This window comes from Sapajus apella, unplaced genomic scaffold (genome assembly GCF_009761245.1).
Source record: "Sapajus apella isolate SASKATOON/1434 unplaced genomic scaffold, GSC_monkey_1.0 scaffold123, whole genome shotgun sequence".
Lineage (NCBI taxonomy): Eukaryota > Metazoa > Chordata > Mammalia > Primates > Cebidae > Sapajus > Sapajus apella.
Window position 1 is genome coordinate 35,896 of NW_022437063.1, and position 68,714 is coordinate 104,609.

General features: G+C 50.0%; 1 protein-coding gene across 3 annotated transcripts; it reads right to left on the reverse strand.

Moving 5' to 3' along the window:
* Nucleotides 1–25,742: 25,742 nt before the first annotated feature.
* Nucleotides 25,743–55,778, reverse strand: LOC116538844 (NADH-cytochrome b5 reductase 3). Of its 3 annotated transcripts, none has more exons than XM_032261360.1 (9): nucleotides 55,633–55,778; nucleotides 41,289–41,420; nucleotides 37,589–37,661; nucleotides 37,092–37,198; nucleotides 34,232–34,361; nucleotides 33,701–33,784; nucleotides 33,430–33,515; nucleotides 29,875–29,974; nucleotides 25,743–26,864 (listed from the first exon to the last, which is right to left on the reverse strand). In XM_032261360.1, exons 1-9 carry the CDS (start codon nucleotides 55,651–55,653, stop codon nucleotides 26,692–26,694), a joined length of 906 nt encoding a protein of 301 aa, XP_032117251.1. In that variant the 5' UTR covers nucleotides 55,654–55,778; the 3' UTR covers nucleotides 25,743–26,691. The 3 variants fall into 3 exon arrangements, with proteins under 3 accessions (XP_032117251.1, XP_032117252.1, XP_032117253.1); XM_032261361.1 differs by lacking the exon at nucleotides 55,633–55,778 and adding an exon at nucleotides 52,932–53,111; XM_032261362.1 differs by lacking the exon at nucleotides 55,633–55,778 and adding an exon at nucleotides 52,686–53,011.
* Between the last annotated feature and the right edge of the window lie 12,936 nt (nucleotides 55,779–68,714).

Below are 68,714 nucleotides of genomic sequence, written 5' to 3' on the forward strand. Positions count from 1 at the left end.
ATATGATGGAGCCATAAAACAGAATGAGGTCATGTCCTTTGCAGCAACATTGATGACGGTAAAAGCCATTATCTCACATAAACTAACAGAGGAACAGAAAACCACATACTACATGTTCTTACAAGTAGAAGCTCAACATTGAGTACACATGGACACAACAGACACTGGGACTTATTTGAGGATGAAGGGAAGGAGGAGGGTCAGGACTGAAAAACTACCTATCAGGTACTGTGCATACCACATAGCTGACAAATAATCTGTACACAAATCCCCAGTGACACCTATATAATAAACCTGCACAGGTACCTCTGAGCCTAAAATAAAATTTAAAAAATAACTGATAAACTATTCAAAAGAAAGCATAAGGAAAGGAAAATGTGAGATAAAAGCAGAAAAATAGTAGATATAATAAATAGTTTGGTGCCTTGACAAAAAGGAAATAGGCAAATTAGTAAGAAAGGAAATAAGCATGAAAGCAAAATAAGAAAAACATTATAAGTTAACTCTAATTATAAGGGACTATTTTACACAACTCTATACAAATACATTTGAAATCTGCATTGATTACTATCCAATACAACTTCTAAATCATAAAAATGTCCTACATCTGCACTGTTCAATATGTAGCCACCAGCTATGTGTGTTGAGTGAATACTTGTACACTTAAATGTGGCTCATGCGACTGAGAAATTGAATTTTTCTGCTTATTAATTTACTTAATTTTTAATTATAATTGCATTATAATTAGTTTAAGTTTGAATAGTCTCATGCAGCTAGTGGTATTGTATCAGAAAGCACAGAATATAAAATTGAAATTTTCTTAAGAAAGTGTTATTTACCAAAGTTAAATCCAAAAGAGTATTTATTTTTTAAAAAAGCTTAAAGAGACCAACTCTACAAAAGACATAAAGTTACTAAAGAATCTCATTCTCTCCCTCTGACACACACACACACACACACACACACACACACACACACACACACACACACACAGGTGTTATAAGGAAAAGGAAAGGTCTTCTTTATAACACAGAACAGGACTTTGACAAATTACTACTCATGGCTCAAATCCTGCTGCAGATGATTCTCCTGCAGTCCATGAGCTAATAATTTTTACACAGCTAAAGAAGAAATAGAATATGTAGCAGAGACCATATGTGGCCCACAAAGCCCAAAATACTTAGGATGTGGCTCTTTACTGGAAAAATCTACTGGCCCCTGAGCTAGAAAAATGCCTGAAATTTAAAATCACCATTTTGCAAATACCACCAAGGTAACATGAGATTCTGGCATGAAATTACTCCTAACACTATACACTAACATATTGTTAGGAAAAGGACATTCATATATCTCTATTACCCATCAAATGTTTATTAAGCACGGAATTTAAAACGAAGAGATAAAACTTAGCTTCACAAATATTGAGATACAGTGACATTATTAACTTCCTGATGTAATGCAATGGGAAACATAATATTTGCCTAAACATTTTATCTAATCCAGAACAGTTAAATGAATCCAGTTTGAGAAACATTCTATGAGACAATTAGTCTGGACCCCTCACAAATATCAAGGTTGTAAAAGATGAGGGAAAAGGGTGGAGGGGAAGCAATATTCTAGACTGATGAAAATAAGAAACATGACAAAAAAAATCCAACATAAGATCCCTGGCTAATATAGAGAATATTTGAGAGCAAGTGGAGATATTTAAATTTAGACTGTATACTACATAATATTAATTATCAGTAGCTAATGTCTTGTGATTGTTATAATGATAATATAAAAGAATGTGCTAATTTTGGGAAAAATACCTTAAGAATTTTTGTAAAATCTTGATGTCTGCAGTTTGATTTCAAGCAGTTCAGAGCTCCCCAAAGTGTGAGTGTGTGCATGTATATGTACGTGTGTTTAAGAGAGAGAAAATGAGTGTGTATGTGAAGAGGAAAAGAGACATAGAGACACACAAAACCAGTCCCAGAAAATGTTAACAATTTGCGAATCTAAATAAAGGGCACATGTGTCTTTACGGTACTTCTTTTTCAACTTTTCTGTGTTTGAAGTTAAAAGTTGGAAGAATTTTTTTAAAGGCACTTGTTTATTTGGGGTGAACATGATCTTCAAATTTATTTGCTAGATCTTGGTTGCCTGTAGTTTTTAATAGTTTTGTGCCACTTGATTGCCTTAAGACTAAAATAAACTTAGCTATGAAAGAAAAACTGTCTGTGTAGCCATAAAGCCAAACAATTGCTTCACTGAATAGGAAAAGAAAGTATGGAGTTTATTGGCAAGTAATATTATTATAAATTGTTATTCTGCTAATACAGTATAACCAATTATTACCTTGTAAAAGTTCTTTGAAACCAACAAGAACAAAGAGACAACATACCAGAATCTCTGGGATACAACTCAAGTAGTCTTAAGTGGGAAATTTATACCACTAAATGCCCACATGAGAAAGTTAGAAAGATCTGAAATTGACAAGCTAACATCACAACTAAAAGAACTAGAGAGGCAAGAGCAAACTAATCCAAAAGCTAGCAGGAGACAAGAAATAACTAAGATCAGACAAGAATTGAAGGAGACAGAGACATAAAAAAACCCTCCAAAAAAATCAAAGAATCCAGGAGCTGGTTTTTTGAAAAAAAATAACAAAATAGATAAACCCTAGCTAGACTAATAAAGAAGAAAAGAGAAAAGAATCAAACAGACAGAGTAAAAAGTTATTAAAGGAGCTCTCACAACTGACCCCACAGAAATACAAACTGAGAGAATACTATATTACCTATATGCCAACAAACTAGAAAATTTAGAAGAAATGGATAAATTCCTGGACACATACACCCTCCCAAGAATAAACTGGGAAAAAGTCAAATCCCTGAATAGACCAAGAAGAAGTTCTGAAATTGAGGCAGTAATTAATAGCCTACCAACCAAAAAAGAAACCCAGGACCAGACAGATTCAAAGACCAATTCTACCACAGGTACAAAGAGGAGCCTGCACCATTCCTTCTGAAACTATTCCAAACAGCTAAAAAGGAGAGACTTCTTTCTAACTCATTCTATGAGGCCAACATCATCCTGATACAAATATGTGGCAGACAGACAAAAAATACAAAACTTCAGGCCAATATCCCTGATGAACATCAATGTGAAAATCCTCAATAAGATATTGGCAAACTGAATCCAGCAGCGCATCAAAAAGTTTATCCACTACGATCAAGTTGGCTTCATCCCTGGGATGTAAGGCTGGTTCAACATATGCAAATCAATAAACATACCACATACACAGAACCAAGGAGAAAAACCACATGACTATCTCAATACATGCAGAAAAAGCCTTTGATAAAATTTAACATCCCTTCATGTTAAAAACAAGCAATAAACTAGATATTCATGGAACATATGTCAAATTCTTCTTAAACTTTTCTAAAGTTTAGAACTAGAGGGAATACTTTCAAACCCATTTTTGGGGCCAGCATCATTCCTATGTCAAAGTCAGACACAATAAGAAAACTAAAGACCACTATCTAAGATGAACATACATGGAAATATCATTAAGAGAACACCAGCAAAATGAACTCAACACATCAAAGAAACTACACATAATGACAGAGTTGGATTTATCCCTGTCTCAACACTGTTTTTATCATGAAACAATGGTAAAGAGGCTAAAGAGACAACATAAATACTGGGAGAGTAGATTTACCAACCAGTCTCTCTTAAAAGGTTAATACCTAAAATATGTAAGGAATTCAAACAACCCAATAGCAAAACAATATAATAACCTGATTAAAAAATAGGTAAAGGACCTAAACAGACTTATCTCCAGAGAAGACATAAAAATGGCCAACAAGTATATGAAAATGTGCTCAACATCAATGGTCATCAGGGAAATACAAATCAAAACCACAATGATTTATCCACTAACATCTGTTGGAATGCTTATTATGAAAAAGACAAGAGATAAGTGGTGCTGAGGGTGTAGAGAAAAGGAAACACTTGTAAACTGTTGGTAGGAATGCAGATTTAGGTGGCCACTCTGGAAAACTTCACAGAGCTTCCTAAAAGAAATTCAATGTAGAGCTACCATATAGTAATTCATGCAGAATTACCATAGCAATCCCTCTTTTGGATATATCCCCAAAGGAAATGAAATCGCCACCTTATAAGGATATCTGCGTGTCCATGCTTTTTGTAGAATTATTCTCAATAGTCAAGGTAGGGAAACAACCTAAATGTCTACTGATAAAGGAATGGATAAAGAAACCATTGTATAGATATACAACAGAATACCATCTGGCCTTAAATAAGGAGATCCTGCCATTTTCAGCACCATGGAGGAACCTACATGACATTATGTTCAATAAAATAAGCCAGATATAGGAAGACAAATACTACATGAACTTATATGTGGAATCTTAAAAACATAATCATAAACACAAAGCAGCAGAGTAGAATGGTAGTTGAGAAAGGTACAGAAGAAATGGGAGATGTAGGCCAAAGGGTACGAATTTTTTATTTACACAGGATGAATACGTGTAGAGAACTAGCACACAGCATAAGCACCATAGTTGATGATATTGCATTGTATATACTGGAAATTTGTTAAAACAATAAATTTTAGATGCTCTTACCACACACACACACATACACATGCAAAAAGGAAAGGCAACTATGGAAGATAATGTAGTAATTAATGTATTTGACTGTTATAAGCACTTCACCATGCAGATGTACATGAAAACACATTGTACACCTTACATTTATACAACAAAAATATTACTCATTATTATTACTGAAAAATAAAATTATTTTTCATAGAAACTGTTAAAATATAAATTATATTAAGATAACTATACATATTTTAAACATTTCTCAGTATTAATTTTTATCATAGTGAATATTAATAGAACCCACATAAATTATTGCTAAAAATAATAATGTCTGCCCCGTTCTACTGAGAGATCTTCAGGGAAAATATTCTAGTAGTCCGGGTTAATTTTTTTTAACTCTATAAAGAGCTTTTGTGGACATAACTATCAAGTCAAAAAAGAATTTGCCTATGAATCATCGGTTATTTCAGTGTCCTAGGCATCTCTAAAAATAAGCTGCAAGACAACCCGAACCTGGAAAAGAATTGAAATTTTCCCCATTCAGATGTATTCTTTTGTTCACTGGTAACTGTAGGAATTTTTAGAAATCAAGTTGCATTCTAGATGTTCACTGCATTCAATAGTATGGATGTCATGAAAATGTTCCCTTATTTATCTGTATGCCTAATCATTAAACTGTAGTATGAAGTAAATCCTCAATAATTCACTTGAAATGCTCCTCTGTAGTTACTGCAGATTTGAGTGTGATTATTTAAATGTCACCCAATGAGACAGAGTAGGATGATTACCAACCACCTGCTCATCTAATACATTCCTCTTGAAGGGCATCAAAACTCATGTGCTTGCAGGTAAGAAGTATGATATAATTATTTCATTTTATCTTAATAAAGTATGCTTCAGTTTACTATTGTGAGCCCAGGAGGAGTGAAGAGAAAGTGGAATGGACTAAAAACTCTGAGAAATAAAGCACAGCTAAGGAGACAGCCAGAGAAGTTGCAGTTCTGAAATTGGCTGCTTTCTCTCAAATATTAAGAGACTTTCTTTCACATAGAGATTAGCTTATTTTTCTCACAAAGGTGGAAGGGGACATTTGGAAATTTTTAAAAAATCGCACTCTGGTGTATAGGAAGAAAAATTTAACAATACAGTGAGACCCCTGGATCGTTCACACTGATATGAATTAAAACATAAGGCTTACATATTCTGACAAAGACCAAATACACAATTATATAAGCCAATATTCATCATCTTTCTCAACATCATCATCCACTGAATGTTTACTGTGTGCCAACAAGTTAAGTGCTTTCGAGGCAACCTCACAAAACCTTTATGGGCCAGGTACTTTCATAAGCCCCTTATTTCAAATGAAGAAATTAAAGCCTACAGAAGTTGAAAATAACTGATCCAAAGTGGCTAAGCTAATAAAGATCCTCTCACTCCAAAGTCCCAGTCTTCCCAAAGAGCAAACAAGAGATTAACGTGGCTCTAGAATAAAAATACTGTGTAATATTTGGATAAGAAAATGAGCATTACAGGAAGGAGAAAGCACACAGGATGAAAAGAGAAGAAAACAAGTTATGTTTGTGGTTTAACTAGGAGACTGAGTCAGTGGAGGATTTGTATTGAGAAACGGTAGGAAGCAAGCTAGAACAGAAGACTGTGGGCAAATCAGTCAAATAGATTTAAATGCCAGTCTAAAACCCAGGGCAATTGGAAGCCATTGCACATTTTTTTATGAGAGTCCAATACCTGAATAATCCTGTGCTTGTTTTAGGAAATCACACAAGATCATCAGCATTTACAGCTAAAATTAATTTTATTGACAATCTGGTTAAATACCTTTAATTTAGAGATTAGACACTGAAACTTATGTTAAGGATCCCTACTCTTTGCTACTTAAAAGTCAAGATAAGTGAACATTACATATAGCTGGGAAAAGAAATATCCAGTAACTGCTTTTTGAATATGAACTGTTACATTGTTTTGTTCCTTGAGAATCTGTGAACTTCTAAAGAAAACAGATTCCTATTTTTATGGTAGGAACTTTACGAATGTAGACACTTAGTGAAGAAGTAATATAAGTGGTACCAACTTCAGAAAATTGATTTAGAAGTAAGTGACATGAATTGAGGGAAGGTCATAGGCCCATTTTAGCCATGTTCCCCGAGACCCCCAGAACAGGAGCATGGAGAAGACCAATCAGAAAATGCCTCGAGTCACTTGCCTATGTCAAATATCTCCCCTTTCAGGCTCTTTGCATTCTGCACTTTCTCAATAATAAGCTATAGCAGATCCTCTTCTTGTTTCATTTCATTCATTTTTTTTTTAAGAGATAGGGTCTCACTGTATTGTCCAGGATTGCCTCAAATTCTCAGGCTTGCTTCAAACTTCCAGGGCTAAAGCCATTCTCCCGCCTCAAGCTTCCTGTGTAGCTGGGACTACAGGCTCATGACACTGCATCCGGCTCTTTCTCTTAATTTCTTTGGTGCTTCACATCGTTTCTTTTTTTTTTGAATTTCTATAACGGTACCACTCTCTTCCCACAACTACAATTCCTCAAATAATTAAATGAGGACTACCCTGGTTTAGATAGTGCCCTTTCATATGTTTTCTCATTCAAGTTTTATAAAAATTAGTTTTACAAAACCTTAAAGTTATGTGATTCAAATTGGCAATATGTGGCAATATATTAATCTTTGATTCAACAATCCCACTCTTGGGAATTTATTCCAAGGACCAAAATGTATACACCAACTCTGTATATCAATATAAGTATTAATTATACCAGGTTTTTAAATGATCACAATGTCCAGTAATAGGAAATTGGTTAAATAAGTTATGATACATTTGTATGATGTAATAATGAATCCAATGTCCACGATCATGTTAAGCATCAAAGGAAGCATCTAAAACTATCTATATTATCACATAAACTTGGATGTATTTATTGATATGTACAACAAAGAACCAAAAGTGTATTTCACAAAATGATAGGCTTATCAGTGCTTTCTATCTCTATCCTTTTCTCTCTTTAGCTATAAATAGTATATATCTCATGTGAGATACATATGTGTGTATATATCCATATGTATAAAATTTCTAGGAAAGTACTTATCATAATTTTACTTTTAAGAAAAATGACACTTATGTTACACTTACATATGACCCAGAAATTTCACTCCTATGTATGTACCCAAAAGAATAAAAATCTATGATCACACAAATATTCGTACATAAATTTATATAGCGGCATTACTAACAATAGTCAAAAGGTGGAAACAATCTACATGTCAACTTGATGAATTTCAAAATGTGGTAGCCATACAATGATTATCAGCCATAAAAAAGTAGTTAGAATGGCGATCATTAAAAAATCTGGAGACAACAGGTGCTGGGGAGGATGTGGGGAAATAGGAACACTTTTACACTGTGGGAGTGTAAATTAGTTTGGTGGGAGTGTAAGTTAGTTCAACCATTGTAGAAGACAGTGTGGCAATTCCTCAAGGACCTAGAAATAGAAATTCCATTTGACCCAGCAATCCCATTACTGGGTATATATCCAAAAGATTATAAATTGTTCTACTGTAAGGACACATGCACACAAATGTTCATTGCAGCACTGTTTACAATAGCAAAGACTTGGAACCAACCCAAATGCCCATCTATGATAGACCGGACAGGGAAAATGTGGCACATATACACCATGGAATACTATGCAGCATAAAAAACGATGAGTTTGTGTCCTTTGTAGGGACATGGATGAACCTGGAAACCATCATTCTCAACAAACTGACACAAGAACAGAAAATCAAACACTGCATGTTCTCACTCACAGACAGGTGTTGAACAATGAGAACACATGGACACAGGGAGGGGAGCATCACACACTGGGGTTTGTTGGGGGAACTAGGGGAGGGACAGCGGGAGGTGGGGAGTTGGGGAGAGATAACATGGGGAGAAATGCCAGATATAGGTGATGGGGAGGAAGGCAGCAAATCACACTGCCATGTGTGTACCTATGCAACAATCTTGCATGTTCTTCACATGTACCCCAAAACATAAAATGCAATTTTAAAAAAAAGAAATAATGAAGCATCTACACTTCAGGAAGCAGGAAAACTGAATCTGGAAAAAAAGAATCACGACAATATTGAAAAACATGCTAAATCTAAATTAGTGCAGACTATAAAAATAACACTGAGGATTAACTGGGTGTGGGTGTATTCAAAACAACAAAGTAAAATATTATCTAACTTAAAAACAGAGGAAACCAAGTTAAAGCATTCTAGCATCTTTCTAAACCAGTAACAGTAAAGACATAATGAAAACCCATTCAATCCAGCAGCAGACAGACAAGAACCAAAGACAAGATATAATAAATAGAAAACAGAAAAAATAAGGTGGCTAAGATAACTTCAAATTATGTAATAATGTAAATAAGTTAAATTCACTTATTAACAGGCAGAAATTATCAGACTGCCTATAAAAAGAAGGCTGTTAATGATAAGTGACATACAAAGTTTGAAAATAAAGGATGAAGAAAGCTGTAACAGACGCCGCATAAGAATGAAAGGAATCAAGAAGATTTACAGAAGTCAAATAAGATACTCCCAAACAAAAATGGCCACAATTATAAGGAATTTTTTTCTTTAATTGATGATTTTTAATACACTTCTAAGAGAAACCAATAAAATCAGAATAAAGAAATAAGTTGAGGAAACCTATGTCATGGATAACAAATATAAATGGCTTAATCTAACAGATTAGCCAACAAACAATATATGCACTTGCACTTGGCCACAAATAAGTCTCAATACATTTGAAAAACTTAGTATCTTATCAATTCTCTAATCATAATGCAATTTAAAATAAGCTAGGCCAGGCATGGTGGCTCAAGCTTGTAATCTAAATCAGAATAATAATACTTTGGGAGGCTGAGGCAGGCAGATCGTTTGAGTCCAGGAGTTAAAGACCAGCCTGGGCAACATGGCAAAACACCCTCTCTACAAAAAATATAATACAAAAATTAGCCATGTGTGCTAGCACACGCCTGTAGTCCCAGCTACTCAGGAGCCTGGGAGGTGAAGATTGCAGTGGGCTGAGATCACACCATTGCACTCCAGTCTGTGCAACACAGTGAGACCCTGCCTCAAAAAAAAAAAAAGTTAACCTGGCATGGTGGCACGTGCCTGTAGTCCCAGCTCCTTGGGAGGCTGAGGTGGGAGAACCTCTTGAGCCCAGGAGGTCAAAACTGCAGTGAGCCATAATTGCACCACTGCACTCCAGACTGGGCAACAGACCAGTATGTATGTCACATACATACTTAGAAAAGTAAAAAGCAGACAACAGTAAACAACTCTATGTGCTTGCAAACTAAAAAACACCCTTCTAAATAATCACTATGAAAATCACATAATATTTAGAACTTAATAACCATAAGAGAAATATACATCAAAAGAAGTCCTGGAATAAATTGGAGACAAATTTAAAGCTTTAAATATATTTATTAAAAAATAAGAAAACAATAAATGCAGCCAAGAAACTAAAAAATAATAATAATAATCCACCCCAGTTAGATCATCTGTCTTTCTTTATTTCTATAAAGGTTAATGAAATTTTACAATAGCACAGAGTACCAAGAAAACCAAGCTGGCTCTCCGAAAAGACCAATAAAACAGATAAATCTCCCAGGAACCTTAATAGAAAAAGACAAAAATAAACAATATTGGAAAGATACCAAAAGGAGGGGTGTACAAGGTTATAGATACAGTCAAGATTTCAAACATACAACCATAGAGTCAGTTTATGCTAATGTATTTTAAAACACACATGCATACTTTTCTAGAACCAAAAATTATTCTAGAAATAGAACATCTAAACAGATAAGTAATTATTAAAGAATCTAAATTCATAGACAAAAAGAGTCTCCTTGACAAAAGAACACTAGACTGACACAGTTTCACAATTTTAATCAAAGGGCAAAAAATCTCTAATTATAAAAAGTTTCCAAGAAAAGAAACAAAACAAGAAAACTATTTGGCTTCTTTCGTCTAGCCAGGATAATACTGATATCAAAAACAGAAAGGACAAAAAATTTTTAAAAAGTGTAACATCCATTTCACTTTTGTTCATAGATGCAAAAACCTACATAAAAAATTATACCACCCGGCCGGGCGCGGTGGCTCAAGCCTGTAATCCCAGCACTTTGGGAGGCCGAGGCGGGTGGATCACAAGGTCAAGAGATCGAGACCATCCTGGTCAACATGGTGAAACCCCGTCTCTACTAAAAAAAAAAAATACAAAAAATTAGCTGGGCATGGTGGCACGTGCCTGTAATCCCAGCTACTCAGGAGGCTGAGGCAGGAGAATTGCCTGAACCCAGGAGACGGAGGTTGCGGTGAGCCGAGATCGCGCCATTGCACTCCAGCCTGGGTAACAAGAGCGAAACTCCGTCTCAAAAAAAAATAAAATAAAATAAAAATAAAAAATTATACCAATCAAATCTAGCAGTCTTTAAAGGAAAACGAGAGAGCTGCCCTTGCAGTTCAGTATGCCAAAGCATTAAAGGAGGGGAAAAAACCATACCACCACCTGAATTAATTGGGGAAAAAAGAAGTTTTGATATATTAAACACTCATTCAAATTAGGAATTAAGGGGAAGAATTTTAAACATAAAAAAAGAATCTGCCAAAACCTTAGAGCAAGCTTCAATGCAGTGATTATTAAAAGTGGGCTTCTCAAAATCATAAAGAAGGTAAGGAAGCTCAACATCACTTTTTCTATTCCATATCACATGGGAAGTTCTAAACAGAGAAAAAGAGAGAATGCAGGAGAATTATCAAGAGAGAAAATGATCATAATTTGCATATAACTGTCTTCATCAAATATTCAAGGGACTTCATAGAATGAATAAGAGTTCAGCAGGACTGAAGGTCTGTGTGTGTATGTAAATACAGATGTAGCTCAAACATCTAAAAATCCTACATTTATAACCAATTAGAAAATATAATAAAGTCCACTTATTATATAGAAACAAAAACTATCCAGCTTCTTGAAGCAAATTATATATGCAAGAATTTTATGTAGTAAAACAAAACACTATTAAACGTTAAGTAAAAAACCCTGTAAATGGAGAAGTATCTTATTCATGGAAGATTCAATAACATAAGTCTGTTATCTGCAAATTAATCTGTAAATCCAATGTAACTGGGATTTATGAGGGGGCTTGCCCTACCAGTTATCATGTAATCTTATTGTTTAGCTATTGGTATTATAATACAGGAATGAAGCTTGAGAAATCTCTCCACTTGAGTGATTAGCATCTTCCTTAGTCTATCCTCTCAAATAGCGATTTTTTCCTCCAACAGGAGCAGAATTGCAAAAGTTTTGGATTCAGTTTCCTGGGAAGTAGCATTCTAATGACTAATGCCAAGACAACAGGTGGCAAAATAGATACCATACTGTTATTATCTCATATTTTTGCTTATAGAGATGGCCAGACATTTTACTCTTCTACCTGACACAGAAGTACTCTAGAAGATTCGGGTAGTGTAGAGAGTTACTCCCTTCATATGCTTCACATGTGCACAACTCAGGGTACAGACAACAGAACAAGTAACAGCTGGACACCACGTAATACTGTTTAGCTATCTTGCTTTATAAAACAACTCATGCTAGCATCATAGTCCCTGTATATTTCTTATTTTAAGCAGGACTATGTCCCTAACGATGCACCAGAGCCAGGTGCAAAATATACTCTCAAATAACTGGCAAACCTAATCCAGGTATTTAATACCATATGTATAATAATATGAAAACCGTTTTGATTCACACACAGCTGATAAGTATTATAGACAACAGATTAAGTTGCTTAAGTACACTTGTGAACTGAGATAATAGGCCCATTTGATCAGAGAGAAGAAGATATGATTATCTTCCTACTTGCTGTGGTAAATTGGTGTCTGGTTCATCTAAACTTAGCACCCTTCAGTTTTAATTTCAAATATGCTTTAATTTTAAATATACATCATATGTAGATCATACAGTAACTCTAGTTTAACCCTCTGATGTAAAATCCCAACTATTTCCAAATTTTAAACTAGTTATTTTATATAAATTAAAAAGAAAGGGAGTTGTTAAAAGACACTTTTTTATAAGGGTGTGCACGATGGCAAATAAAACAGACATGGTCTCTGCCCTTGAAACTTACAGTCCAGTGGAAAAGACAGACAAAAAGGAAATTAACAAATAATTTTATTGTAACAAATTATGCTAACTAGAAAGAAAAATCGGTAAGACGATGAAAAAGACCAACAAGGGAGCTTACTTTGCATGGTCAAGGAAGGCCACTCACAATACAGGTTGAAGGCGTGTGTGAAGTGTCTTTTTCCTGAGACGGAAAAAAAACCTGAAAGAGTTTTCAGACTAAAAGTCCAGTTAAGCTGGAGAGTTTAGGTGGGGAAACGGGAGTACGAATAAGATCAAGTAAAAAGGGGGCAGGAGCAGCTTTTAAAGTGCAACAGGAAATCACTGTAGAGTTTTAAGCAAAGGAATTACACGATCAAATTAAAAGATTACATTGGTGTGTGAAAACTTTGGGATGATGAGTGGAATGGGCCAAGAATGAAAGTTTGTCAAGATACTTGTAATTACACTAAGACCAGATAAGGAAAATTTGAACGAGAAAGGTAATTCCGATTGCACTGGGAGGTATGCTTTCAATTTAGAAACCAGTGTAAAGGAAATTTACATACGGTAAACTCTATAAACTTGCTACTAAGCGAAATAACCTAAACTAGAAACTGAACTATTCGTGGCAATTCCTGCTGCTCAAATAACTTCCAAAATCATATTGCTGTTTACTTGGGCTAAATTTTCGCCCACTTCAAATATCTTCTAAGATGCAGGCGAACTACTCAGGTGAAAGAGAAAGGATAAACTGCGAGTGAACGAGGTGATGAGAAGGGCATGCTGCAGAGTGAGCGGTCCTGAAGACCCAGCCAGTCTTCAGAAAAAGTACTTGTAAGCAGCCTCATTTAGATGAAAGAAAGAAGGAAAGCTCAGCTGCTGCATTTCTTACTTACATTCTTCCACCAAAGCGAGGAGGTCGGGTCCAGGTGCAGAGGGTTGCTGAACTGGCGGCAAGAGCGGAGTCTCTGGAATGCTGCTTCTCTGTCAAAGAGGAAGAGAGTTTCAGACCCGAAGATAAAGGAGGTTAGGCATCCCAGTCGTCGGGGCCCAGACACTCCCCAGGTGCCTGGAGTTGAACTGAGTGTGAGACCAAGACCTCGCCCTGCCATCCTCAGCAACTGCGACGTGGTTACCGAGGCAACGACGCATCGTCCCCTGAGAGTCTCCACATCTCGGGCAACTTCCAGTCCCGGCGCCCACGCCTTCCCACTCCCAGGTTCTGTGCGGAAAGCGGTGCGAGGCTCTTGCAGCGGGCCTGCCCCAGTAATTAAGTGCAAATTCGACTTACAGCCAGTGCAAATTATCAGCTTGGTGGTGGGGGGGGGATTGTAGGAGTTTCGATCAAAAAAGGCAGGTTCATTGCCGCTACTCCGCAGAAAGCAAGCTGGTGAGGAAGACCCTTCCTGTTTTGCTTTACAAACCCTTAGTGGCTACTCTGACCTTCACTCCATTTGCCTAAAGTGAACTTTTCAGTGGAATTCTGAAGTTCTGATTTCTAACTTTTGTTTACAGCATGCATGGCTAAGATCTCAGGCTCTCAAGTTAGTCAACCTAAATTCTTACTCTGGCACTGCCACTTAGTAGTTACTTATGTGGCCTTGGGGAAAACACTCTGTATCTTGGTCACTTCGTCTGTCAAATGGGAATGAGAATAGTGCCCACTTTACAGTTATTGTGAGAAGCAAATGAATTCGTGCTTAGGATCATGCCTGAAACACATAAGCAGTTAATAATTCCAATTGTTTTGGAATAAAATGGACATCCAGAAATAAACCTTCATGTGTGTATGGTCAACTGATCTTTAGCAAGGGTGCAAGACCATTCAATGGGAAAAGAATCGTCTTCAACAGATGGGGAGACAACTGGATATCCTAGTGCAAAAGAATGCAGCTAGATCCTTACCTCACATCATATACAAAAATTAAAATGGATCAAAGACCTAAGCTTAGGAGCTAAAACTCTAAAGCTCTTCAAAGAAACTGTTGGTTTAAATCTTTATGACCTTCAATTACAATTCTAAGAATTTTTTATGGATTCTTAGCTATGACAACCAAAAGCATTACCGAAAAAAAAAGAAAAATAGATAAACTAGACATTATCAAAACTAAAAACCTTTTGTTTCATAAAATACCATAAATAAAGTAAGAAGACAAACTACAGGAAGAGGGGAAATTCTTGCAAATTATACATCTGATAAATAACTTGTGTCTAGACTACATAAAGAACTATTAAACTTCAAAAACAGGTAGGTACAGTGGCTGATGCCTATAATCTCAGCACTTTAGAGCCAGAAGGGTCACTTGAGCCCAAGGTAACAAAGCAAGACCCCATCTCTACAAGAAAAAAAAAAGAGAGAAAAGAGAGAGAGAAATAGATAAATAAAAATTAGCTGGGGCTAGTGGTACATGCCTGTAGTCCCAACTACTCAGGAGACTGAGATGGGAGGATCGCTTGAGCTTGGGAGATCAAGGCTGCAGCCATGGTCACACCACTGCACACAAGCCTAGGTGAGACAGAGACCTTTTCTCAAAAAAAAATAAATAAATAAAATAAAAAAGACAACCCATGTTAAAAATAGGCAAAAAATCTTAAATAAGAATTTCTCCAAAGAACATATAGAAATAGCCAAAAAGAAAATGAAAAGATGCTCAATAGTGTTAGTCTTCAAGGAAATGAAAATTAAAACCAAAATTAAATCCCACTTCACACCCACTAAAATAGCCATCCAAAAGGATGGACAGCCAGGTGCAGTGGCACACCTGTAATCCCAGCACTTTGGGAGGCAAAGGCAGGTGGATCACCCGAGGTCAGGGGTTTGAGCCCAGGCTGACCAACATAGCGAAACCCAGTCTCTCCTAAAAATATGAAAAATTAGCCGGGCATGGTGGCACATGCCTGTAATTCCAGCTACTCAGGAGGCTGAGGCAGGAGAATCACTTGAACCCAGAAGGTAGAGGTGGCAGTGAGCAGAGATCACACCACTGCACTCCAGCCTGGGCAACAGAGGGAGACCGTCTCAAATAAATACATAAATAAACAAAAAGACGGACAATAACAAGCGTAGAGAAGGACGCAGAGAAACTCGAACCCTCATAAGCTGTTAGTAGGAATGCGAAAATTGCGCAGCCCCTGTAAAAACCGGTCTAGCCATTCTTCAACAGTTTATACACAGAGTTACAACATAATCCAGCAACCACCACTAAGTATACATGCAAGCAAAATGAAAACATAATGCACATGAAAAGTATACATACAAATGTTTATAGCAGGATTATTCATAATAGCCAAAATACAAAACAAACCCATAATGATCATAAACTGATTCCTGGTTGAATAAAAACTGGTAACAGTAAGCTACCCCTTGCTGTTACTTGTGATGAAATACCAGCTGAGGCACATGCCTTGGGAGCTAAGTGGCTTCTGCACTTGACCAGTATGAAGACTGGCGTGGGAAGAGTTCTTTTGGATGCACTTGAGCAGGGGCCTCTAACCCCTGGGTCACAGGCCTGTACTTGGCCACACAGCAGGAAGTGAGCGGGTGGGAGAGCAAATCTTCATCTGTATTTACAGCTACTCCCCTTATTACTGCCTGATATCCGCCTCCTGCCAGGCCAGCTGCAGCATTAGATTCTCATAGGAACACAAACCCTATTGTGTAACAGTGCATGCAAGGAATCTACATTAGTCTGTCCTTAGGATAATCTAATGCCTGATAATCTGTCACTGTCTCCCATCACCCCCAGATTGGACCGTCTAGTTGCAGGAAAACAAGCTCAGGACTCCCGCTGACTCTACTTCATGGTGAGTTATATAATTATTTCATTATATGCTACAATGTAATAATAACAAAGTGCATAATACATTTAATGTGCTTGAAATATCCCAGAACTGATCCCCTGCCCCAAGTCTGTAGAAAAATTGTCTTCTACAAAATTGGTCCCTAGTGTAAAAAAAATTGGGGACCACTGCATCTGAGCACTTACCGAGAGAAAAATAAAAAACTCAAGTCTTTACCTCTCAGCATAAGTCATGGTCTAAGATCCAGAGAGCTTCCACGATAGCCCAAACACAATTCCTTATTTCTTGTATTGACAGGGCTGATATTATTGCAAATCAAACACAAACTTAAATATGTGGGTTATTGAATTATAATGACAGTTGGATTCACTGTGCCACCAAGGTTCTCATGAGAACATTAGGGTACTATAGGTAAGAATGGGATTTTTTTTTTTTTTTTTGAGACAGTCTCCGTCTGTTGCCCAGGCTGGAGCACAGTGGTGTGACCTTGGCTCACTGTAGTCTCAACCTCCCAGGCTCAAGCTCTCCTCCCACCTCAGCCTCTGGGGTAGCTGGGACCACAAGCACGAGCCACCACACCCAGCTAATATTTTGTGTTTTTGGAGAGATGTGGTTTCACCACATCGCTCAGGCTGGTCTCAAACTTCTGGGCTCAAAAACTATCTGCCCACCTTGGACTTCCAAAGTTTTGAGATTGCACGCAGGAGCCACCATTCCTGGCCCTATTTTCTTTTACACTGATTTATTGTGAGGACCTCCAACTGTCTTCCTGACTTCTAGGCTTGCTCACTTCAAGCTGCTCAATGAAGCCAGAGGCATTTTTCTAAAGGCAAATTTGGGTTGAAATGGTCCTTGACTAAAACCTGTTGGTGACTGCTTATTGCCTTTAAGATAGAGTCCAAACTGATTTGGCCATGGGGCCTGGTAAGAGCTGGCCTTGGCTCACTTTCCCAGTTTTATTCTGTGCTATCCTCCCCATACCCCTACCCTCCAGTCACATGAAATGTCAGTTTTCTTGGGGGACTTCACTGGTCCTTCTTCAGGAAACACTCCCTACCCTCACCATCACTCTTTCTTCTCATCTTTGTTCATCTTTAGCCTCAGCTGAGATGTTTCACCTCACTCTCTATGATGCAACAAGAAGCCTCTTGGGAGCATTTCTGCCCCACTGCGTACTTCTGTCATTGAGCTCATCACAGTATGGTAAGTGTTGGTGTACGATTCCTATATTAGTCCATTTGGCATTGCTATAAGAAAGCACATCAGGCTGGGTAGCTTATAAAGAAAAAAGGTTGGCCAGGCATGGTGGCTTACACCTCTAATCCCAGAATTTTGGAAGGCCAAGGCGGGCAGATCATGAGGTCAAGAGATTGAGACCATTCTGGACAACATGGTGAAACCCTCTCTCTACTAAAAATATAAAAATTACCTGGGCTTGATGGTGTGCACCTGTAATCCCAGCTACGTGAGAGGCTGAGGCAGGACAAATGCTTGAACCCAGCAGGCACAGGTTGCAGTGAGCCGACATTGCACCACTGCACTCCAGCCTCGGTGATAGAGTGAGACTCTGTCTCAAAAATAATAATAATAATAAACTTAGCCGGGAATGGTGGCACATGGCTGTAATCTCAACTGCTTGGGAGGCTGAGATGGGAAGATCACTTGAGCCCAGATGATGGAAGCTGCAATGAGTCATAATCACCCCGCTGTACTTCAAAGCCTGTGTGACAGGGTGGACTCTGTCTCAAAGGAAGGAGAAAAAATGAAAAAAAATTTGTTGGGTTAAAAAAAAAAAAGGGTAACAAAAAGGCTAAACCAGCAAAGGTGTCAGGAGAGTACTGTAAATGTGGGTGATGTCAGTGGAGCGCAGGGACTTGGGCAGGAGTGTCTGGACTTGAAGAGCAGTTTGGTGGGGACCAGATCATTCATCCCACACAGTTTGCCCTGTAGCGTGTGCGTCAGATATCCCACACTGGCTGCTGGTGACTGAACGGGGCTTCCTGTTTCTGTGTTTGGTTTGCCCATCACAGTATTGAAAAACCTTTGAAGTGAATACCTTGCAGTTTGCTACAGTCCCCCGCGGTGTCCCATATTATTTCAGCCTCCTTTCCTCATGTAGATTTTTCGACCCACTGAGACCTGTGTTTGCTATGGGGGAAAGCAGGAGGGCAACAGAAAGTAAAAATCCTCCAGCCCCCGGTCTTCCCAGGTAATCCCCCATTCAATCCCAAGCGAGGCCTGCCCCAGGTTAGCTCCCATGCTGGGGCACCCTTAGGCTGCTATGGCGTCTGAAAGCTGCTGCATCAGACTTCCACAGGAGGCCCCTGTGGAAATGGGGGAGCAGGGGAGTGGGAAACGGATGGCCAAAAAATAAGGGGGCAGTTGGAAAGCATTGCAACATACGGCAGAAAGCAGGAAAAGAGTAGGAAGCCAAATACTACAGCCTCCGGTCTCCCCATGCAGTCCCCAATCCAAGTCTTAGACAGAACTGATCATGCTTGGCTTCCAGGAAGGGGCACATTCAGGCTGCTATGGCACTCAAAGGCTGCCAGGATGGACCACCACAGGGAGGTATCTGGTGCGAGCGCAGGCATGGGGGAAAGGGACAGCTAGGGAGTCGGGGTGGTGTGGAAGCATTGTGACAAACGGGGGAAAGCAGGAAGGGAGCGGGAACCCAAAAGCCTCCAGCCCTCGGTCTCTCAAGGCTGTCCCCCATCCAAGCTTCAGCCAGGCCCATCCCTGCTTTGCTTCCGGGCTGGGGTGTCCTGAGGCTGCTATGGCACCGGGGGCTGCTGGTACGAATCCCACAGGGAGGTCACGGATTGCAGCGTAAGTGCAGGCTGGTGAAAAAGGGGGGACCAGAGAGTGAGGAGGAGGTTGGGAAGCGCTGTGACAAGCAGAACACAGAAAAAGAGAGGAAAGCCAAAAGTTTCCAGCCTTCTTTTCCCCGAGGAGGTCTTTCATCCAAGCCTCAGCCAGGGCCAAACCTGTTTAGCTTTAGGAATGGGTGGCCCTCAGGCTGCTATGCCACTTGGAAGCTGCCACAAGAGATCCCCAAGAAAAGGTCAGGGGCTGTGGAGTGGCAGAGGTGGGCAGGCAATGGGGGACCTGAGGGTCAAAGGCCCGTTAAAACCATTGCAACAAGTGGAAGAAAGCAGGAAAGGATTGGGAAGCCAAAAGCCTATAGCCTCTGGTTTCCCCCAGGTGGTCTCCCATCCCAGCCCCAGCCAGGCTCAACCCTGCTTAGCTTCCAGGTTGGGGCTGCTCAGGCTGTGATGGTGCTTGGTTACTTCAGAGAGGGGCCCCTTCAGGGAGGTCCTGGGCCAAGGCAAGGGCTCAGGCAGGCAAAGAATGGCTGGCCGGAGAGTCAAGGTGTTGTTGGGAAGCCTTGCGACAATAGGGTGAATGAGGGAATGGAGCGGGAACCCAAAAGCCTCCAGCCCCCAGTCTCCCCAGGCACCCTCCACCCAAGCCCCGGCCAGACTCGACCCTGCTTAATTTCCATGCTGCGGCCCCCTCAGGGAGCTATGGCATCCGAGGGCTGCCAGGCGAACCTCTACAAGAACATCCCAGGCTGCCGTGGGAGCACAGGCAAGTGGAAAGGGGGCCAGTGAGTCAGGGGGCCATTGTAAAGCATTGGGAAAAGCAGGGCAAAGCAGAAGAAAGAGGATGCCGAAAGCCTCCAGTCTCCCCAGGTGGTTCCCCATCCAAGCGCCAGTCAGGCCTGAGCCTGCTTATCTTCTGGACTGGGGCGCCCTCAGGCTGTTATGGTGCCAGGGTGCTGCCCGGATGAACACCCACTGTCCCTGTCCTTGGCGAGGATGCAGCCAGGCGGGAACCTGAAATGGAAAGCCAGGGTGCCCGAAGGCGCTTCGGAAGCGCTGCAGCAAGTGGGGGAGTAAGGGAAGGAATCTGGAAGCCAAAGCCTCCAGCCCCTGTTTTCCCAGACCATCCCCCATCTAAGCCCCAGCCAGGCCAGACCCTGCTTAGCTTCCAGGCTTGGGAGCCCTCAGGCTGCTAGGGTGACGGAGGACTGCCTGGACAGACATCTGTGGTAAGGTCCTGGGTCACAGCAGCGTGGGTGAAGGCAGGCAGGAAAGGGGAGGGGCAAAGAGTCGGCGGACAGTTAGGAAGCATCATGACCAGCAGGGAAAGGTGGGAAAGAAGTGGGAAGCCAAAAGTTTTCAGTCCCCGGTCTTCTTGCAGTCCTCTAACCAAGCCCCAGCCAGACACAACCCTCCTTAGCGTTTTGGCCTGGGAGTCCTCAGGTTGCGATGGTGCCCTTGGGTTGCTGGAACTGACCCACAAGGGAAACTTTCAGGCCATGGCAGGGCTGCGGGAAATGTAGCCAGAGAGTCAGGTATCCGCTAGAAAGCATTGTGAGAAGCAGCGGAAAGCAAGAAGGTAACAGAAATCCGTGAGCCTCCAGCTCCCGGTCTCCCCAGGCGATTTGCCATCCATGTCTCCGCCAGGCCAAACATTGCTTAGCTTCCGGACTGGGACGCCCTCAGGCTGCTATGGCGCCAAGGTGCTGCCGGGACAGATATCCACAGGGAGGTCCCTGTCCGTGGCGGGGATGCATTCGGGCTAGAAATGGGGGCCAGAAACTCAGGGGGGGTTGGAAAGCATTGACAAGTGGGGGAAAGCAGGAAGGGAGCGGGAAGACAAAACCCTCCAGCCCCCGGCCTTCCCAAGTGGTCTTTCATTCAAGAACCTGCCAGGCTTGACCCTGCTTAGCTTTGGAGCAGGGGCGCCCTCAGGCTGCTGTGGCGCCAAAGGTCTGCCAAGACAAGCCCCTACAGGGAGGTCCCTGGCCATGGCAGGAGCGTAGGCAGGCGGCAAGTGGAGACAGACTCCGGATGTTGTTGAAAGCTGTTTTGACAGCGGGAAAGAGGCGGAAAGCCAAAACCCTCCAGCCCCCTGTATCCCCACGCAGGGCCTTTCCAAGCCGCAGCCGGGCCGGACCGGGCCAGGCTTCCGGGTGCGGTGCCCTGGAGCTGCTCTGGCGCCTGGGGGCTGCCGAGACAAACCCGCACGGGGAAGTCCCGGGCTGTGGCGGGGGCACAGAAAAACACGAAAGAGGATAGGGAGAGTCAGGGTGATTGGGAAGTGTTGGGACAAGTGCGGGAAAGCTTGAGGAAAGCGAAAAGTCAAAGCCTCCAGCCCCCAGACCTCCCAAGCAGTCGCTCTTCCAAGCCCGCCCAGGCTTGACCCTGCGTAGCTTCCGGGCTCCCGCCCGCCGCTGTTCTCACTGCAGCCCAGGGTCTTTTTGGGGGCGTTTCTCCGGGAAGGTTCCGTGGGCCATAGCAGTCTGAGGGCGCCTCGGCCGGCCGGACTGAGCCTTGGATGGGGGACTGCCTGGGGGGACCGGGCCTGAAGGCTTGTGTCTTCCCGCTGTTTTCCTATTTTCTCCCACTTGGCGCAACACTTCTTAACCACCGCCAGTGTCTGGACCCCATTTCCCGCTTACCTGCACCTCCAACATGGACGAGGACCTCTCCCTGTGGGTCCGTTTTGGCTGACCCCGGTCAGCACAGCAGCCTGAGGGCGCCCCAGCCTGGAAGCTGAGAAGGCTAGAGCGTGGCTGGGGCTTAGATAAGGGACCGCCTGGGGAATGGGTGGCTGGAGGCTTTTAGCCTCCTGCTCACCTCCCACCTTCCCCGGCTTCTGGCAACTCTTCCCACCTGCCGTCTGACTCTCCTACAGCCCCTTCCCTGCGCGCCTGTGCCCCCGCCTCGGCCTGGGACTTCCCGCTGTGGATCCGTTCTGGCAGCCCCCAGTCACCATAGCAGCCTGGGGCTTCCCAGCCTGGAAGCTAAGCAGGCTCGGGCCTGGCTGTGCTGGGATGGGGAACTGCGTGGACCCACCAGGCCCGGAGGCTTTTGGCGTCCTGCTCTGTTCCCGCTTTCCCCGTTGTCACGCGGTTCTCACCGCCCCCTGACCCTCAGACTGCCATGGTGTTCGTGGGCTGCCTAGACGGAGCCCCAAGGGGAGGTCCAGAACGGTGGCGGCCGAATCCAGGCAGGAAACAGAGGCCAGAATGTAAGGGGGCGGTTGGGAAGCATTTCGGCAAGGGGGAGAGTGGAAAAAGCCAGAAGCCAAATGCGTCCCGCGCCCGTTCTCTGCAGGAGGTCCTTCATGCAAGGTGCAGCAAGGCCTGGTCCGGCTTAGCTTCTGTGCTGGGGAGCCCTCAGGCTGCCATAGTGCCCGGCACCTGTTGAAAATGACCCCACGGGGAGGTCCCCAGCTGCAGCGTGGTTGCACGGGGATGAGAAAGAAGGGACCAGAGAGTCAGGGGTCTGTTGGGAAACTTCATGACAAGCAGAACTTGGAAAAGAGCAAAAGACGACATCTTCCCGGCCCTGACCTCCTCAGGCTTTTTACCACCCAAGCCCCAGCCAGTCCCAACCCTGCTTAGGTGAGCTGGGGTGCCCTCAGGAAGCGATGGCATTTGGTGGCTTCAGAGATAGACCCCTTCAGTGCAGTCCCGGACCACAGCGAAAACGCAGGCGGGCAGAAAAGGGATAGCCAGTGAGTCAGGGGGCGGTTGGGAGGCATTGCCACAATCGGGGGAAAGCGAGAAGAGAGCAAGAAGCCAAAAGCGTTCAGCCCCCTGTTCTTCCAGGCAGTCCCTCATCTAAGCCTTAGCCAGGCCTGACCCTGCTTAGCTCCCGGGCTGGGGCACCTTCAGGCATCTATGGCATCCGGGGTGACCAGGACTAACCGTTAGGAGAAAGCCCAGGGCCACAGACGGGGCACAGGCCTGCAGCAAAGGGATCCAGAGAGTCGAGGTCATTGTAAAGTGTTGTGACAAGCGGGGAAAGCGGGAAGAGACTGGGAAGCTACAGGCCTCCAGCCCTTGGTGTCTTACATTGGTCCCCCATGCAAGCCCCATCAAAACCTGACCCTGCTTAGCTTTCAGGCTGGAGCACCCTCAGGCTGCTATGATGCTTGGGGGCTGCTGGAGCAGAACCCCATGGGTAGGTTCCAAACCATGGTGGGGCACTGTCAATGAAGTACAAAAAAAAAAAAAACTGGACGTGGTGGCGCAGGTTTATAATCCCAACTATTCCGGAGACTGAGGCAAGAGAATCGCTTGAACCTGGGAGGTGGAGGTTTAGTGAGTGGAGATTGCGTCACTACACTCCAGCTTGGGAGACAGCTGCAATACTCCATCTCATTAATAAATAAATAAATAAATAGGCCGGGCGCGGTGGCTCACACCTGTAATCCCGGCACTTTGGGAGGCCAAGGTGGGTGGATCACAAGGTCAAGAGATCCTTAGCTGGGCGTGGTGGCGCATGCCTGTAGTCCCAGCTACTCGGGAGACTAAGGCAGGATTGCTTGAACCCAGGATGCGGAGGTTGCAGTGAGCTGAGGTCATGCCACTGCACTCCATCCTGGAAACAGAGCAAGACTCTGTCTAAAATAAATAAATACACAAAGGTGTTGAGTCTGAGTGGAGAATGGCTGCCCTAGAGCCCTCTCCCATTTTCTGAATGGGGAACAGACCTGGAGAGGGCAGGCATCAGGTCCGGCTCATCCCTTTTCCCAGGTCCTGAAGGCAGCCTCTTGTGGGCTCAGGCAGGTCTGTGTTCAAATCCTGAGACTTTCAGTCTCAGACAAGGACAGAAATGAGGATGAGACCTAACACGTGTCCACTGCTAGCACAGTGTGGAGAAGGCCATTTCGGGTCTGAGATTCCTTTTACTGCCCCAGTAGAGAGTGAGGGGGCCAGAGACAGAACGGAAATTGAGAGGTAAGAGGAGACAGGGCTCTCCCAGGCCCCCGGGGTTGGTCTCGGACCCTCCTTCCTGTGAACCTGCCCCTTTCCCTCTTCTTCCCCACTCCCCTCCAGCCACTCTGGCCTTGCTGTGCTCCTGGGGTCACCCAGTAGGTCTCCGGAGCACCAGCCGAGCCCCGCCTCCCTCTCCAGCCTCATCTCCACTGCCCCCTATCTCGGCTCACCACAACCTCCACCTCTTGAGTTCAAGCAATTCTCCTGCCTCCTGCATAACTGGGATTACAGGCATGTGCTATCATGCCTGCCTAATTTTGTATTTCTAGTAGAGATAGGGTTTCTCCATGTTGGTCAGGGTGGTCTCAAACTCCGGACCTCAGGTGATCCACCCACTTCAGCTTCCCAAAGTGCTAGGATTACAGGCATGAGCCACCACACCCGGCCCTGCTGCCCCATTTTAAGAATAGCCCCATGCCAGCGTGCCTCATCACCTCTGTAATTTACCACGTGCAGATGGCATCCTGACTTCCCTTAGCCTCGAAGCTCATCTTGACACTGATGGGAGGCAGCAGCCTTGCGGTGGATTGGGGTTGCCTGGTTTCAGCTGGTTTGCCTCTGGGTGTTGGTAATTTTTTTTTCCTGTGCATACTTCCCTGTACTTTCCAAATTTTCTACCACAAACATACATCAAAAATAAATGCCAAGCTGGGCACAGTGGCTTGCACCTGTAATCCCAGCATTTTGGGAGGTCAAGGTAGGTGAATCACTTGAGGTCAGAAGTTCGAGACCAGCCTGGCTAACATGGCAAAACCCTGTCTCCACTAAAAATACAAAAAAGTTGGCCAGGCATGGTGGCTCACACCTATAATCCCAGCACTTTGGGAGGCCAAGCCGGGCAAATCACAAGGTCAGGAGTTCGAGACCAGCCTGACCAACATGGTGAAATCCCATCTCTACTAAAAAAAAAAAAAAAAAATTAGCTGGGTGTGGTGGCATGCACCTGTAATCCCAGCTACTCGGGACGCTGAGGCAGGAGAATCGCTTGAACCTGGGAGGTGGAGGCTGCAGTGAGCTGAGATCACGCCACTGCACTCCAGCCTAGACGACAGAGCAAGACTGTCTCTTAAAAAACAAAAATTTAGCTGGCTGTGGTGGTGCGTGCCCATAATCCCAGCTACTCAGGGAGGCTGAGGCGGGAGAATCAGTTGAACCTAGGAGGCAGAGGTTGCAGTGAGCTGAGATCACACCACTGCACTCCAGCCTGGGTGACAGAGGGAGACTCTGTCTCAAAAAGAAAAACAAAAGAAAAAGAAAAAAGAAATGCTGGGTCTTCCCAGCCCTTTCCTGTCCCCCCACCCCTTGTGATGCAGGTCACAGGCCCTTGAGGAGCTACAGAAGGGTTAATATTAGCAAAGTTTACTTCATTTTTTTTCTGCTCATAAATGACTCTGGAAAAGCCGATACACAAGCGGCTAACACAAACTGTAGTCTAAAGGCAATGTCGAGGTCACCAACGTCCCTCAGACGCGAGGCACTGCTCAGAATCCCCCTGTGCTGGGGGTGAGGGCAGGAGGGGACGGTGTAGGACACAGGAATAAACACACATGGTTATGGGAGTCCTGCTGCCGGGGATGGTGGCCCCAGCCCAGGACCCCAAAACAACCAGGCGGTGCAGTGGGCTGCCCAGCCCACAGCTCGGGGCTCCCAAGGCTGCCTCTGTGTTTGGATGGGTTGGAAGGAAATGCCGAGGCTCCGTGGCCAGCACCCTCTTCCCACTCTAGCCAGAGGTGAGCCAAGCCCCTGGCTGGCCAGAGCCCGGGGTGGGGAGCAGCGCCCCCAAGGGGGCTTTCTGGTGTCGCTGTCTCTCTCACGCAGTGTCAGGTGCTGAGGCCTGGGCCCAGCCCTGAGGCAGGAGTGGTGGCGGCAGGTGAGGCTGGGGGGGGCCCTGGCACCTGCAGCTGTGGACTGCCCATCTGCATCTGCTGACATCCTGACTGTGGACCAAGGCCGGGAAGGGTGGGCCGAGGGGGCTGCTGGCAGCCCTCGGCCTTGTAGTGTGTGTGTGGGGTGGACGAGGGGTCACGAGGACAGGGATGGGGCGGGGCGTCTCTGGTAAGAACCAGTAAGTGCCGGCAGGACCCACCCTGAAGGCTCAGCTGTGGCCCACCTGGGACGGAGCCCTGCTCCCAAAGGGGCCCCAGGAGGCCTGCTGAGCTGGGTGATGCACCAGGGCACGGGCAGGCCAGGCTGAACCCGGAGCCCCAGTGTGCGATGTGGGGAGGTGACAGGGTGAGCGTGGACAGGGCGTAGGGCGCGCGGGGCAGGTGGCCATGTGACTGTGCCCGGCCCTCAGAAGGCGAAGCAGAGCTCCTTGGGGTGGCCCACACGGTCCAGGTTGGGCAGGCAGGCGTACTGGATCATGGGTGGGGGGCCACACATCAGCATCAGCGGCTCCTCCTCCGGGGGCGGAAGGTGGTCCCGGATCATCTCCTCGTTCACGAAGCCCTGGCTGTAGTCCCAAGCTGTGGGGTGAGAGACCAGGTGAGCTGACGTGTGGCTGCGTCGCCACCAACCTGCTGACCAAGCAGCCCTAGGCTGTGAATTCCCCAGATGTTGAAAAAATGAGAGGCAAGGCCGGGTGTGGTGGCTCACGCCTGCAATCCAAGCACTTTGGAGGCCAAGGCAGGCGGATCACCTGAGGTTGGGAGTTCAAGACCAGCCTGACCAACATGGTGAAACCCCGTCTCTACTAAAAATACAAAAAATTAGCTGGGCATGGTGGCGCGTGCCTGTAATCCCAGCTACTCAGGAGGCTGAGGCAGGAGAATTGCCTGAACCCAGGAGTCGGAGGTTGCGGTGAGCCGAGATAGCGCCATTGCACTCCAGCCTGGGTAACAAGAGTGAAACTCTGTCTCAAAAATAAATAAATAAATAAATAAAGAGATGGGAATTGGCTGCATTGTCCCGGCTGGCATGTAGTGGCTATTCACAGGTACGATCACAATGCACTCCAGCCTGGAGCTCCTGGGCGCACGCGATCCTCCTGCCTCAACAGGTGCATGCCACTGTGCCTGGCTCAGTGTGTTTTTCCTTTCTTTCTTTTTTTTTTTTTAAACAGGGTCGCGCTCTTGTTGCCCAGGCTGGAGTGTAATGACACATTCTTGGGTCACCGCAACCTCCGCCTTCCGGGTTCAGGTGATTCTCCTGCCTCAGCCTCCCAAGTAGCTGGGATTACAGGCATGCGCCACCATGTCTGGCTAATTTTATATTTTTTTTTTAATTTTTTTATTTTAAGCCATGGAAAATTAAAGCAATTAATTAAATAATTTTGTATTTTTAATAGATATGGGGTTTCTCTGTATTGGCCAGGCTGGTCTCAAACTCCCGACCTCAGGTGATCTGCCCACCTCAGCCTCCCAAAGTGCTGCGATTACAGGCATGAGCCATAGCATCCAGCCTCTTAGTGCATTTTTTTCTATACCTGTCCTGAAAGCGGCTCTGTGGGGAAAACAGTCACTGAACCCGCCTGGAGTCCTCGCTGCTCTCCTCATCCTCCACTTAGCTATGCTACAGCCAGACTGGCCTATCACCACTTTCTCAACCTCTGGAATTTCAGCCTACATCTGTTGCTACAGCAGTACCTCAACTGGCCTTGAATTGTGGGTCATGGTGGCAATAAATAAATCCTAGGAGACCACCCAACTATTCCTCTCACTGGCAGGTAACTGCCCCTAGGCGGTGGTGCAGGTGCTGCCGCGTGTTGCCACCAGGGGTCAGCATCGGCGCCGCCCTGCAGGACCAGGTCTTGCTCTGACGACAAGGCAGGGCTCCCGCAGGCACCCAGGATTGGGATGACTCTCATCCCAGATAGGGATCAGGCTAAAGCCTGCTGTAGGAGCCGGCCCCGCCCACGATATTAGAAACTGCAGTCACAAGGGAGCAAAGTGGCCTGTCATTTCCTCCCTTTAGATGGACACATGCGCACAGGATAAATGCTCTTCTTTACTAGAAGAGAAATGGCAGCTAGACTCCCAGAACCAGTGCCCTGGCTGATCTCCGCTCCACCTGCTGCCTGGCTTTGCTCAGCCTCCTGCATTACACGAACTGCGGCACTATACCCGCGCAGTAATTTACTAAGAAATCTGCTTTCCATTAGTCCTCAGCCTCCCGCACTGGAATGTCAGCTGTGCGGCCAGGTTGGCTTTGTGAGCACACCGGGTGGAGGGGCCGCCCTGCAGGGGTTGGGCTAACCCAGGACTACCAGTCCTGCTGGAGGCCGGACACGGTGACAACCCACACATCCACCCTCCTCCCCAGGCCTGGCTCTCAGTCAGAGGGCCTGGGATCCAAGCTGGTCATTTGAGGAGGGCAGCTCCTCCTTCAGGGATGGACCCAGGTGACCCAGCCAAGGAGCCCATGTGCTCCTTTCTGGGAAGAGCGGAGGGTGGTGTGGGCAGAGCTCCCTCATCAGCAGAGGGTGTGCACCCCCTGCCATCGATGAGTCCTGGGGGAACAGTCAGGCTGCAGGAGGTGCTGGAGGCAAAGCAGGGGCAGATGGTGGGACATGAGGCCCCAAGCTGGCACTCAAGCGGTGTTCAAAAACAGTGCTTCTAACACTTAGAAATTTCCCAGAAAATGCAGGCGCAGGTCCCCAGCTTCTCTTGAAAAGCAGAAGCCCTGGCCACACAGGGCTGTGCACCTCCACGGTGGGACTGCCCACGCGGACGGGGCTGTGTCCTCTGGACCTGGCAGAAGCGCTCCAATTTACCGCAGTCCCCGCCTCTCCCTACAGACGCTCAGCCCTGAAGCCAACCATCACCAGAATGATCCCTCGGAAGCCTGAGCTTTGCTTTTCTTAGAGCAAAGAAGAAGTTGTGATATTCCTTGTACCTACATCATTATCTGAAGCCAAAAAGGGAAGGGCACTTTAACTCCCAGAGGGCAACATCACTGCAAGTGGTGGCCCTCAATCGCTGCCTCCTGCACAATCTTGGCTCCCCCACAACTCCCTTGGCAAGCAGCTCAGCCACTGGCCAGGTGGAACACGGGTGACCCCAACATCGGCCCAGCCCACTCCCCAGGACTGACGATGGGAGAGAAGATGGCCTCGGCGCACTCCGCAGCGCTGGAGAGAGTGCAGGCTAGGAAGTGGAAGCAGCAGCCGCCACCGCTGCCCCAAGACTTGCCACAAAGTGAGCCCAGCCCAGGCAGAGGATGCCGGCCTTCTCCGCTCAGCCCAGGGAGAGGACGCCGGCCTTCTCCGCCCAGCCGGGCAGTGCAACGCGCCCAGGAAAGGACTCTGCCTCTGGAGGCAAGGACCTGGGTTCCTGGCTGGGCTGTGGTGGTTTCCGCTGTGTGGCATCAGTGAACCCTTGTTACTCATCTGTGAGACAGGGCCACACCACCTCCTTCCCACAGGGCCACAGTGAGTGCCACAGATCGTGCAAAGGCTCAAGGCTGCAAAGGACTGGGCACAGATGAGCTGCAGGCCGGCACCTCACACCCAGCCAGCGCGGGGCCTCCCTCGCTCACCTTCAGGGGCTCTGTCCAACGTGTACCAGAGCTTGAAGCGCGAAGAATGTTCATTCCGGAGTTCCTCTAGCTCAGGCCGCAGCAAGATGTCCTTCTCAGTCTGCAGGGGACAGGGCCAGGCGATCAGGAGGGGCAGGTGGCAGAGACCACCCCAGAGACACTCCACAGAGATGCGCCTGGTCATCGTGCCCAGGAGGGGACTCAGCCAGAGCTCACCCGCCACCCCTCTCTCCTGGTCTAGCCTACGGAGCCCCTCACAACTGCTGACGACGGGACGAAGGCATTCGCTACAAACTCAGTGTGTGAACTGCTTCAGATGTGGGGAAACGTACATGTCCTGAGAGCAAGAAAAATGGAAAACTAAGTCGGCAGAGCCTCACACCAGCAAACAGAAGAGACAAGAAGGGCGCCAGGACCTCCAGGCAGTCAGCCAGGGTTTTAACAGACAATAAGCAAAGGCCTGTGAGAAGCTCCGGGTGTGCCACCCTCCGCCCTCCAGCAGGTCTTTTTGCCTTCTGGGAGCTCACTCAGGTTGTACCTCCAGAAACTAGGAAGTACAGACGCCACTCCCCAACCCACCTGGCCCTCCCGGGCCTTGCCCACGTCCATCCCCCTGGCTGGCCTACGACTCCTGCACCCCCACCCAGCTGTCACAGAGCCCTACAGAACTCAGTCCAATGTCATCCTGGACCCCCCCAAGGGCTTTCAGGGATCTCCTCCTGAATCTCCCACCTGACTGAGCACGCTACCCACCTGTTCCCCTTCTGATCACAGGCTATTACCAGGTGTTTGCAAGTCACACAGGGACAGACGGGGCTCCTCAGGCCAGTGTGCGGTGTCAATGACCTCATGAGACTCACAGAAACTAGGGGCCAAAGAGCACTGCCACCCAGAATGGGCTGCCCACTAACAAATCGCTACTGAGCTCCCAGGCTGGGTGAGGGCAGGGTGGATGCTCCCCAGGAGGCAGCCCCAGGAGGTGTGACTTCTCTGTTCCCAGGGCTGGGGAACAGCACCCACCCTCTCTGTGGCCCCAGGCACCTGAATATGGGAATCGCAAGGGTGGAAAATGCAAGCAGCTCCTCCTTGCTCCTCTCCAGGAGATGAGCTGTGAGTCCTAAGCTTCAACACGTCCCAGGGAAGGCGGGGTGTTGAACCGTTTTTCTAGTTTCTGAGGATAGGAGGCTGAGGGCCCTTCCTGCTCTAATGGGGTAAGGACACAGACAGGGACAGGCTTTGGGCCAGACAAGCTCAAGGACAAAAAAAATGCAGAAATTATGGAAGAAAAAGTACCTGAAAGTCTTCAGAAAGAAAAAGCGTCAGGATTTTTGTGTCTATCTTTTGACTTTTTTCTATGTGTTAACTATGTGTAATTTTCTTTTTAGGCAGGGCGTGGTGGCTCATGCCTGTAATCCCAGCACTTTGGGAGGCTGAGGCAGGCGGATCACTGAAGGTCAGGAGTTTGAGACCAGCCTGGCCAACATTATGAAACCTCATCTGTACTAAACATATAAAAAATTAGCTGGGCATGGTGGCGCATGTCTGTACTCTCAGCTACTCGAGAAGCTGAGGCAGAAGAATCGCTTGAACCTGGGAGGTGGAGGCTGTACTGAGCCAAGATCACACCATTGCACTCCAGCCTGGGCAACAAGAGTAAAACTCAGTCTCAATTAAAAAAAAAAGTTGGGCGGGCATAATGGCTCACGCCTGTAATCCAAGCACTTTGGAGGCCAAGATGGGCGGATCACCTGAGGTCGGGAGTTCAAGACCAGCTTGACCAACATGGTGAAACCCCGTCTTAAAAAGTAAATAAATAAATAAAAATTTTTTTAAAAAAGTTAAGTCTTCCTATCTGAGCCAAAGTGCGTCTCATGCTTTAATCCTCAGCACCATCCTGTGAGGTGGCTGCTGCTGAGACCCACATGACAGATGAACAGAGGGATGGGACTTCAGGGCTTCCCAGCTCAACACAAAGTACTGAGGTCACGGAGGAAGGAAGGAGAGGAAAGGAGGGGCAAGGACACTACTGGCCCGGTTCTCAGAGTGTCACGTGGGGACACCTGGAGCTGGGATCCTTCAGAGAATCCCTGGGGCCAAACGGTTTTCATATAATACTGAGACACTGTTGGTATTTTTCACTCCTGCTCTGAGGAGAGGCTGTGTGACTCGAAACCTTACACAGAGGGGGTGCCGAAGCAGACACAGGAATCCAGGTGTCCTGTGAAGCCAGACATCTAAGGTTGGCAAAAATGTAAAACAAAATGTTTTCTAAAATAGTTGTTTTTTTTTTTTTTTCTACTTTTTTTTGAGACGGAGTTTCACTCTTGTTACCCAGGCTGGAGTGCAATGGCGCTGCCTCGGCTCACCGCAACCTCCGCCTCCTGGGTTCAGGCAATTCTCCTGCCTCAACCTCCTGAGTAGCTGGGATTACAGGCACACGCCACCATGCCCAGCTAATGTTTTGTATTTTTAGTAGAGACGGGGTTTCACCATGTTGACCAGGATGGTCTCGATCTCTTGACCTCGTGATCCACCCGCCTCGGCCTCCCAAAGTGCTGGGATTACAGGCTTGAGCCACCGCGCCCGGCCTTCTAAAATAGTTTTTAAAAAATAAAAATACGCCCTGGTTTCAGCACTTCCTATGAGACATGTGCAGTCAAGCCCCTCTCAGAGGCTGTGTGCCGAGGTACAAAACGAGGTGACCACACTGCCCTCGCTACCAGTGCAAAGATGGCCGGTAGAGGTGACAGACGGTCTGACGGCCACCAAGCCTCTGCTGCCCTCCCTCCCTCCACACCAGCCAGCTTGCAATTTCTGACTCTTTCTCCCCTGGGCCTAGCAAGGCCATCTCAGTTTGCCTTGGGGCTGTTTTCTGCAGCTGGAGGGCGGGGTGGGCCAAGGACGCACATCCAAGACCCTAAGGCAAGTATCTCCTTCTCCCTCAAATCCACGTCATCAGTCTCAAAACACTGACCCTGGAAAGACCTTGCAACAACCCTGTTTCATCAGCTCATTCCACAGATGAGAGCGTGAAGCCCAGAGAGGGAAAGCGGCTGGTCCAAGGCCACACAGCAGGCCAGGGCAGGCAGGCAGTGGGCTTGAGGACAAGGATATGAATCAGGAGCCAGAGAGACGAACATTCAAATCCTGCCCTGACACCCTGTAGCTCAGGGACTTCTTGCAAACGTCTGGTCATTTGTAAGATGGGCCCCTCCATCTCCAGGCCCACACTGGCCCAAGCCCAGGCCAGCGTTCTTCCCACTCCACCGGGGGGTTCCAAACCGTGTTCACGGTGAAGGCAGTTCTGAGTTTTAGAGGAAGCCGCTGGGGAGGGGGTGTTCAGGGAGCTCCCCACAAGGCAGCCCCCTCAGCCGGACACAGGCTCTGCACTACAACACCTGCCCTCCATGTGCTGCCAAGAACGTTCGGAGCCCCTCCCATTCCGGTCATCCCCAGAATCTCAGCAGAGCCATGCAGACCCCTCAACAGCACCTGACGGGCCCAGAGTCCCCTCAGGGAAAGCTGAGTTTGCATATCATAGGGATGCCCACTGACCTGGTTGGCAAAGAGCAGGTGGCATACAGTATGGTCATCAGGGTCCTTCATGATGGCCCGGATCACCTGCAGCATCGGGGTGATGCCTGCAAGACAGCCGGCCAGGCCCCCCACGTGCTGAGCGAGGCCTGCTCACAGGCACCGCCCCGCTCAGGTGTACAAGGGGGAGAGGGGCCAGGAACACTCCCGACCCAACCCATAACATCTGCCACCAGGCGCCTCAGTGGGGGAACATCTGCCACCAGGCGCCTCAGTGGGGGGTTCCACGTACCTGTCCCTCCCGCGATCATGCCCACAGACTTCACTGTCTTGATGACGGGGTTGGATTTTTTGTCAGGTCGGATGGCAAACTTCCCTGGGGAGAAAGAACGGGTGAGGCCAACTGTCCAGTGTGCCATGCTTAGGGGCTGGAGATGCTGCAGAACCTGCCCCCACACTTTGAGGACCAAGGTGGATGGAGGTGGCTGCCATTGTACTCCAGCCGTCAGGACAGTGCAGGAGCAGCAGAGAGGTTGGGGACCCGGAGGCCAGCTCCGCCCCCTTGCTTGCTTGTTTCAGATGCTGAGAAAACCAAACAAAGCCTGGCAGCCAGTGGGCTGTGGCCCCCAGGAGCCGCCCGTCCGCATCCCCTGTGCTGACAACTTATCCCCTCTACAGCCAGGGAGATTCAGGTCCCAGAGAGGGACAGCTGGCCCAACGAGAGTCACCCATCCACACAGAGCCAGGGGCCTGCACCCAGCACCCCCAAGCTCTCCAATTCTCAGAGCCTGCTCTGTAATCAGGGGATTCCGACCCGAATCACCTTTGCCCTGGTAGACCAGCAGCCCGCTGGGGCCCCGGAAGTCAATGTTGTCTCCAATCTGCATGCTTTCCAGGTACTGAGACATCTTCCCTCCAGCAGGAAACTTGGGATGAGTGTCCTTGAAGTAAACCTGCAAGACACCCCCACAGCCCTCAGTTCCAGCTCCTGGGCCTGCCCACAGCAGGAGGAAGCGCCTCTTCTGCGGCTCCTCTCAGGCTCACACAGGGCCTTCTCCTGTGTGGCCCCATCCACCCAGCTGCTAAATCGTACCTGTCCTGCACCCATCCTTCACCCCTCCCTCCAGGAAGCAGCCTCCACCTGACATCCCCGGGGAAAGCAAGGCGCCAACCTGGTGTACGAGGCCAACCAACTGCGGGGCTAGATACGCTCACATTTCACCAGCTGTCTCTGGGGCCCCTCCGAATGGGAGACAATGACATCTGTCAGCAAAGTCAAGGCTCCGGGAGGCCCACTCAGCCACACTCCTCCTGAGGGCCATTCAGTCCCTTCCGTTTTGTGCTGTTGTAAAAACCTTGTTCAGCTTGGAACTACCTCCTGCCCTGCACTCTCTGGGATTGCTGTCTTGGAAAAGTGAAGCGCCTCGATCCGACCCACGCGCGAAGAGATGGGGAGACAGGAGGAGCGGCGCACGCTGGCCAGGGAGTCTGATGGATGCAGAAGGGAAAGGCAGCTGGGGGAGGGACAGTGTGTGTCCAAGGCCTCGGGGAGGGGAGCCTGTTGTGGCCTCAGCACAGAGGGTGGCTACGGGGCGTGGAGGCAGAGGGGAGAGGAGGGTCAGGGAGAGGCAGGCAGAGCCCACTGTCCTGGGCCCAGGGTGCCAGGCCAGGACTCTGACCTTTACCAAGGACCAAGGGAGCCAGCAAGGTTTCCAAGCTAGCGGGGGCCTGGTCACCTGTGAGTTTTTCATCCCCAACTTGAATCCTCCCAATAGCTTCTCTACATCTGGCCAGAAAGACTTCAACGTGAACAGATGTGTGAGCCCTCATCACCACCTCTGTGCTTCTAGACAAAGCTCCAAACCTTACTGGGGCCTCCAAGGCCCTGCGTAGCCCCACTGACCTCTCCCACCCCTTGCCCCCACCCTCCAGCCACGTCAATCCTCGAGCCTGCTGCTGACCTCAGGTCCTTTGCACCTGAAGCTCCTTTTCTTCCTTCTTCACTTGCTCAGCGCCTGCTCAGCCCCAGATCTCACCATCACTGTCACCTGCTAGGGGGCCGCTCTCACCAGCCAGCCCACCCATCTCCCTGGTGACCCTGGAAGCTCAGTCACAGCTACCTGTCCCCAGCAAGGAGCACCGGCTTCCCCATGACTGTGTGCTCAGTGTCCTCCAGCCAGACAGGCTCCTGAGGCCAGGCCTGGATGCTCCAGCAAGGAAGGAGCCCAGGCCAGGCAGACCCAGTGCCCCTCCCCACCCTCGAGATCCAGTGCCTGCTCCCAGACCTGGCAAGACTCATGGCCTCAGCTGCGGCCCACCAAGGGGGCTCGAGGGGTACCTGAGGGTGCTGGGCTAGGGAAGCTGTGGGGCCCCACAGCCACTGGTCTAGGCTGCTTCTCATCTGCTGTTCTGCAGGAAAGCTTGTATTTTTTTTTTTTTTTCTTTTTTTGACCGAGTCCTGTTCTATTGCACAGGCTGGAGTGTAGTGGTGTAATCTTGGTTCACTGCAACCTCTGCCTCCCAGGTTCAAGCAATTCTCCTGCCTCAGCCTCCCGGGTAGATGGAACTATAGCTGTGTGACACCACGGCCAGCTAATTTTTTTTTTTTTTTTTTTTAAGATGGGGTTTCACCATGTTGGTCAGGCTGGTCTTGAACTCCCGACCTCAGGTGATCCACCCGCCTTGGCCTCCAAAGTGCTTGGACTACAGGCGTGGGCCACCACGCCCGGCCCAGCTAATTTTTTAATATCTTTAGTAGAGATGGGTTTTCACCACGTTGGCCAGGCTGGTCTTGAACTCCTGACCTCACTCAGGTGATCTGCCTGCCTCGGCCTCCCAAAGTTCTGGAATTACAGGTGTGAGCCACCGAGCCCAGCTGAAATCTTGTATTTCTAATTTGCATAAAAAATGTCCCTGCTGGGGCCACCGTGCTGCCTCTGACTTCCACTCGGCTTGTGTTTTAGGCTCTGGGCTGCAGACCCTAATGGCTACATCTTCTCCTGTAAACCTCCACCTCCAACCCCATGATGGACCCCAGCAAGCCCAGCACCCCAGCTCCAAGGCAATATCCCATGAGCCCCTCACATGCTGCCCTAGCAGGCCTGGGGGACATTTCTCAAGGAAACAAGTAAGAACGGGGCCTGCGTGTCACGGAGGCCCAGCCGCTGACCACAGTGGAGTGGCTGCCTCGCCTCACCCCACGCTCGGGACCCAGCTCCCAGGGATCTCCCAGCGTGAGTGCAGGGGTGGGGCTGTGCCATCACACCTCGGAGCAAGAGCGTCTGCACCACCAGCCGGACTTCCTTCCTGGCACCTCTGCTGCAGGCACCTGTCCTTGTTTAAAGGCACTTGGCCTGAAGCCTGGCCCTGATCTCTGCCAAGGCCATGGCTTTTGTTGGTAAACCATGACTTGCTATTTACTCAGAAACCAGCACAGGGAGCACTGGGCCTTTAGAGACAGGCTGTGGGGAATGGGGGCCCGAGAGGGCTCTAGAAGCCACCACACCTTCAAGCCCCTGGGGAAGTGGGGCAGCCCTGACCGAGGCTGGGCTGCGCAGGGACCCATGGATACATCCCACATCGACCCCCTGCCTTCCCTGTCCAGGGGGTCCATGTGGGATGTGGGCTGTTGCCATGGCCACCCACCCACCCACCCCTCCACAGTCATGACCCAGAGGCTTCACCTTGATGACCAGGTCCACAAAGCCCTTGTCATCATCGCTGGAGACAGGTGTGTAGGGCCGGATGACCAGGTTTCCATCAATTCGAGCCGAGAGGTAGATGTGCTGGCCTGCAGGACAGGACGGGGTCACTCCAGGTCAGAGATCATCCCTGTGGGTGACCCCTGGGTCTTGTCAACCCACTCCACTGCACCATGCCCAGCATTCAAAGCCTAGCCTGGCCTCACCTCCCACGGCCCCTCCCACCAACCCTCCCAGGGACTCCCCTCACATCCCAGCTTCCAGCCTCCACGCCTTCACTCCTGCTGTGCCACTGCCAGGGACCCTGGGCCTTCCCGTTCTCATTTGATAGACTCGCCCTCAAAGGCCCAGGGCAGCTGTCACCTCCTCCTGAAGCCTTCCCTGCTCTCCCTGGTGGAAACGTAAAGCTCCCCTCTCTCTGATCTAGTGCCCCAGCTGCCTGCCAGGCTCCACGTGGGCCCGGCAGGGGCAGGACTCACCGACAGGGAGGCCCAGGATGTGCTGGGGCGACGGCAGGGCGAAGCGGAAGCGCCGGGTGTCATGGCTGATGATCTGTAGAGAGGCCCAAAGCTGACAGACGTCCCCCAGGGCAGAGGGGCTCCCAGGCCTCAGAACCCCCATCCCATTCCGCCTCAGGGTCCCCACCCTTTCCCAGTGCCCCTGAGTGTTCTTGTAAGAAGTGACACTGATACCACGTGCCATGCACACACCCGCACATTGCATGTGAGGTGCTGAGGTCAGGTGCATGCTGGGTATGTCTGTCCGGCTGGCCCAGAGGGGCCACATGCAAGGTGGCCAGTGTAGGGAATGAACCCAGGCTCCCCAAGGGAGGACGCCAGACAGCCCAAAAAACTTCCAGGACAGGGAGAGAGGAATCCACCTCTGCCATCAGCTCAAGCAGTGGCTGGAATAGAAGGAAACACTCGGCATCTAGATGCACAAACTGGAGTAGAGCTAGACAAGGCTGCACGTGCTCAGGCCTACACCCCAAGAGAGGGGCTACAGAGGCCATGGCAACTGAGAGCCCCTTGGGAAATGGGGCAGCCAGGACTGAGGTGGCTTCACGGGGCAGGAAGTGCAAGCCTTCCCTGCCCGGGAGCTCCAAGAGCCCAAAGCCAGGCTTCCACTCTGCACAGGGGGAGCATCCAGGGCATGTTCAGTGGCTGGGACAGTGACAGAGGAGACAGGGGAGCAGGGGGCTGGCTAAGAGCCAGGCTGGGCCAGGGATGGAGCTGAGACTAAAGCCCGTGAGGTCTTATTAAGCGGGTCTTACGCTGAGGCCAGGGACAATCACATAACGAGTTCCAGTGAGAGCTGGAACCAACCCCTGCGCCCTGAGGGTGCACTCCCTGTGGGGTATCAGGTACCGCACGGCCAGGAGAGGGAGAGTGGAGGAGCGCGCAGAAGGTGGGTGGTACTCAGCGTGTCTTACATCCAAACGTGGCAAAGTCTACACACTGTGTCAGCACTTAGAGGGGGACAACAGACCTCTCCAAAGGGGCAGAGCATCACAGATGCGCACCTCGGCTCAGTATGAGAACAAACTTCCTGACCTCAGCAGTGTTCCAGCACAGGGCAGCCGCCTCAAGGAGAGACCCATCCGTACGCGTGCGAGCAGAGGCAAATCACAGGAAAGACGGTGCAGATGCCACTCAGGATCAGGCATGCAGGCGGCCCACCGACCACTGCCCAGCAGCCCAGGCCTCAAAGCTGACTCCACCGGAAGCCTCTGCACTAGGGGCAAATGGAGCCCCAAGGCCTCCTGGAAGTGGATTCCAGGACGAGCAATTGGTCCTAACGGTCAAGGTCAGACACCCACATGCCAGAAAATATTTGGAGGAAGAACAGAAGTGAGGACAAGAGATGGAAATAACAGTGCCGGCCAGCCTCCAGCAGGGCAGCTGGGGGGCACAGCACAGGGCACCCAGAGCCGCCCACCACAGGCCCCGCAAAGCCACCATGGGCACAACATGGGGCTAAGCTGCAATCCTAGGACATCTGCCACACGCTCAATCAAAGGGACCTGTAGGGTCCCTTGTTTAACATCCCCAGGATGAAATACTAAAAGGATGCATGTTGTCTGGCTGGCTAAAAATCAGGTTATCGACCGGGCGTTGTGGCTCACGCCTGTAATCCCAGCACTTTGGGAGGCCAAGGTGGGTGGATCATGAGGTCAGGAGTTTGAGACCAGCCTGGCCAAGATGGTGAAATCTCATCTCTACTAAAACACCAAAAGTAGCCAGGGTTCAAGTGAATCTCCTGCCTCAGCCTCCCAAGTAGCTGGGATTACAAGCATGCACTACCACGCCCGGCTAATTTCATATTTTTAGTAGAGATGGGGTTTCTCCACGTTGGTCAGGCTGGTCTCGAACTCCCGACCTCAAGTGAGGTCACTGGCCTTGGCCTCCTAAAGTGCTGGGATTACAGGTATGAGCCTCTATGCCCAGCCCTACTGTTGTTTCTTAATTCCAGAAGTAATGTGTGATTTATATGTGCTCACAACAAAAACTCAGCGAAGTATGACCTCCACCCCTGCCCTGCTGCCACATTCCAGGGCCCCGTGCAGAGGGCCCAGGTCACAGCTCAGCCTGAGCCTGCCAGACCCCGTCTAGGTATCATGTTCACACACAGTGATGTGTGGAGGGGTGGGTGTGCACGCACTCAGTTTCTTTTTTTGATAATCTGATTTTTTTTTTTCTTTTTGAGACTGAGTCTCGCTCTGTCACCCAGGCTGGAGTGCAATGGCGAGATCTCGGCTCACTGCATCCTCTGCCTGCCGGGTTCAAGCAATTCTTCTGCATCAGCCTCCCAAGTAGTTGGGATTACAGGCACCTGCCACCATGCCTTGCTAATTTTCATATTTTTAGTAGAGACAGGGTTTCACCATGTTGGCCAGGCTGGTCTCAAACTCTTGACCTCAGGTGATCTACCCGCTTCAGCCACCCAAAGTGCTGGGATTACAGGCATGAGCCACCGTGCCAGGCTCATGAAATGAAATTTCATGAGTAATTTACTTTTCATTTTGTATTTTTTTGCTTCTCTCTGCTTGTCATGAACTCTGGGACAATTACAGAAACTTGCCCCAACAGTTATAGGAAGTAGCAAGCTTCGTGCCATGGAGGCCTGAGATTTCTGTGAAGCCTGAGGCTGTGGCAGATGACTTTCTCTGCTGTGACTCAGTTTTCCCTGCCACACCCCTCCTTTGCCTGCTAAGGTGGCCAGAATTAGAGCAAGGGAGGGGCTCTGAAGAGAGCAAGTGACAGAGGGAAGCAGTCTTGGCTAAGCAGCAAGGCAAAGGGGCGAGAGGATTGTTTTAAATCATAATGAGAGATTTGGAAAAAAAAGGAGTCACGCTGAGCACCATGGCCCAACACTTTGGGAAGTGGAGGTGCAGGGATGACTGACCAGCCTGGGCAACAGGATGAAACTCCACCTCTACAAAAAATACAAAAATTAGCTGTGCATTCTGGCACACGCCTGTAATTCCGGCTAGTCGGGAGGCTGAGGTAGGAGAATCGCTTGAGCCTGGAAGGCAGAGGGTGCAGTGAGCAGAGATCACACCACTGCACTCTAGCCTGCGACACAGAGCAAGACGATGTCTCAAAAAAATACATAATGAATGAATGAAAGAAGGAAAGAGAGAAGGAAAGAAAAAGGAAAAATGGAAAAGAAAAGGAAAGGAAAAAGGAGAGGGGAGGGAAAAGAAGGGGAAGCGGGGGGAAGGGGAGGGAAGGATCAAACAGGGCAGAGGAATCCCAAACAGCTGACAGCACCCAGGGAATCTGCACAGATGTGAAAGGCATCCAGGCCCAGCAGTACCAGGCTGTGGGGAATGACGCTGGGGGAGGGGAGGAAGGAGGAGGCCATATCTTCCAATCTCTCACCCCCTGCTTTCCTACCCGATAAAGGGGGGACTGGGCCTAAATGTTCTGAGGGTTCCTTCCACTCTGACCTTCCATGAGTCAGTGAGTGTGGTTCAGACAACAGGCTCTGCGGACAGAGAGACTGGGGTTTAAATCCCTCTGCCACTTCCTGGTAGCCTTAGCAAGGGACATCACCTTGCTTTCTCCATCCATAAAATGGGCAGACAAGAGTATCTACTTCAGAGTGGGACCATGGCCTGAGCGCAGAGTAGGCACCCGAGCAATGCTGTGATGCTGACGAGGATGCGGCACTCACCTCCCGGTCGATGAGCCGCAGCGGGTACTTGATGTCCGGGCTCTCGAGGGTGATGGCCGGTGTGGAGCGCTGGAACAGCTTCATGAGCAGACTGTACAGGAACCAGACTGGAGAGAGCACCACATGGCCCAACTAAAACGACAGGGAGCCACGGGGTCAGCGCGAGAGCCTGCCTTTCCCCTGCACACACCGGCTTGGCCACACTCCAGGCCGCCGCTCACACGGCCCACTCTGCCGGAGCACCCTCTCCCGACCACCCTCATCCAGAGAACTTCATCATCCATTTTGGTGCCCACGAGGAGAAGCTATAAAGACCAGACTACTGACACCTGTCACTGAGCATTACCCAGGCTTCTAGGCTCAGTACCATGAGAAAAAGTTCCATTTCCTCGGAGGAGCAGGGACCAAAAAATGCTAAGTATCAAAGCACATATTCTTTTTCACTTTGGCTACTAGGAAGCTCAGAGTAAAACATCTTTTTTGTTTATTTGAGATGGAGTTTCTTTTTTTTTTAGAGACAGCATTTCACTATGTTGGCCAGACTGGTCTTGAACTCCTGACCTCAGATGATCCACCCGCCTTGGCCTCCCAGAGTGCTAGGATTACAGGTGTGAGCCACCAGGCCCAGCTGGACGGAGTTTCACTCTTGTTGCCTAGGCTGCAGTGCAATGGCACAATCTTGGCTCACTGCAACCTCTGCCTCCCGGGTTCAAGTGATTCTCCTGCCTCAGCCTCCCAAGTAGTTGGGATTGCAGGCATGCGCCATCAAACCTGGCTAATTTTGTATTTTTAGTAGAGTCGGGGTTTCTCCATGTTGGTCAGGCTGGTCTTGAACTCCCAACCTCAGGTAATCCACCTACCTCAGCCTCCCAAAGTGTTGGGATTACAGGCGTGAGCCACCGCGCCTGGCTAGTAAAATTAACCTTGAGCATAATATATTTGTGCTCCAGCTGTCTCTTCCTTCCTTTAGTCAACTTCCCTGGTCTTATTAAGTGATGTCAAGTTCTAGCTCGATTTAGACAAAACAGACAAATAATAACCCCAACTCAGAATCTATCTGAAAGGCCTACACTGACCAAATGGCTCTATGGTACCTTTAAATCCAGCCCTGCCAGGCGCGATGGCTTATACCTGTAATCTCAGCACTTTGGGAGGCAGAGGCAGGTGGATCACCTGAGGTCAGGAGTTCAAGACTAGCCTGACCAACATGGAGAAACCCCATCTCTACTAAAAATACAAAATTAGCTGGGGGTGGTGGCACATGCCTGTAATCCCAGCTACTCGGGAAGCTGAGGCACGAGAATCGCTTGAACCCAGGAGGTGGAAGTTGTGATGAACCAAGATCACGCCACTGCACTCCAGCCTGGGCAACAAGAGCAAAACTCCATCTCCAAAAGAGAAAAATTCAGTCCCTTGTGGCCACTGGGACTGAAGCTCTCCTCTTTGGTCTCCCACAGAGCAAACTAGAACAAGCCAGTGAAGTTGGGTAAACTGAGCCACTTCCCACAAATGATATCCATGAGTGTCCCCGAGCCCCGGGGTTGTGCCGTCAGGTGTAAGGGGGAGCGAAGCACTGAGCCAGGCACTGGGAAGCTCACTGGCAGTGTGGCCCCGAGAAAGTCCCTTCCCCTCTCAACTAGACTGGACCAGGTGATCTGCAAGGCCCCCAGAGCTGAGACTTTACTGCTCAGATCACCAAGGCCTGCAGCCTGAGGGATGCCAGCACCACACAGGCACAGCCCTCGAAGCAACCCATGCGGTAGGCACTGACCACCACTTCACAGATGAGGAAACAGCCCAGAAAGGCAAAGTGACTCACCCAGACACACAGCTGGCAGGTGGGAAGCCAACCCAGAGTCCACCCACCCCTCAAACCACGCTGGGAAACCTCAGGCCCAACTGACCCTGCCACATGGCCCTGAGGGGCTGTTCCTTCCCAGCCCCTATCCCCCACATCTCAGCCTCACAACGGCCCTAAAACGGGGGCCGGGCATAGCGGCTCACACCTGTAATCCCAATACTCTGAGAGGCCAAGGCAGGCAAACAGCGTGAGCCCAGGGGTTCAAGGCCAGCCTGGGCAACATGGCGAAACTCCGTCTCTATTAAAAAAAAAAAAAAAACCTAAAAGTTGGTTAGAAAACCCGAATCCCTGGTGGAGCACAGTGGCTCATGCCTGTAATCCCAGCTACTCAGGTGGCTGAGGCAGGAAAATCGCTTGAATCTGGGAGAAGGAGGTTGCAGTGAGCCAAGATGGCACCAAAGCACTCCAGCCTGGGTGACAGTGCAAGACTCCATATCCAAAAAAAGAAAAAGGGCCAGGCATGGTAGATCACACCTACAATCCCAGCACTTTGGGAGGCCAAGGTAGCCGGATCACTTGAGGTCAGGAGCTCAAGATCAGCCTGGTCAACAAGGTGAAACCCTGTCTCTACCAAAAACACAAAAATTAGCCAGGTGTGGTGGCAGACGCCTGTAATCCCAGCTATTTGGGAGGCTGGAGCAGGAGAATCACTTGAACCTGGGAGGCAGAGGTTGCAGTGAGCTGAGATCGTGCCACTGCACTCTATCCTAGGCGACAGAGCAAGACTCGTCTCAAAAAAAAGGCGGGGGACAGGGGCGGTGGCTCATGTCTATAATCTCAGCACTTTAGGAGGCTGAGGCAGGTAGATAACCTGAGGTCAGGAGATCGAGACCAACCTGACCAACATGGAGAAACCCTGTCTCTACTAAAAAATACAAAAAATTAGCTGGGCGTGGTGGCAGGTGCCCATAATCCCAGCTACTCAGGAGGCTGAGACAGGAGAATCACTTAAACCTACGAGGTGGACGTTGTAGTGAGCAGAGATCACACCACTGCACTCTAGCCTGGATGGCAGAGTGAGACTCCACATCAAAAAAATAAATAAATAAATACAAATACAAAAATTAGCCAGGCGTGGTGGTAGTAGGTGCCTAAATCTCAGCTACTAAGGAGGATGAGGCATGAGAATCACTTGGGCCCAGGAGGCAGAGGTTGCAGTGAGCTGAGATTACACCACTTCACTCCTGCCTGGGAGACAGAGCAAGACTTCATCTCAAAAACCTCCCCACCCCGCAAAAAAAACACAAAAACTGCTGACAGCCTCTAGGAGCTGAAGGAGGTAGAAGGATCCTCCCCTACAGCACAGAGGGAGCAAAGCCCTGCCCTGCTGACACATGGATCTCAGACTTCTGGCCTCCAGAACTGTAAGAGAATAAGGTTCTGTTGTCTTCAGCTGCCTGGGGTGTGGAAAATTTGTTATGGCAGCCCTGGTAAACTAGAGGCCAAAGAGACAGAATGACTGACTCCAGCCTGTGGAGTGATCACTCCCAGTGATTAGCACCGGGCCAGGAAAAAATTGTTACAAAGGACAATACTGAGACAAATGATGAAATCTGGCCAGCTGACCAACATGGAGAAACCCCGTCTCTACTAAAACTCCAAAAATTAGCTGGGTGTGGTGGCACATGCCTGTAATCCCAGCTACCTGGGGGGCTGAGGCAGGAGAATCGCTTCAACCCAGGAGGCGGAGGTTACAGTGAGCCTAGATCACACCACTGCACTCCAGCCTGGGCGACAACAGTAAGACTCCGTCTCAAAAAAAAAAAAAAAACATTTTAGTAAGGCTTGTGGATTCGATAATGGCGCTATATCAATGTTACTTTCCTGATAATTATCCTGTGGTTACACAAAATAATGTCCTTGTTCTTGGAAGATATACACTGAAATATTTAGGGGCAAAGGGGCAACTTACTGTCCAATGGTTGAAAATACAGACACAGTTGACCCTTGAACAACATGGGTTGGAAATGCGTGTTCACTTATACAAGGATCTTCTTCCGCCTCTGCCACCAGAGACAGCAAGGCCACCTCTCCCTCCTCCTCAGCCTACTCAACGTGAGAACAAGGATAAAGACCTTTATGATGATCTGCCTCATCTTAATGAATAGTAAATATGTTTTCTCTTCCTCATGATTTTTTTTTTTTTTTTTTTTTAGACGGGGTTTCACCATGTTGGTCAGGCTGGTCTCGAACTCCCGACCTCAGGTGATCCGCCCGCCTTGGCCTCCAAAGTGCTTGGATTATGGGCGTGAGCCACCACACCCGGTCTCTTCCTCATGATTTTTAAAATAACATTTTTCTCTAATTTTACTTTACTATAAAAATGTTGTATATATACCAGGCGTGGTGGCTCACACCGGTAATCCCAGCACTTTAGGGTCACCTGAGGTCAGTAGTGAGAGACCAGCCTGGCCAACATGGTGAAACCATTGTCTCTACTAAAAATACAAAAAAATTAGCTGAGCGTCGTGGCGTGCGCCTGTAATCCCAGCTACTTGGGAGGCTGAGGCAGGAGAATTGTTTGAACCCAGGAGGTGAAGGTTGCAGTGAGCCGAGATTACACCGCTGCACTCCAGCCTGGGCAACAGAGCGAGACTCTGTCTCAAAAAAAAAAGAAAAAAGAAAAAAATAATATATACACACACACACATATATATATATATATATATATATATATACACACACACACACACATAATACAAATATACAAACGTGTTACTGGTGAGGCTTCTAGTCAATAGTATATTAGTGCTAAGGTTTTGGGGAAATCAGAGGTTATACATGGATTTTTTTTGACAGGTCTAGCCCAGGATGGAGTGCAGTGCAGTGGCGTGATCCTGGCTCCCTGCAACCTCCACCTACTGGGCTCAGGTGATTCTCCTGCCTCTACCTCCCAAGTAGCTGAGATTACAGGCGCACATCACCACACACAGCCAATTTTTGTGTATTGTTCTTTTTGAGACAGAGTCTGGCTCTGCCGCCCAGGCTGGAGTGCAATAGCAAGAATTCAGTTCACTGCAACCCCGCCGCCCCGGCTTAATGAACTCTCCTGCCTCAGCCTCCAGAGTAGCTGGGATTACAGGCACCTGCTGCCATGCCCAGCTAATTTTTGATGAGTAGAGACGGGGTTTCACCAGGTTAGCCAGGCTGGTCTCGAACATCTGACCTCAGGTGATCTGCCCACCTCAGCCTCCTGCAGTGCTGGCGTGAGCCACCTTGCCCGGCCAATTTTTGTATTTTTAGTAGATCCAGGGTTTCACCACATTGGCCAGGCTGGTCACGAACTCCTGACCTCAAGTGATCCGCCTGCCTTGGCCTCCCACAGTGCTGGGATTACCCGCAAAAGCCTCCATGCCGGCCTTTTCAACTGCACAGTCAGCCCCTAACCCCTGTGTCATTCAAGCATCCACTGAATGTATATGCACACATGTAGTGTCTAGTATATCTAATATATATTAGATACATGCTGTATAGAGAGAAATAAAGCAAATGATAACATTAGGTACATCTGGGTAAAGCGTACATAGATTTGTTGCTGGGCACGGTGGCTCACGCCTGTAATCCCAGCACTTTGGGAGGCCGAGGCGGGTGGATCACGAGGTCAAGAGCTCGAGACCATCCTGGTCACATGGTGAAACCCCGTCTCTACTAAAAATACAAAACATTAGCTGGGCATGGTGGCGCGTGCCTGTAATCCCAGCTATCGAGGAGGCTGAGGCAGGAGAATTGCCTGAACCCAGGAGGCGGAGGTTGCAGTGAGCCGAGATCTCACCATTGCACTCCAGCCTGGGTAACAAGAGCGAAACTCCGTCTCAAAAAAAAAAAAAAAAAAAAAAAGAGATTTGTTATCTTTTTGTCAGGGTCTCACTTGGTCGCCCAGGCTGGACTTCAGGGGCATCATCTCGGCTCACTGTAGCCTTGACCTCTTGTACTAAAGCAATCCTCCAACCTCACTCCCCGAAGTAACTGGGGCTACAGGCACGTGCCACCAGGCCTTGCTAATTGTTTTGTATTTTGTGTAGGGACGCGATTTCACGATGTTGCCCAGGCTAGTCTCAGAATCCTGAGCTCAAGTGATCCGCCAGCCTCAGTCTTCCAAGTGCTAGAATTACAGGTGTTAAGCCACCGTGTCCAGCCCATAAAAGCTCTTTTACAGTAACTTTGAAGCTATTTCAAAATAAAAAGTGTGTGAAGCCCATACTGGTAGTTCAACTAGAGAGGCTGAGAACCCAAAGTTCACAGAAAACACAGGCTCTCAGGAGAGCTTTGCACCACTTATTTACACACCCTCTCAACATCAAGGTATACCTCCCCAGCTACAGTTCTCTCGGTCAACGTGCACGTGTGTTCTCTTCTTATCATTACTCTACAAGTTCTCTTTTCACCCTGACTGCCAGGAAGCTCAGAAACAAGTTCCTTGCAAGCATGCAGTTTGCTCTGCTTCCTTGTGGGATCTGGTATGGGCCTCTTGAGGTAGTGTATCCTGCAGAACACAGACTACAAATGCCCCTGCTCCATCCGGGGACAGGGATGCTCCTTACCTCTCAAGGCCTAGCCCCACTGCCCCTCCCCTTCTGGAACCCTACCAGGACTCCCTACTCTCCAACAACTCTGGGAGGATGCTCTGGAGGAACCCTGTGTCCTGTTTGTAGAAGGCAAGGGCCACTGCCTGGCCCATCTCTCTCTCTCAGGAGCTATGAGACAAGATGAGGGGGCGCCCACGTCATGTAGGGGCCTATAACCTGGGTAGTGCCGGTCACACTTAGGAGCTTTCCCTGCCACCCTCATGGGGCCTCTAACACCTGAGAGGTGGAATAGCCAAGTGAAGGAAGGACAGGGGTGCTACAACCTCACACCAGGCCTGGCCCCTGCCCCCAAACCGGCCCAGCAGCTCCAAGCTGCCCGGCTACAGTTACAGGCCTTTTGTTGGACTCAAAACAAAATGCCTCTCTCCCAGGCAGGGCCTCCACGCTGGGTGCAGCTGAGGCCACCCTCCATGGGGCCCTTGGTATTTGGCCCATGGGTCTAAAGGAAGGGCTGTGGGTGTCTAGCCCACCCCCACCAATGCCCAGGGCCACCCAGCTCAGGTCTCTGGCCACCACCCATTTAATCAGCATGGCCCAGGTGTGTCACCCATCCCGGGCCTCCTTTAAGGCCCTGGCTGGCAGCCGTGGACTTGGATTAGAGACCAGGGTTTGAGTCCCAGCTCAGGACAGCAAGAGAGTCGCTTCACCTCCCCAGGCCCACCTGGAGGATGAAGAGGGTGGGAGGAAGGAGGCACACAGGGACCAAAGCCCTTGAGCTGGCACTGCTCCGAGTAGGGCCGTGGGCTTCCCGGGACATTCCCCACCTCAACCCTAGGCTGCAGGCAGTGATCAGCAGCAGCACACGTGAAACAAAGGCCAGGAAAGGGGAGTGACCTGCCCTGAGTGACACCAAAGCCGGCCCTCCAAGCACCCTCAGCACATGACACTGTTATCTGTCCCTCAGATAGATTAAGTGATTTGCCAAGGTCATGCAGCCACAGGGGGTGGGCCAGGATTGGACTCCAGGCCTGTCCAGGCCAAAGCCCTGCTCTTCCCAGGGCAGGTGCCCTCTCTGTGCTCCAGTCACAGAGCCCACAGCCCAAGTCTAATATCCTACCTCCCACAGTGAGGCATGAGTACCTGCCTCCAGCGCCGGGGGCCCCACACCAACAGGTGGCTCCACCCCCTCCTCAAATACCCACTATAGCTCCCCACTGCCTACCTGAAGGCACCCTCTCTATGGCCCCAACTCTGGACTCACCTCCTCCCAGCTCTCTGCTCTCTCAACATCAAGCTCACCTTGCTTTAGGTGTTTGCCTCTCTCTCTTCTCAGCCCTAAATGCCCTTGCACTGTGCTCATCCAACCAGCAAACTCCTATTCGTCCATCAGAGCCCAGCTCAAACATCAAATCTTCCTGAATGAGCCCTTCCCAAGCTAACCAGGCCCTTTGGTAGACTTTTCACAGCCCCGGTCCCCTCTGGAATCTCCCTGGGGTGAAGGCCATTCCGATGATTCCTGTGCTATCGATGATTCCTGTGCTATCGATGATTCCTGTGCTATTGATGATTCCTGTGCTATCGATGATTCCTGTGCTATCGAAGATTCCTGTGCTATCGATGATTCCTGTGCTATCGAAGATTCCTGTGCTATCGATGATTCCTGTGCTATCGATGATTCCTGTGCTATCGAAGATTCCTGTGCTATCGAAGATTCCTGTGCTATCGATGATTCCTGTGCTATCGAAGATTCCTGTGCTATGGACTCCTCCCTCAGTCACAGAAACCACACCCATGGGGAACAGACTCTAGGGGAAAAGTTGGCTCAAGTTACATTTGCAGGAAATGACCATTGTTGGGAGCCCTGGAAACGAACTTGAATGACATGAGGAGCTGGAGCTGTGCTTGGTGCTCCCTGGAGTTCTATCTTCCCAGCCCAGCTGTGTCAGTACACAGCCCAGCACAAGGCCCCTCGGAGGGCAGCTGGCTTCACAGGCTGCCAGCCACCTTCCCCCGTTTCCTCCCTGGCCCTCCCACAGTGGCGCAAGGTAGGAACAACTATGTTCCCCATGTGACAAATGAGGGGACAAACGCAGCTCAGGGAGCCCCAGAGTGGAGCCTGGGCTTTAGTTTCTGATTTTCCATTGGTATCCCACATCCCTCACTTGCCCTAAACGTAAACCCACGGACGTGAGCCTGGGGGAGTGCTGGGCCAAGAAAAAGACACCTATGTGTTAGTGGCCCCGACAGCAAGTCCCCGAATGTGGGCCTCCGCCCTTGCACAGACCTTGCTCCAACCCCAGGCGCCAGCTCCCCATGAATATCCAGAGGTGGCCCTGGAGTACACCCTGGGATCTGTCGTCACCACTGTATCCCCAACACTCCACGCAGAAAGCACTCAAGAAATATTCATGGAATGAATTTGTGGCGGACAACAGACTCCCGCCCTCCCGGTCTTTTTATTTTGTTTAGAAGTTTCCAGAACCAAGAAAAGAGCCCAGACTCCTGGGTGAGGGCGGGGCACAACCTATCCTGTTTGTCAGAAAACGCTGTTTGCCCTCCAAGAGCACCGGCCTCAGAGGTGGGCTTAGGATCCAGCTGCAGGTGGTTTCCGGGCCTGTTCCACACCCGGAGAGGACACGCGCAGCTCCCGGGGCTGAACTGGGTGTCAGGCACTGCTCAGAAGGCCTGGCTCACTGTGGGCAGCCGATGAGTGTCAGGGGCCTTCCTTCCAGTGTCCCTCCCAAGGGGCTGCCAGGAGCCAGGCTCCTGTCACCTCCTTCAGTCGTCAAGCCTGTTCCTGACTCCTCCCACTTCAGGTGAGGAAACCAAGCCTCAGGGGACAGACCTGAGCCTGGGGACACCTCCTGGTCACTAAAGAGAGGGGATGGGCTTTTTTTTTTTTTTTTTTGAGATGGGGTTTTGCTCTGTTGCCAGACTGGAGTGCAGTGGCATGATCTCGGCTCACCCCAACCTCCGCCTCCTGGGTTCAAGCGATTCTCCTGCCCCAGCCTCCCGAGTAGCTGGGATCACAGGCATGCGCCACCATGCCCAGCTAACTTTTTGTATTTTTAGTAGAGATGGGGTTTCACCATGTTGGCCAGGATGGTCACAGTCTCCTGATTTATTTTTATTTATTTTTTTTTTAAATGAGTCTTGCTCTGTTGCTCTGGATGGAGTGCAGTGGCATGATCTTGGCTCACTGCAACCACCACTTCCCAGGTTCAAGTAATTCTCTGCCTCAGCCTCCCAAGTAGCTGGGATTACAGGCGCCCGCCACTGCCACCACACCGGCTAATTTTTGTATTTTTAGTAGAGACAGGGTTTCACCATCTTGGCCAGACTGGTCTTGAGCTCCTGACCTCATGATGGGGTGGGCTGTTTGTTTGTTTTAGATTTAAAAGCACTTAATGACATAGCATATAGTTAACAGGGCAAAAGTTGAGAGGTACAGGTCACGTGGCTGGGTGCCAAGCCTGAGCAACCACCTCCGGGTTCAGGCCCAGCCTCTGAAGTTCATTCCCATCCATATCATTTTGATTGCTCAGTAAGATAAAACTTTGTCATTCGCAATAGTTACAGTAACAGAGAAATGCACACTACGTATCAAATAGTAAGGAAATGAAGCAAATTGTAACACAGTGTGGCAATGCAAGAGCAAATAACCATTGGAGGAACGTGCCTTTGTCCAGTAAACCCTGCAGTTTCAGGGGTGGACTTTTTATAGGTACAAGCTGTTATCTGGGGAGGCAGCGAAGGGCAGACCATCACCATGCCCAATGCAGGGGACACAAGCCAGGAGGCCCCACCCGAGTTCAAGCCAATGAGGGAGACAGATGCACCACGGCCAGGAGCAGCGGAGGGGCAAAGGGTTCACCTCCTGAAAGCTACAGGCCCTGCCAGACTCACAAGGTGGGTGTACTCTCTTCCCACCAGCATGGGCTGGAATGGGGTCTGCCCCAACCCCCAGCACTGGCAACACCCCCATCTCCACCAGTAGTGGGCCAAGTAAACAGGAGGCAGATGGCTGAGCCCAAGGTCCTGCCCCTGTGCCTCCTCAGCCGTGCTGTGTGCACACTTACACACACACATACACACACACATACAGATATCACCTCACCCCAGCCACCCTGGGGGCTCAGGGCACGGCTGCCTCCCGGGCCCTCACCTAATGCCCACAAGCCATGCTCTGCCCCACCAGGGAATCCACCACCCTCGGCTCTCCTTGCCTCTAATAACATAGAGCGGAAGAGGGACACAGGGTGGCAGAGTTTTAAGGAGCCCCCACCTCACCCACCATAGCTGAGGGGCTGCATAGCTCTGCTCCCTGCTCTTAGAATGCCCTGCTCAGTAGGCCAGGCACGGTGGCTCACGCCTGTAATCCAGCGCTTTGGAGGCCAAGGCGGGCGGATCACCTGAGGTCGGGAGTTCAAGACCAGCCTGACCAACATGGAGAAACCCCGTCTTTAAAAATAAAAATAAGCCGGGTGCGGTGGCTCAAGCCTGTAATCCCAGCACTTTGGGAGGCCGAGGCGGGTGGATCACGAGGTCAAGAGATCAAGACCATCCTGGTCAACATGGTGAAACCCCGTCTCTACTAAAAATACAAAACATTAGCTGGGCATGGTGGTGCGTGCCTGTAATCCCAGCTACTCAGGAGGCTGAGGCAGGAGAATTGCCTGAACCCAGGAGGCGGAGGTTGCGGTGAGCCGAGATCGCGCCATTGCACTCCAGCCTGGGTGACAAAAGCGAAACTCCGTCTCAAAAAAAAAAATAAAAATAAAAATAAAAATAAATAAAAATTAAAAAAAAAAAAAACCCAGAAAAAGAATGCCCTGCTCAGCTGCCCACCTCTGGAATTCCCCACTGGGACCGTGGCCTCCACTCTGCCCAGGCCAGGTTTGGGGTGGGCAGAGAGAGCTGCCAGGACCCCCAACCTGGCAGGCCCAGTTCTCCCCAGGTGCCAGCTCCCTGCCCTGGAGCTTAGACAAGCCAGTCAGGTGACTTGCTTACCTGTCCCCCTGCCTGCCCGCCAGTGGTCCCACCAGAATCTGAGCGGCACCTCCCTCCTAGTCCTGTTCTAAGTGGGAAGAAGTGGGCGGGAGTGCAGGAAGTCCTGCAGTGGGGGGCTGTGGCTGGGCTGGGAACTGTGAGGGAAGGGAACCCAGCAGGAGGAGCAGCTGGACACAGAGCTGGGATCTGGGCCACCAACTAAGCTTGGGGCTGCCAGGGACAGTAGGAAAACCCAGCAGACTCTACCTGTCAGTCCATCAGGGTCGCTGAGCACTCACGGCAGGGCAGGGAGGCAGGGGAACTACAGTCCAGGATGGCAGGCCAAGCCCCAGCATTTCCCCAGAGTGGCTGGCAGAGTCCAGGGCCAAACCCAGGCCTGGATCCCCCAAAGTATTGGGAGAGGCCTCCCACAGGGCCTGCACATCCCAGATAAGACACCTAGTGCACCAGGCCCCCAGCCAGCCTCCTGCAGACTGTAGGGAGCCCTTGAGCCAGGAGGCCTGGCTCAGAGTGTGCTGGGGACATTCTGGGCCAAGCAGGGATCCCAGCAGCACCCACAAAGGAAATCCCCACCTGACTCCCAGACAGGGCTCTGCCCCTCACAGAGGACGGCTCAGCCATTCAACAGAAATGTATGGAACGAGGCCAGGCACAGTGGTTCACACCTGTAATCCCAGCACTCTGGGGGACCAAGCGGGAGGATCACTTGAGCTCAGGAGTTTGTGACAAGCCTGGGCAACATAGTGAGACCTTGTCACTATTAAAAATCCAAAAAATCTCAAGCCTGTAATCCCAGCACTTTGGGAGGCCGAGGCGGGTGGATCATGAGGTCAAGAGATCGAGACCATCCTGGTCAACATGGTGAAACCCCGTCTCTACTAAAAATACAAAAAATTAGCTGGGCATGGTGGTGCGTGCCTGTAATCCCAGCTACTCAGGAGGCTAAGGCAGGAGAATTGCCTGAACCCAGGAGGCGGAGGTTGCGGTGAGCCAAGATCGCGCCATTGCACTCCAGCCTGGGTAACAAGAGCGAAATTCCGTCTTAAAAAAAAAAAAAAAAAAAAAAAAAAAATCCAAAAAATTAGGCTAGGCATGGTGGCTCACTCCCAGCATTTTGGGAGGCTGAGGCAGGTGGATCACCTGAGGTCAGGCGTTCCAGACCAGGCTGGCCAACATGGCAAAGCCCTATGTCTACTACAAGTACAAAAATTAGCTGTGTGTGGTGGTGAGTGCATATTAATCCCCGCTACTTGGGAGGCTGAGGCAGGAGAATCGCCTGAGCCCAGGAAGTGGAGGTTGTGGTGAGCTGAGATCACACCCTGCAGAGGGCACCTACTCAGTCAACTGTGACCTGATGGGCATGGGGAGGCTGGCACAGGAGGAATCAGCCCAGCACTTCTACACCTCCATACCTGGCATCTGCCACTTGGAGGGCGTTCTGGTGACAGAGTAAGACTCCGTCTCAAAAACAAAAAAATCAGCTGGAGATGTTGGTGCATGCCTACAGTCCCAGCTACTCAGGAGGCTGAGGTAGAAGGATCATTTACTGTACACAAGAGGTTGAGACTGCAGTGAGCTATGATCGAGCCAGTGCACTACAGTCTGGGTGAGAGATCCTGTCTCAAAAAGAAAAAAACAAAAAGAAATGTATGGAGCAGCCAGGTGCTGAGCACACCATGGCCATAAATCCAAGCCCCAGCTGGGTGGTTAGGAGCACCACCAAAAACAGCAGGGAAGGGCGGGGTGGAGACCAGGGGAGGCTCTAGCGACACAGGACATTTCAACAAAAAAGGAGGCAGGTGCTTTCTGGGGAAAAATGGGCATGGAGGCTAGCGTGGTGCCCACGGGTTCACCTGGGGTCTGAACATCCTCGAGTTCTGGATTGGGACACACTTTACTGAACAACCGTCAAAGCCAAGAGGCCTTTTGCCTGGCTCCCCTAGGAGGAGCCTCCAGCGCCTGAGGGAGGACCTAGGTGCCCTCCAAGTGGCAGATGCCAGGTATGGAGGTGTAGAAGTGCTGGGCTGATTCCTCCTGTGCCAGCCTCCCCATGCCCATCAGGTCACAGTTGACTGAGTAGGTGCCCTCTGCAGCTGCAGCCTCCATGTGACCACACAAACACAAGCCTCCAGCCCCATAAGGGTCCACTTTTGAGAAACTGGAGAGAGGTGGCCTGACGGGAAGGGAAAGTGTCTCTAGGCCAGCCCAGAAGTGACAGCAGCAGAGTGGACTTTGAAACCCCACGGAACTGGCTCCCTAGGGCGGGGGCGCTGTGGGACACTGGCTAAGCCTAACTTGCAAATCCCCATCTGGGAAATGGAGCGAACAGCGCTGACACCACAAAGTGTGAGGTCCCCAGCAAAGCTTGCAGGGTGAGTGGGAGCCTGGCCTTGCCGGCAACCGGGCCCACTGCGCATTGGGAGGACGCCCCAGTGTCACGGGGTTTCTGTTCCTTGTTGCTAAAACGTGCAAAACCCTCTGACGCTGTCACATTGGCCATTCACATACTGCCGGACACACTTACACACCAGCACACGCTGCCACACCCGCCCTTCGCACCCACCGTCACACTCACACTTCCACTCACAGTCGTGTGGACTCACTCACACGCCCGCTCACACCCACAACTACGGGTCCCTCCCGCAGCCAAGGCTCCGCGGCGGCCAGGGCGGGGCCCGGGTGCTCCCAGGTGCTGGGTTCTGGCGCGCCCCCCCAGGCAGGAGGACTGGGTCCCCGCCACCGACGCCCGGGCCCTGAGTCGCGGTCACCACGGCTCGCCCGGGCCGGGGAGGGGTCGGACGGAGGAGTGGGTGCGGCCGGGTGGGGTGGGGTGGGGCTGGGTGCGGCCGGGGTCCCCCGCCCCCTCCCGCAGGCCGGCCAGCCCCCTCGCCGCCGGGTCCCCGTCCCTCGCGACGCCCCGCGGCCCCGGCGCCCCCTCCCCACCTACCGTGCTTAGCTTAGCCCCCATGGTGACCCCGCGCTGCACTCGCTACGCCGCCGCAGCCGACACTGTCGCGCCCCGGCCAGCGTCACCCCGGAGCAGGGGCGGGGCCGAGGGGGCGGGTGCGCGCGGGGGGCGGGCGCGGGGGGCGGGCGCGGGGGCGGGGACCGGGGAACCGGGGATGCTTGGAGCTCTCCGGCCGGTGTGCGGCCCCGCGCGGGACGCTGGCCTTTTTGGGCCTCGTCTGCCGCCGTAAAGGAAGCAAGATGGCGCCCCCCAAATGGGAGCGAGAAGAAGAGGCCTCGGAGCCCGCGGGGGCCGCCCCGCCTGGCCTGGCCTGTGCCTGCAGCTGCTCAGTGCGGCCCTTCCCCGGGCCTTTGAACTTGCAGTTCCCTGGGCAGCCCTGTCGGGCCGGCCCGTGCTGATTGCTCACGTCCCAGGTCAAATGCTGCGGCCTCAGCACGGCCCGCGCGGTGCCTCCTTCCCCGCGGCGCCTCCCCTCCCCACCCTTTGGTCCCATTGTGGTCTTTGTCCCACTTAGCTGAGTGCCTCCTGCGTGTTTCCCCCACTCCCACCCCATCCCAGTGGACTGTGGGCTCCCTGAGGGCAGGGCCCGGAATGATTTGAAGTCCCTTACATGCCAGGAGCCTAGCCTATGGTAGGTGCTAAATAAATACTTTACAGGGTCTCAGTCTTGACCAGGCTGGAATGCAGGAGCCTGATCACAGCTCACTTTAGCCTCAATTTCCCAGGCTCAAGTATTCCTCCTGCCTCAGCCTCCTGAGTAGCAAGGGCTACAGGCATGTACACCACGTCTAGCTAATTTATTTATTTATTTATTTATTTTGAGACGGAGTTTCGCTGTTGTTACCCAGGCCGGAGTGCAATGGTGCGATCTCGGCTCACCGCCACCTCCGCCTCCTGGGTTCAAGCAATTCTCCTGCCTCAGCCTCCCGAGTAGCTGCGACTACAGGCACGCGCCACTATGCCCAGCTAATTTTTGTATTTTTAGTAGAGACGGGGTTTCACCATGTTGACCAGGATGGTCTCGATCTCTTGACCTCATGATCCACCCATCTCAGCCTCCCAAAGTGCTGGAATTACAGGCATGAGCCACTGTGCTTGGCCATTTTTGTATTTTTTGTAGAGACAGGTTTCACTATGTTGGCCAGGCTGGTCTGGAACTCTTGGGTTCAAGTGATCCTCCCACCTCGGCCTCGCAAAGTGCCAGGATTACAGGCATAAGCCATGACAACCACCCAAAATACTTGTTGAATGGGTGAATTTGACAGACAGTGGGCACCTTCTCCTGCTTTATTTTCCTTCTTATACCCGAATTAATAATGATTATCATGGCTCTGAACGTGTGATGTTAAGAGTTTCTTCTTGTGAAATTTTTTGTTTGTTCGTTTTTTGTTTTGAGACAGGGTCTCACTCTGTTGCCCAGGCTGGAGTGCACTAGTATCATTACAGCTCACTGCAGCCTGGACCTCCCAGGTCTCAGATGATCCCCCCACCTCAGACTCCCAAGTAGCTGGAACTACAGGCTCGCACCACGATGCACCAGCACGCCCAAATAGTTTGTTGTTGTTGCTGTTGTTGGTAAAGGTGGGGTTTTCCCGTGTTGCCCTAGCTGGTCTTGAACCTCTGGGTGCAAGTGATCCTCCCACCTCAGCCTCCCAAAGTGCTGGGATTACAGGTGTGAGCCTCCAACGCCTGGCTTCCTTGTGAAATGTGGAGGTGACTAAGCTGGCTGTCCCCTTTCAATCATCCCTGAGTTGTAAAGAATTCCCACACATGGCTGGGCGCGGTGGCTCAAGCCTGTAATCCCAGCACTGTGGGAGGCCAAGGCGGGTGGATCACGAGGTCAATAGATCGAGACCATCCTGGTCAACATGGTGAAACCTCGTCTCTACTAAAAATACAAAACATTAGCTGGGCATGGTGGTGCGTGCCTGTAATCCCAGCGACTCAGGAGGCTGAGGCAGGAGAACTGCCTGAACCCAGGAGGCGGAGGTTGCGGTGAGCCGGGATCGCGCCATTGCACTCCAGCCTGGGTAACAAGAGCGAAACTCCGTCTACAAAAAAAAAAAAAAAAAAAAGAATTCCCACACATGACTTTTCCTGGAAAGACTCATTGCCTAAGGGCATAAAGTAAACAAAACTTAAATACTGTTTAGGTTAAGGCTGTAAATGCTAAGTCCAGCAAACAATCCTACAAAACCAGAATTGGGATGGAATCTATTTTTCTGTCTTGTAAGGCCATTTATTTTTTATTTATTTTTGAGATGGAGTCTTGCTCTGTTCTGCCGGGTGCTATGTCCCGCGCTGCACAAGGGTTCAAAGACCTAAGAGGGCATAAAGAAAGAATACAGACAGACATAGATAAGGCTGGGCCAGGCAGTCCAAAAAGCTGATGATGTCAATCTCTTAGGCCCCGACCTGCCTCAGAGTACTTTATATGTTTACAAAGTATATAGCAGAGGGAGGGTGCAGTTACTTAGAACATCGTGTGATTATAATTCTCACACTTTAGCTAACATACTTCAGCTAACAACTATCTTGCAGGAAGATCAGTGAGAGCTGGTTATCTTTTTCTAGGCCTCTCTGCTCTTCTCTGAGACATATACATTCCCATATTATGGTTTCACTTCTCTGGAGTTCACTCAAAGTTCACAGCAGCCTTGCTGCTGATTCCCCCAGAGGGGGTGGGCCACTCTGGCTCTCTACACTCTGTCACCCAGGCTGGAGTGAAATGGCTCGATCTTTGCTCACTACAACCTCCGCCTCCCAGGTTCAAGCGATTCTCCTGCCTCAGCCTCCCAAGTAGCAGGGATTACAGGCATGCACTACCACACCTGGCTAATTTTTTGTATTTTTAGTAGAGATGGGGTTTCACCATATTGGCCAGGCTGGTCTTGAACTCCTGACCTTGTGATCCACTTACCTTGGCCTCCCAAAGTGCTGGGATAACTGGCCTGAGCCACTGCACCTGGCTATTTTTTTTTTTTAATTTTTTATTTTTGAGACAGAATCTTGCTGTGTCACCCAGGCTGGAGTGCAGCAGTGCAATTTCAGCTCATTGCAACTTCCCAGGTTCAAGGGATCCTCCTGCCTCAGCCTCCAAGTAGCTGGGATTATAGGTGCATGCCTGTCCAGCTAATTTTTTGTATTTTTAGTAGAGATGGGGTGTCATGATGTTGGCCAGCCTGATCTCCAACTCCTGACCTCAAGTGATCTGCCTGCCTCTGCCTCCCAAAGTGCTGGGATTACAGGCATGAGCCATGGTGCCCAGCCTTAGGGAATCTTTTAAAAACAAAGGGAACTCTTGACCTCAAGTGATCTGCCCGCCTCAGCCTTTCAAAGTGCTGGGATTACAGGCGTGAATCACCACACCCAACCCATCATTTAAATTATTATATATATTTGTTGGCTCAGTGTGGTAGCCAAGGCAGGTGGATCACTTGAGGCCAGGAGTTTGATACCAGCCTGGCCAACATGGTGAAACGCTGTCTCTACTAAAAAATATAAAAATTAGCCGAGCATGGTGGCTCATGCCTATAATACCAGCACTTTGGGAGGCTGAGGCCGGCAGATCACCAGGTCAGGAGTTCTCTTTGTCTTTAAAAGATTCCCTAAGGCCAGGTGCCATGGCTCATGCCAGTAATCCCAGCACTTTGGGAGGCCGAGGCAGGCAGATCACCTGATATGGGGGTTTGAGACCAGCCTGGCCAACATAGAGAAACCCTGTCTCTCCTAAAAATACAAAGTTAGCCAGGCGTCGTGGCACATGCCTGTCATCCCAGCTACTCAGGAGGCTGAGGCAGGAGAATCAGTTGAACCTGGGAGGCAGAGGTTGCAATGAGCCGAGATCATACCATTGCACTCCAGCCTGGGCAACAAGAGCAAAACTGCGTCTCAAAAAAAAAAAAAAAAAAAGGTCCTTTTTTCTCTGAACCCTCCTTTTTTCCCTGAGGTCTGATCCTGCCTGCACCCAGGGAGATAGGGCTGTCTCTCCAGTGTAGTCAGCAGAACATGCTGAGGGAAGCCAGGGGTTCAGTTTCTTTGGAAAGAGAGGGGTAGGTTTCTCCCCTGAACCCCATGGGAGGTGCTCACCTCTTGCAAGGTGCTAACTGTGGGGCAGCCCAGGGGAGCAGGGAGAGGAAACAGGAATGACATTGAATGATGCCACCCTGCTGTTCTTGGGGGTCCTCAGACCCAGGGCTGGGGCCTTGTGTCTGCAGTCAGCAAGCTTGGGTCTGGCCAGCCCTGCTGTGGCTCATGGAGTGACCATGGGCCAAGACCTTTCCTTCTCAGGGTCCTGTCTGAGAGAGGGTGGGCTGACTGTGGGGTCTTTAAAGCCCTTTCTGCTTCTGATATTTTATATTTATTCTCCCACGGACTTCTGTTTTGGAAAAATAGTTAATGTACAGAGTAGTTGCAAGAACAGTATAAATACAACAATCAGATTCCCCAGTGTTTATCATTTCAGCTCTTTCTCTCTCTCTCTGCTTTTCTATCTTGCTATCTCTCCATTTGGTTTGGTGAACCTTGTGACAATTAGTGGCAGATACTTGACCCTTTACCCCTAAACACTTTCCCATGCTTCTCCCAAGAACAGGGTCGCTCTCCTACATTGTCACATTGTGTAATCATTGAATTCAAGAAACGTGACATGGACACGATGCTGAAATCTGTCCATCTTCCCATTTACCCCCTGACATCCTCTTTAGCTGTTCTTTTTTTTCTGATCCAGGTTCTCCTCCCAGATCAAGCATTGCACTTACTTGGAAAGTCTCTTTAGCCTCCTTTACTCTGGAGACAGATGGGATCGGGAGGTACAGGTGTGTGATGTCAGCTTGCCCCATTGTTGGTGGTGCCTGCCAGGCCTCCCCCATTGTAAGATAACCTTTTACTTTGATAGCCTATGAATGCCCTGATCCCCAGTAGACTTCCTGTAATAGTTTCTGCATCTATCCAGGATCCTGGCCTGAATCAATTTTCATTGAAGTGGTTTAACCGGTTTACAAACTGCTTTGGGGGAGGAAAAAAAAAGGACCCCTGTCCTGTTCCCTCAAAGTCTTACTGTGAGCCAAAGAACAGAAACTCCCTAGAAACCCCTTTTCCTTCCAGCATGTTGGCTGAGGATAACCCTGACCCACCCCACTCAGTAGTTTGATCCTTGGGAAAGGCTGGCAGGTAGACAGGACAAAGAAACAGTCATTTTCTAGAGGAGGAAAATGAGGCCCAAGAGAGAGCAGAATGTCTGCCGGGTGCAGTGTTTCAGGCCTGTAATCCCAGCACTTTGGCAGGCCAAGACGGGTATATTGTCTGAGGTCAGGAGTTTGAGACCAGCCTGGCTAACATGGTGAAAACCCATCTCTACTAAAAATACAAAAATTAGCTGGGCGTGGTGGCATGCCTCTGTAGTCCCAGCTACTCGGGAGGCTGAGGCAAGAGAATGGCTTGAACCTGGGAGGCCAAGTTTGCAGGGAGCCGAGACTGTGCCACTGCACTCCAGCCTGGGCAACTGAGCAAGACTCTGTCTCAAAACACACACACACACACACAGCCTGGGCAACTGAGCAAGACTCTGTCTCAAAACACACACACACACACACAGCCTGGGCAACTGAGCACGACTCTGTCTCAAAACACACACACACACACACACACACACACTCGGCGCAGTATCATTACCTGAGGCTCAGTGCATCCAGGGCTAGACTGGGAAACCCAAGATGAATGAGGCTCGGTCACCAGAGACAGACAACAAGCTGAAAACGGTGGGGAGGAATGCCAGGTTCTTCACTGATGGGTGAAATCAAGGGAGGGGACATATGAGCTCTGAGGACCTAAGAGGCTGTGTAATTTTATGCAAACGATGGAGGAAGAGCGGCACCCTGAGATCAGCTGCACGGAGCTCCTGACAGATGCCGGGCACTTTGCCTGTGTGGAGAGATAGGGTGGTGATGTTCTGTTTTCCCCTGTATTTCCCCCTCCTTTTCCGCGTGCTCACTGCCCCGGGGAAGGGCATGGTAGGGCAGAAAGCTGCCGCCTGCCTGGACATGCCAGGGAAAGTTCCCTGGCCTGGGCAGAGCTCCTTGAGGACACATGGAGGAAGAAAGGCTCCCAGCTCTGACCAGATAACCCCTTGGTGGATTCTTTTGCTGCCCACTGAACAGACAACACCAATTCACTGAGAGTGGGGCATTGCAATAGAGAGGTTAATTGATAGCAAACTGACCATGCCACGTGGTGGCCAGTTATAACTCAAATCAACGTCTCTGAAAATTCAGAGGCTAGGGTTTTCTAAGGACTGAGTCCAGATTGTGCCACTGCACTCCAGCCTGGGTGACAGAGTGAGACTCCTTCTCAAAAAAAAAAAAAAAAAAAAAAAGTTGCATTCTTTCAGGCCTTTGGTCAGCCTGTCACTGAATACACAATTTACATGTGAAGGGGTAGAGGAGTAGTTACTTATGCCTCAGTCTGACTCAGTATATCTGCATTTCTCTTTACTTTTTTTTTTTTTTTAGTGCTCCCCCTTCTTTTCTTTTTTTAAATTCTTTTTTTTTTTTTTTTTTTTTTTTTTAGACGGAGTTTGTCTCTTGTTGCCCAGACTGGAGTGCAATGGCGAAATCTTGGCTCACTGCAACCTCCGCCTCCCAGGTTCAACGGATTCTCCTGCCTCAGCCTACCGAGTAGCTGGGATTACAGGGGCACCTGGCTAATTTTATATTTTTAGTAGAGATGGGGTTTCTCCATGTTGGTCAGGCTGGTCTCGAACTCCCGCCCTCATATGATCCACCCACCTCAGCCTCCCAAAGTGCCGGGTATTACAGGGGTGAACCACCTCGCCCAGCCCCTCCGCCGTTTTTAACTGGATTATTTAATGACTGCTTTTCAGCACCTCCTTCAGTTTTGCACCTGAGACTCCTCTTGCAGGCACCACCAGCCTTAGTAACAGGCACTTCAGCAACTTCCAAACACGTTTGATGACCAGGTATAGGATGAGAATTTGGCAAGGAGGGTGAGGGGCCCCAATTCTGGGTGGGCATCTGGACCGAGGAGGGGAGGGAGCCAGAGGGCATGCTGTCAACCCAAGGAGTGGGCACCAGCAGGAGCACCTGGCTTTGCACAGGTCCCAGGAGGTGCAGGGAAAATGCTATCCCATTTCCAGCCAGGAGGATGCTCCCAGGGTCCACACCGGTGAAAGAACACAGAGGCGGGAGCTGTTCTCACCACTGGCACCCCTCCCTCCCTGTCTGCCAGGTGCCTGAGTACCTGCTGGGTTCCTCTCCAGGCTTCCCCCACCCCGGAGTTACATGCTTCCCCAATCAGGGTGTTTGTCCCCAGACCGGTTTGCGTCTGTTGAGCTGTGTGGCAACCCCGAATGTAACTAAGTGTTGTGTAAGTTGCTCAAACACGAGCAGCAACAGAAAAATTATGGGAGTTTCTGTGAAATAAACTTGAATCCCATGGAAAAGCTTGATATAGGCAAGCTGCTTTACAAAAACGCCTGCAAAGCAGGTGAGAGGATGGCTGACTATTCCAAATCTGGAAGGGCTCTGCGTGCGAGTGTCTTCTAAGCCTCTGAGGGCTCTAGCTCCACATTGGGAAGCGAAGCCTGGAAGCTGCTGCCCTCTGGGCATGGGTCAGGCAGGAAGCATGATGCAGCCTGCAATCGGTGGCCCAGCCTGCCAGGAGAGGGCAGGGGGTGCTCACCAACAGAATCACAAAGAATGTCATCCAGTGGTGGCTCACACCTGTAATTCCAGCACTTTGGGAGGCCAAGGCGGGCGGATCATGAGGTCAGAAGATTGAGACCATCCTGGCTAACACAGTGAAACCTGGTCGATACTAGAAATACAAAATATTAGCTGGGTGTGGTGGCACGCGCCTGTAGTCCCAGATACTCAGGAGGCTGAGGCAGGAGAATCCCCTGAACCCAGGAGGCAGAGGTTGCAGTGAGCCAAGATCGCACCACTGCACTCCAGCCTGGGCGGCAGAGGGAGACTTCATCAGCAAGAAAGAAAGAAAAGAAAGAAAAAAGGAAAGGAAAGGAAAAAAGGAAGAAAGGAGGAAAGAAAGAGAAAGAAAGAAAAAGAAAAAGAGAGAGAAAGGAGGAAAGTGAGCAGCACAGGCTCTGGTGTCAGATGCTCAGATGGACGGGGTTCTAATCCCAGCCTCTCTGTCCTCTAGCAGTGTGGCCTTGGGTACAGCACAGGGCTGGAGTCTTTCCCCATCGGCAGTGTGGAGGATGACGCCCATGCCTCTGGGTCTCAGCTCCCTCCTCCACGGAGGAGGCCCTGCAAACGGCTGTATTAAGGCGTCCCCACAAGTGGAAAACAAATATCACTTGCCAGAAATAGAAAGTAATCACAAAAACAAACACTGTGGAAATAATGTAATTCAATTCTAACCAGACCCCAGTCTACTCCTGGCCAGAGGCCTACGCCTGGGCCTTCTCTTCCCTGGGTCTAAAGGATGGCAAGAGACTTGTAAAGGCAAGAATTTTCCAGGCCCAGCCCCAGGGGGCCACAGCTACACCATAGGGGTGGGAAAGCCTTGCTTGGTGAACCCGGAAGTCCCTGATGCAGAGGCTGCTGGGCTTGGAGCCTAAGGCCTCCCCGGTCCCCGGCAGCTCAGGTAGGTTTTCCCCCAGGCACATCCGTCTGGGTCAATTAGGACCTTGTCACTGTGGGTTCTTGGCCAGTTTCTTGGGTCTGGTTAGCAGAAAGCCCATTCTGTGGTGACCTAATGCTGAGAACGCCGGCACAGAGGACCCAATCACAGTGTCCCTGTCTCCCAGAGCCCTGACGTGTCTGAACACTCGCCTTCTGCCCCCGCAGGAGCCGTGCACTGCTCACTCACCCCATGCCCTGCACAGAGGCTGCCCTGGACAGCATTCAGGGCCTGCCCTCAGGGAGCTGAAGATCCTGGGACTCTGGCCCACAGAGTGATGATAGGACAGATGGGCGGTGACAACACCAAGGAGGGAACACCCCGTGAGGCCACTGGGCCAGGTTCAGAGAGGAGACGGGGTCCAAGGAGGAGCTGGGGAGGTGGAAGAGGTGAGGTGAGCATGGCAGGGCCTGGCTGGCCCGGTGAGGCGCCAGCAAGGTTGGTGTGGCAGGCTGCCCAGGGCTACAGTTGGCGTGGGTGGGGGAGGCCAGCCAAAGATGGCACTTGGGGTGGTGGTCTGCCCAGGCCTGGGTGGGCGTAGAGGACGTGTAGGTGGAGAAGGCTGTGAGCTTGGCTTTGGGAGGCAGGAGGGGGCCATGGGGCCCTGAAGAGAAGACATCAGGCTGGCCAGGCAAGAGGCTCCTCAGCCAGCTGCAGCCCTGATCCCCTTGCTTCAAGAGCAGCAAGTGGCCACCACCGCCCACAAGTGGTTAATTTGAGAATGATCGAAAACACTGAAAAGAGAAAGGATCTTAACTTCCCCTATGGGACTGAAGTTACCTCACCAGGCAGCCTCTGGCGACTCCAGAATCTGCCCTCCAGCCCTTACCTGATCCAGGACTTCAGGCAGGGCACTCAACATCTCAGTTTTGTCATATGTAAAATGGGACGTAGGCCAGGTGCAGCAATTTGGGAGGCCGAAAAAGGAGGATCGTTTGAGCTCAGGAGTTTCAGTTCAGCATGGGCAGCACAGCAAGACCCCGTCTCTACAAGAACTCAAGGAAAGTTAGCCAGGCATGGTGTTGTATGCCTGCAGTCTCAGCTACTTGTGAGGCTGAGGCAGGAGGATCTCTTGAGCCCAGGAGTTGGAGCCTTCAGGGAGCTGTGATCTCACCACTGCACTCCAGCCTGAGCAACAGGGCAAAACCCTGTTCCTAAAAATAACAATAATAAGACCAGGAGCAGTGGTTCACGCCTGTAATCCCAGCACTTTGGGAGGCCGAGGCAGACAGATCACCTGAGGTCAGGAGTTCGAGACCAGCCTGGCCAACATGGAGAAACCCCATCTCTATGAAAAATACAAAAAAATTAGGCAGGCGTTGTGGCGGGCGCCTGTAATCCCAGCTACCCAAGAGGCTGGGGCAAGAGAATCGCTTGAACCCAGTAGTCGGAGGTTGCAGTGGGCTGAGATCGCGCTATTGCACTCCAGCCTAGGCAACAGAGCGAGACTTCATTTCAAAAATATATATATGTAGTAACAATAACAAAATAAAGCTGGGGGCGGTGGCTCAAGCCTGTAATCCCAGCACTTTGGGAGGCAGAGGCAGGAGGATCACGAGGTCAAGAGATCGAGACCATCCTGGTCAACATGGTGAAACCCCGTCTCTACTAAAAATACAAAAAAATTAGCTGGGCATGGTGGCGCGTGCCTGTAATCCCAGCTACTCAGGAGGCTGAGGCAGGAGAATTGCCTGAACCCAGGAGGCGGAGGTTGTGGTGAGCCGAGATCGCGCCATTGCACTCCAGCCTGGGTAACAAGAGCGAAACTCCGTCTCAAAAAAAATAAATAAATAAAAATAAACAAAAAATAAATAAAATAAAATGGGGTTCAATCCTAGAAAGACCTCAGATGATTCTAGGTGACTCCCCATCCCTACATCATTTGTTTTTCACTGGTGTGGCCAACTGGTGACAAAATGACACAGCCACCCAGTGACTTATACGATGTCAGAAGCTGGGTGCAGTGGCTCGCACCTGTAATCTCAGCTTTAGGAGGCCTAGGCAGGAGGATCACTTGATCACAGGAGTTTGAGGGCCAGCCTGGCCAACATAGACCCACGTCTACAAAACATAAAAAATTAGCCAGGATGTTAGTACACACACCTGTGGTGCTAGCTACTGAGGCAGGAGGATCCCTTGAGCCCAGAAGCCAGAGGCTGCAGTGAGCCATGATTGTGCCAATGTTCTCAGCCTGGGTGACAGAGGGAGACTCTGTTTCAAAAAAGACAAAAACCAAAAAACCCCAAACACAGTTAAACTATAAATTAAGTTCCTTCCAAAGTTAGTTCGGCCTACACCTAGGAATGAACAAAGAAACCTCGGAGGTTAGAGGCAAGATGGAGTCAGTTAGGTCAGCTCTCTTTCTCTGTTATAATTTTCTCAGTATTACAATTTTTGCAAAAGCCGTTTCATTTTCTTTTCTTTTCTTTTTTTTTGAGACGGAGTTTCGGTCTTGTTGCCCAGGCTGGTGTGCAACGGCGTGATCTCGGCTCTCTGCTACCTCCAACTCCTGGGTTCAAGTGATTCTCCTACCTCAGCCTCCCAAGTAGCTGGGACTACAGGCGCATGCCACCACACCCAGCTAATTTTTGTATTTTTAGTAGAGACGGAGTTTCACCATGTTCACCAGGATGGTCTCAATCTCCTGACCCTGCTATCCGCCCGACCTGGCCTCCCAAAGTGCTGGGATTACAGGTGTGAGCCACTGCGCTCAGCCTCTTTTTTTTTTTTTGAGACAGAGTTTCACTCTTGTTGACCAGGCTGGAATGCAGTGGCATGATCTTAGCTCACCGCAACCTCCGCCTCCCAGGTTCAAGGGATTCTCCTGCCTCAGCCTCCCAAGTAGCTGGGATTACAGGCATGTGCCACCACATCGGGCTAATTTTCTATTTTTAATAGAGACAGGGTTCCTTCATGTTGGTCGGGCTGGTCTCGAACTCCCAACCTCAAGTGATCCACCCGCTTCAGCCTCCCAAAGTGCTGGGATTACAGGCGTGAGCCACCACACCTGGCCTCAACCGTTTCAGTTCCATCTGAGCCTAGATGCACTAGAACCTGGCCTCCCATCATGCCCACCTTAGATCCACCCATTTGCAACCATGCCTCCACCCTGATACCCTGTGTGTTCACCCGTCCTCCATTGAGCCTGGTTGAGGACTTCTTCCTGCCCCCCTGAGATTGCAGCAGGGCACTCCTGGAGCAGCAAGCCACAAACTCGTGAGCCTGGATGACCTGTGCCTCCCCCACCCATTAGTCCTGTATCACTCAATAAATCTTGGCCAGAGACACAGTAGGTATAAAGACCTTGCCAACTGGGCACAGTGGCTCACACCCATAATGCCAGCACTTCGGGAAGCCAAGACGGGTGGATTACCTGAGGTCAGGAGTTCGAGACCAGGCTGGCCAACATGGTAAAACCTCATCTCTACTAAAAATACAAAAATTAGCCAGGCAGAGTGGTGTGTCCCTGTAATCCCAGCTACTCGAGAGGCTGAGGCAGGAGAATCACTTGAACTCAGGAGGTGGAGGTTGCAGCCAGCTGAGATTATGCCACTGCATTCCTGCCTGAGCAAGACAGCCAGACTCCACCTCAAAAAAAAAAAAGAAAGAAAGAAAAGAAAAGAAAAGACCTTGCCAAGCGGCAGGCATCTAGAACTTTTCTTCCACTTTCCCTCTGAGAGCAGGGCTGGTAAATGTTGCTTCTCTGTCTTGGCACCACAGACTTGCATGGCCAGGGCCTCCAGGATGCTCCCGAGTGTCCCAGCTGTCTCTGACTCTGCCTGCACATGTTCCTAGCACTGGAAATGCTCAAAGATGTCATAAGGTTTCCTTTTGAAGGAGTAATATATTCAGATGGTAAAGAAATTGCAACAGTCTGGGTCCTGTGGCCCACGCCTGTAGTCCCAGCACTTTCAGAGGCCAAAATGGAGGGATCTTGAGCTCACTAGTTCAACACCAGCCTGGGCAATAAGCAAGACCCCATCTGCATTAAAAAAACAAAGAGGCCAGGCCTGGTGTCTCACACCTGTAATCCCAGCACTTTGGGAAGCTGAGAGGGGCAGATCGCCTAAGGTCAGGAGTTTAAGACCAGCCTGGCCAACGTGGTGAAACCTGTCTCTACTTAAAAATAGAAAAATTAGCCGGGCGTGGTGGCGCACGCCTGTAGTCCCAGCTACTAGGGAGGCTGAGGCAGGAGAACTGCTTGAACCCGGGAGGTGGTAGCTGCAGTGAGTGGAGATCTTGCCACTGCACTCCAGCCTGGGCGACAGAGCAAGACGAAAGAAAAGAAGAAAAGAAGGCCGGGCGCGGTGGCTCAAGCCGGTAATCCCAGCACTTTGGGAGGCCGAGGCGGGTGGATCACGAGGTCAAGAGATCGAGACCATCCTGGTCAACGTGGTGAAACC

What these genes read in the sequence shown, in the direction of transcription:
- LOC116538844 (XM_032261360.1), bottom strand. Translation starts at nt 55,653, where the DNA reads ATGGGGGCTAAGCTAAGCACG. An exon ending in CATCCTGGGCCTCCCTGTCG is followed by an intron (nt 37,199 to 37,588) that starts GTGAGTCCTGCC and finishes CCTGTCCTGCAG; the next exon opens with GCCAGCACATCTACCTCTCG. An exon ending in CATGATCGCGGGAGGGACAG is followed by an intron (nt 33,516 to 33,700) that starts GTACGTGGAACC and finishes GCTGTCTTGCAG; the next exon opens with GCATCACCCCGATGCTGCAG.